This window comes from Aegilops tauschii, chromosome 5, assembly GCF_002575655.3.
Source record: "Aegilops tauschii subsp. strangulata cultivar AL8/78 chromosome 5, Aet v6.0, whole genome shotgun sequence".
Classification (NCBI taxonomy): Eukaryota; Viridiplantae; Streptophyta; class Magnoliopsida; order Poales; family Poaceae; genus Aegilops; species Aegilops tauschii.
Window position 1 is genome coordinate 451,128,226 of NC_053039.3, and position 72,089 is coordinate 451,200,314.

Below are 72,089 nucleotides of genomic sequence, written 5' to 3' on the forward strand. Positions count from 1 at the left end.
TTCGAAACTTGTGACATGAATCCTAATCAACTAATCGGGTGAACAACCTTATCTTTAGACTACCATACTAATAACAAAAATATTCTACATGTAGTGCTTATTTTGAGTTACTAACATCAGACAATAAAAATATGGTATACTTCGTCCGACGTCCATGCATGCATGCTTTTGTCGCTGATCGTGAAATCCTTGTTGTATAGATGTCCTAACCTTCTGTTCTATTACGATATATGTATGATTCTTCATTGCAATTGCATATTTGCATAGTCTGTTGCGCCACAGTTCATAATTAGATGTAATTTGCTTTATTCTCCTTTTAGATGATTATCACTAAGTAAAGTTAACGCTATCATACATAGAATTATTAATGTCTTTAAATCATGGTGGTAGGATATAACAACTTCTGTAATTACCTTTGTTCAAGAAAGTAAGGTAGTTCATAAAGTAGGTTACTTTTGTTTACTATATTCTTTTGTTTAAATAATATTTTTGTATTGTGGTATACCTATACATAGTTTCAAATAAGTATGACTGATTTAATTAATGACGGTGCATGTGTCGATAGTGTCCTGTTTTTCATGGATACAATTTGGGAAGCAGAAAAATGTTACAACATTGTAGATCAGGTTAATTATTGTACTACTATCAGACAATAAAAGTTTCTTCACACGTAACAATAGCTTTATTGAGATCAACTAAAGACTATTGTCATGACACGTGAATGTGTGTGTTTTGGCATCGATGGTTTATTATGCACACATATGAACCGTGATCAATCCGCCTATGTATGGTGTTTGTTTCCTTTTCAGTTTTGTCAGTATGAGTTCGTGAGGACATAAACAGAGTAAACAAAATAGAAGTGACATAAACAGAGTAAACAAAATAGAAGTGTCGGCGAGAGTTCATGTCGTTCTGAGCCAACATGCATGCGGCACCGGTGCTCTGGAGCGGCGTTGAACATTTCGGACGAGAAGGGACGCGGATGAGGGAGTGGATTTTGGTTGGGCCAGGGCAGTCATAATCGTGCCCGGCAGCTATCCGGACGCGCGCAAAGTCCTTGCGCCGAGTTTGTTTCCGTTTTCTCATAAAAAGTAGATTCAGACCGGTCGGCGAACCGATACAAGCTCATATTGGATGGCAAAACACGTCGGGACCGGCGGTCCAAACGGTTGCGGGTGCTTTGAGGGTCGGCGTTGAAGATGCCCTTACACACTCTTCGAGAGTTTAATAATTCATTTAAAGTATTTTATAAATTATCAAAAGATTTGAATTCTTATGATTTTGATACGTATTTTTATTATCGAGATTGTATGATTTGGAAGATTATATTTCATTTCCAATGTCTTTTTTGCATAAAAAATATATTACATTTTCTCATTATGCGTCCATATACTCCGTGTATTCCCCATAGGCCATCACGTGTATTTCCAATCCCGACCTCCCGCTGCTCTGGGACACGCCGCCGCTGCCACCTACGCCTACTGCCGCTGCCGTCTACACCCCCACCGCTGCCAGGATCCCCCCTCCCAAGCTCCACCACCGCCGGGATCCTCGCTCCACCCGGCCATGGCGCGGGCAGATGGGAACCCCCACTCCACCGGCCATAGCGCATGCTACACACCCCGCACGCCACCGGGGAGTCTCCCATGACGGAGATGACCGGCTCCTCTGTGGCCACTCACTCTCGTAACGGCGGCCCCGCCGCCTTGTTACTGCATCCTCGCCTTGTCATGTGCTCGTTCGCCATGGATCTTAACTTTGGTGTTCCTCTTTCGGCCTCTGCTCTCTCTCTCTCTCTCTCTCTCTCTCTCTCTCTCTGTTTGCTGATTTGCAGCCACCAGCACACCAATTTGGTGTCTTATTTTCCTCTTTTAATGGCTCAAATAGTCTATAAATTCATCTGCTTGTTGATTCTCTAGTCAGCTTGCTGATTTCCAGACAACTCGCGATTGTATATAAATTGGTGTCATTTGATGAAAAAGGGCGAGGTGGGACTATTTTAATTTGGTAGCAAATCTTATTTCTAGCACAGGCATACCGTGCTCAATCGGGTTAGGAGGTGAAGTCGCTGGTTCGAGCCCCCGCCCCTCTGAACTTCCCCGTCAGTCTTTGCCTACTGCACGAGCCCCCGCCGTCCGTGCGCTCCGGCTAGCTTCCCGTCGCGCCCGACACCGCCTCGAGTCTTCCTGCCGAGGCCTCCAGTGTGATCAGCCTTTATCGCAGTGGTGAGCCAATCCAATAAGAGATAAGGGCCGCAGGCATAATTTCTAACAAATGCAGGGGTTTTAAAGCAAAAACAAAATGTTTTCCATAGTGCCAGTTAAACAGGGCCTGCGGGTTTATTTCAAAGAAACAGAGGGACATTTTTGCAAAAAGATATATATATAGTGTTATTATTCATCACCCAGGGTGCAGAATAAGTTATTCTTCACCCGAGGTATTTTTACGATCATTTCATAAATATAAATTACATTTGAAATACAAATAGTTACATTCGTATTGTTTTACTGCATAAAATTTGGCATAACAAAAAAATATAGGTCAAAATTTATATTTTATGTACATTTTACACTATATTTTTACATTTATAATTTGCGTAACATAAAATATTTTTTACGACGTTTATAGGTTTTCTTATGTTCTCTTTCTATGTCTAAAATAAGACAAAATTTATGAAACGTAAAATTACGGTGCATAGATGTTAAAACAGAGGTGGGTGAAGAATAACTATTTCTCACCCAGGGTGACGAATAGTGTGTGTGTATGTGTGTGTATATTTACATGATGTGAACCCAGTAAAATATTTTGTCCGGCCCCAACAAGTACACCTCACGTGGAACAAAGGGCCCAAAAAGGCGACAGCCCACTAATCCATTCACATGCCTAAACCGTGAGTCACGCAAACATGCAGCCACACGTGGCACGCCTCATCTATTGTCTGTTTTCTTTTTTCATCATTCGTCTGTTCGTTTCTTCGACTCCCATCTCACCTCTTCGTGTTGCTTGGCGACTCGGCCGCCGCCGCATGACAGGGGCAAGCAGGCGGCCGGAGATAATTAGATTACATTGCCACATCTTCTCTTTCTCTTGTCTATGTTCTATCTGACCTAATAGCGCAATACAACAGTGATTGTTTTGCCCTAGTCTTCTAAAGAAATTCATGCATTTTGATCGATCTAGTCTATGGAACGGTATTTTTCAAAGGGAACTCGGTTACTAGATCAAGATAATGATACAGGCACATCGAGGTCACCCATTAGACCGAGACAAAGTGCATCGAATGTCACTGCAGTTAAGTCTCCCGAAGCCATTCATACAGAAATTAACTTAGATGAATCGCCTTATGATCCAGATGATCGGATGAGAATTTTGGAGTACACAAGAAATCCAAAGAAGCAAGATGAGAGAAGGCGCAAATATTTAACGAGGGGGCCTTATAGGCCATCGTCTAATTTTGATTACCCACTGAGGGAGATAGGAGATAGTCAATGGAGATTTAATCCAGATTGTTGATGAGTATGGTCCTTGACTTGAGTATAATGATAAAGTGAATCAGGCCTTCTTTTGCTACCTTTTCAAAGAATACGACGAGGGACAAGGTGGGGCTGGTGCATTTGCAACTAACGGCTAGAACGGTTGGAACAAGAAAAACAGACTATATACTCATGAGGGTAAGGGTAGTGTAATTAGCTTTCTAATGTAATAGTAAAAAGATGTGTTGCTTTGATGAATCAAGTTCAGTCAATTCAGGTTGCTCTTGATAAGCAAACTGATCATACAAAAAATCAAAATCGAATCTGGCTTAATGTTTTCATTGATTCGGTGAGATACTTGTTGCATTAAGGCTAAACTTTCCGAGGCCATGACGAGCCAGACAAGTTAAAAAATAAGGAAATTTTTTGAGAGTTGGTACATACTTTGGCAAACCAAAATAAAGCTATACGGAATGTTGCCCTGGAGTGAACCCAATGACCACATTTTTTGGCTCCACCCCTGGGCAGCGGCGGCTTCTTGAAGATGGAATAAGGTCCTCCCCGCCTAGCCTCTGTCCCGGTGATGTTTCAAGTGATATCAGAAGGCATGTGGAGGTTTGTCTCTGACGGATCTCGTGGGATCCGGTCGGTGTTTGTCTTCGGTGGATCCGACTGGATCCGGTCTTCGTTTGTCTACGTCTATGTGTCTATAGATTGGATCCTTCTGCTCTACGCTTCTCTTCATCGGCGGCGGTTGCTGTTCTGGTGCGCTGGTCCTATGGGGTCTTAGGACGACGACTTCCCGATTGTTTACTACAACAATGTTCGTCCGGCTCCGACGAGGAAGGGGCGATGATGGTAGTGCGCCTTCGGCTCGTTCCAGTGCTTGTAGCCATCGCTATTTGATCTACGGACCTGAATATAATTTTTACTTGAATGTGGCTAGGGAGCGGCGCTGCGCTCGTTCGTTGTTTAGAGGCACTGCCATATATAGTAAGTATGTGTCCTTGTGTCCAGCTGCTAGACTAGAAAAGGAAATTGCTTAGCCATATCCCGTAGCGCACATGGATACTGCTAGAATCAGCCTAGATCTTGTCCCCGAGTGCATTTATTTGGGGTTTCAAAAGTAGTAAAAGCCATAACTTTTGATTCAAGCATCGAAATTCAATTCTGTTTTCACCGTCAGGTTTCTCACGACGAGTTCTTCAAAACTAGATCCCATATCAGTAGGTTTCGTCAAACTTTTTTTAGAGCAACTTTGGGTGCAATGTAGGCAATTATAGTTCTACAGGAAAGCAACTTCTTATTTTTGGCCTAGTAGGACTAACTATTAAGTTGGTTTGTGTAAAACCGAGAAAATCGTTAAAAAACATAAGGCTTCTTTAGTGCTATATACAAAGCAACTTCGCTACACTATGTGTATCTATGAATTTTGCTATGATTGTCCCAATTTGCGTGTCATGGTTGCTCAATTGCCTATTGTTGATGGTCAGTTGCTTATAGTTAATATTCAATTGCCTATAAATGCTATAAACTGCCTACTATTGATGCCTAGTTGCCGCTATTGGCAATTAGTTGCCTACAATTGCTGCTCGGTTGCCTAACTTTACAAAAATAGTTGCTTATATTATGAAGTTATTTATCATTGTTTTTCTAAGTTGCCTACAAACACTCTGAAGTGGTTTAGATTCATCATCATGTTGGTCTACCATAACTAGCAATAGCAGACACAGGAGCATCACTGGTAGATGACTTCATAGTATTATAGCAATTTAGAAACAACGACATACGAGCATGATCAATAGGCAAGTTAGAAGTACCAGTAAGGAAGTTAGGATTGACTTTTTTTGAAAAGGAGGAATACCCCCGGCCTCTGCATCTCTTGATGCACACAGCCAATTTATAGACAAAAATAACTAGGACACGAAATGTAGTGAAGTTGTCTGCTTTTAGAACTAAAGTTGCCTCTTGTAGAATGAAAGTTGCTATGACGGTGATGTGATATTATCTACCTCTGTTTCAAAGTTTTTTATGTATTATTAGTTAGTTGCTTATTCTTGGTAATTAGTTATTTTTAATGTAGTGAAGTTGCTTCTATTTGGCACTAAAGTTGCATCATCTAGCATAAAAGTTGCTTTGATTTTTTTTAAAGAAACATATCCATGTGGTTTAGTTTTGAAGAGCTTGTCGCGACCTGGCTAGCCAACTCATTTGTGTTTTCATCGTTATATCTGAAGATTTCAATGATTTTTACAGGCAACTCAACTAAAAATTAAGAATTTATGTAGGTTTGTGGGCAATTGTCTGATCTGCCCCCTATGAAACTTTTGGTTACCTCCTATGCAACTTCTTATCTAACACCCGCGACCTGGCTAGCCAACAACCGCACACTCAGTAGTGTTGGCATCTTAGGTCCTCTGATGAACAACTTTCATAGTATATTAGGCAATTAGGGATCACCCGTAGACAACTTCGTAGCGACGTAGGCAACTTGGTTTCTGAGGTAGACAATTTGGAAACCATGTTAGAAAACTTCCCACTTTACAGTGAGCAACTTTCACAGTATGATAGGCAACGAAACTATGTACAACTTAGTTTTTTATGTACGCAACTTAGCAATCATGGTAACCATCTATTACACTATTGCACACAACTAAGTAGGAGGCTACTCGGCGAAATTCACTTATACATTGGTGCAATTCTTCTAGCATCAAAGTTGCTCATGTTTAGAACTAAACTTGCCTCGTCTAGCATCAAAGTTGCTTTTGAAAAAAATTCACCAAAACATGTTCATATGGGATCTAGTTTTGAAGAGCTTGTCATGAGGAACCCAACTGCGAAAACGGATCGTAATTCCGGCACGCAGTTTGAAAGTTATAGCTTTTTGAATTTTCTTGTACCAGAATTAATGCACGTTACATTGCTAGGTTCACACGGACAGTCGAACGAGGTGGAGAATATCAACATACTACAGTGAAAGAATTTTTCCATATATAGAATGGGTGGATGGTCAGTTTTCCAAATCAGGGATCAGTTTGTTGCGTCGTTCGGTTTTTGAGCGTGAAAAGTGCAGATGCACTTTCTAGCATTTAGGTTTTTACTTATAGTGTTTTTGTACTATCTTAACCGTTGATGAATAGATTAAATGTTTTTTTAAGAAAAACAAAAGGCAGAACCATGATCTGGATTGGTTCTGGGCGGATGTTGTCATTGAGCTAAGCTTTTGCTGATTGCATGAATACTATGAGTTGAGTAATCATCCGGAAAGAAAAAGGAAGCTTGATTCACCGCGTGTCGATCGAGGCTTTTCTTCGCTCCACGATGCATATTTTTCCTGATCGGCGACCATCGCTATCATCTTTTGCACATTTCTCCTGCATCTTCTCGACGAAGAGATAGGATAAGCTAAGGTAGATTTGACGACCTTTTTCCGGAATCTGCACGAAAATTAGTACTAGCGCAAAACGAAGACCTGCTGTAACCACTACTCCTGCCTAGCACTCTCAGAGCAAATGCTAAACTGACAGTTCTAGAAAAGGCTAACCACACCTATTTGCGTGATGCCGCGTCACACCTAAGCTAGGAGCCTACTAGCATTAGCTCACTCGAGTGGCATGCATACACGCCCAAAGCATGTGACCTGCAAAGTCCAAATCCAGCTGAACCCAACCACGCTCTCCTCTACATCACCTCCCCCACTCCTCACAAGCAGCCCATATATCACACGCTAGCCAGCCAGTCGACACGTAGCGCACCCCGTCATGGAGAAGACACGGAAGAGGGTGGCCATCGTCGGCGCCGGCGCGAGCGGCCTGGCGGCGTGCAAGCACGCGCTGGAGCGCGGCCTCCAGCCGGTCGTCTTCGAGTCCTCGGACGCCATCGGCGGCGTGTGGGCGCGCGCGCTGGCGTCCACGCGACTGCAGACGCCGCGCACGCTCTACGAGTTCTCCGACTTCCCCTGGCCGCCGGAGGTCGCCCAGGTGTTCCCGGACCACGCCCAGGCCACGGCGTACCTGCGCTCCTACGCGGCGCGGTTCGGCGTGCTGGAGCGCGTCAGGTTCGGCTGCCGCGTGACGGCGATGGAGTACGCTGGGGTCCGTGAGGAGGAGGTCCTGGCGTGGGATCGGTGGGCCGGCGACGGGTCGGCGTACGGGGATGGCCGCGGCCAGTGGCGGCTCACCGTGCAGCAGCAGGGTGCCGGCGACGTCGAGGTAAGACTAAGAACACTAGTACGACAGCGAAATTTGTGTGGCTCGTATTCCACTCCAGTACAGTGTCATCCATGAGCCCATCACTGGATACTTGCTGTCGTTCTCCAAAACAAAAAAGGTTGCAGATTCTCAAAGAAAGGAAGTGTAGATTGTACTGTAGCTCACAACAATAGCTAACGGTGAGCAAACATGTCTGCATCAACACTTGAACAGATCATACTGGCTATGTATATCCAACCAAGCAGGTCACCAAGACATAGTATATACTTACATAGACCCCTCAAAAAAATACATATATAGACAATTTATCAGCAAATATACTTATATAGACAACCAATTTATTTATCAGTACCGACTTATATGAGCTAACACTTCAGTTCATGCTGAACATTGGCAACAGCTGATTCTTGGCTCTGATGTCAACTCACAAATATCCATTTCCAGACACATGTTGCGGATTTTGTGATCCTGTGCACCGGGAGATTCAGTGGCATCCCAAATATACCCACATTCCCTCCCGACAAAGGGCCGGAGAAGTTCGACAGCACGGTAATCCACTCCATGGACTACTCCGACATGGGCACCGCAAAGGCCACTGAACTCATCAGGGGCAAGCTCGTCACCGTCGTTGGCTACCAGAAATCTGCTCTTGACATCGCCGCAGAGTGCGCAAACACAAACGGTGAGACCTCTAGCTTTCCTGCAACTCTTCACTGCACAGTGATCAAAAGGAAGAAGGGTTCAGAGCACTGAGGTCAGATATATCTTAATTTTGTTCATTGTTGTTGCACTCAGGAGCCAAGTATCCATGCACAATAATATGTCGAACGAAGAGATGGATCATACCCGACTACTACGCTTGGGGCGTTCCCATTGCGTTCTTCTACCTCAACCGCTTCTCGGAGCTCCTTGTACACAAGCCAGGAGAGGGGCTGCTCCTTAGCATTCTTGCTACCTTCTTATCACCCTTGGTAAGGGCCACTAGCCACTAGCCACTATTAGTTCCTACTTATACCAGACTAGTCTCCCAAGTAAATACAGATCATCAATTTGTGTCAATGCATGTATTTAACCTGAATATACACCTATCTGATCAGAGATGGCTGTTCTCGAAGTTTGTCGAGAGCTACTATAGATGGGCGGTGCCCATGGATAAGCACGGCATGGTGCCAGACCACAGTTTCTTCCAGGCTATCAGCTCTTGCTTGGTTGCAATATTGCCAGACAAATTCTATGACATGGTCGATCAAGGAAGCATTGTTCTCAAGAAAGCAAAGAGCTTCAGTTTCTGCAAACAAGGTGTGATTGTCGAAGGTGATTCCGCGCCGATAAAGAGCGACGTTGTCATATTGGCCACCGGATACAAGGGAGACCAAAAGCTAAAGGAGATGTTCACATCATCCTTGTTCAGAGACATTGTGACTGGCCCACCATCCAGTATTATTCCTCTTTACAGGTTTAGCTTGCCCTTCTCTTAAACATGCTTGTTTGGTTGTCTGTATATATGCAGAAGCTCACAGTTGTTTTTGTGAACTGGGCAGGCAATGCGTGCATCCTAGGATCCCACAGCTGGCGATCATCGGCTACTCTGAGAGCATAGCAAACCTGCACACATTCGACATGCGCTCCAAATGGTTGGCACATTTCCTTGATGGGGTATTTCAGTTGCCTAGCATAAAATCTATGGAGATGGATATAAAGGAATGGGATGAATACATGAAGAGGTACTCTCGTGAATACTTCCGTCGATCTTGCGTTGGAGCTCTCCACATCTGGTACAATGACCAGTTGTGCCAGGACATGGGGTGTGAACCCAGGAGGAAGAAAGGGTTCTTTGCAGATTGGCTGTTGCCATATCTTCCATCAGATTACAAGGATATCAACCTGAAGAAGTGACATATGAGATCTGTCGTGCCATCGCCGCTCTTAAATGAAACAGAAATATTGCCATTCCAGCGATTCTGTGTTGGCTGTTGTACAAACTAAATGTCGTAGAATAAGCTCTTCGGTTGAACCTAGGTCCGGTGCCCTGTTCCTATGTATTGGTGCAGCAAGTCAGCTGTTAAATCATACAGTACATGTTACTGTCCTCCCAGGACTGCTTCCAACGAGCAAACCATTATCAGCATTAGTTTCAAAAGATGATGATATGCTTCATGTAAATTTCGTCATGAACTATGTGCAACCAGACATGTCATCAAATTAAAAACTGAGCAGACTTGTCAACTGATTCCCAACATTATTCAGAATTAACATCCTAAGAACAAAAATGGTGCCCGCTCTATACCCGGATCTTAGCTACTCTACTGTGACATATGAATTGTCTCTTTCCAGGGATTCCCTCCTTCAACCAAGTGTGACCATCACCACCGAATATGGTAATCGCCTATTAAAAAGAGCGTGATGGGTCCAAAAGACTGCTCTGAAAATATTAACTGTCCAGCTAGATGATGCTCACCTCTGAAACCAAACCAACCAATACTTACTGAACCATCACTAATGGGCAACTAAGAGCTTCCACTATGGGTGAGCAGTTTGATGTGGCAGCATGCCATTGAGTCAATAAATTAGGTGCTCATACTTATGGCTGTAACCTGTAAGTGACTTTCTTTAGATTTACTGGAGCAGTCCTTATGCAACCTGGATATAAAGTATGCAGCATCACCTCAAAGCTTTTGCAAAGTTAACTCTACATGCCAGTTTCGACCCCAAACCCAGCATCAAGTGGATTTTATGGTACTGTGCATCAGAAGGCATAGTGGGACCCCAAACCCAGAATTTCCAGCAGATAAAGGGCCTGAGTTGTTCAACGGAAAAACATTGCACTCTATGGACTACTCTTATACATGGATAATGTGGCTGAACTCCTATCGGTCGCGCTGACCTCTCCCCCTCTCCCGTTGGCTCGCCATGGAGAAGAGGGAGGGAGGGGAGAGGTACGATGGGGCAACGGCGGAGGAGATGCATCGGGCGCGTATGAGGAGGACGATGCGACTACCTTCCAGGGAAGACTCGAAGATCAAGCTAGTCACACGGATCTGTGTAGAGGCGTCGGAGGAAGAGATGGAGCGGATGATGGTGGGGGAGGAAACCTCGCCAGAGGAGGTGATTGCGTGGGCGCGCGCGGAGATGAACTCTTCCTCGCCGGTGAGCAGAGCCAAGTGGAGAGCGTTCTAGTCCCTCCAGCCCTCTCTCAGATGAGCTTCGCCGGAGAGATCTCGAGTTCGCCACGCCTCCAGCAAACTGCCTGGGACCTTGGTTCCCCGCTCAAGTGGGCGGTGGATCCAGGGTTTCGGGCGACGCCAGAAGGAGTGGACCTTCAGCAGCACTCATTGGGGAAGCGGCTGAACAGGGCCTCACCGGAGAAGACGCTGGTCGCCAAGGCCGGCGAGATCCTCTGTTTTGCGAGAGGGACGCCGTGCAAGGCCCCACAAGTCAGTGTGAAAGTGAGGAGGAGGTGTGGCCCGAGCCAAAAGGTGGATGGGAGAGCTGAGGTGGAGCAGCCACGTGAGGAAGAAGAGGACGCCATCAGGGCTTACTTTGGGCAGCTGTGGGGGAGGGACGAGTCCACAAACCCTAAATCCCCCTCGGTCCTCGTCTGGATCGAGAAATCACTCCTCCGTAGCCGCTCCTTCTCCGCCGCCGACTGCCATCCTGCCTGTGATCAAGATCGACACCGCCTTATAGTGCCCACTATTTCAATTTCTGCGAGTGAGTGGAGAGGGGAGAGGCCCAACTTCTCAGATCTGGTCGAGATGACCGATGCTCAGGGGCGTGGTCGGGGGAGAGGCAGACGCGGCCCGATTAGGAACCAGAGGGGAGGAGATGGCCACCTGGATCAAGCGGATCATGGAGGGAGCGGGCAGAACCAGTGGGCGCAGCAGCAGTTTGGCCCCCCGCAGCAGCAATTCCCCTTCGGATTCGGCTTTCAGGGTGCCCCTCCCCCATGGTACCAGGGGCCGTTCATGCAGCCGCCACCGATGATGAACCAGTGGGGAGCGCCAGGCAATTAGGGGCAAGGTCAGATGCAGAATCAGCAGCTGCACCAGCAAGGGGGAGGGTCAGGTCCGCAATTCCAAGGGCAGGCACCACCTCAGGGACAGATGCAAGGGAAGCAGGGGCAAGCTACCTTGGTGCAGTCAACAGTAGAGAACAACAGAGATAACAACAGTCAGGCTCAGCAGCAAAAGAAGAAGCAGCCACAGAACAAAAACAAAAATGTCAACAAGGCCAAGGATTCTGCGGGAGGTGACTACAGTGATGTTACCTGCTATACATGTGGAGAGCCTGGACATCATAAGGCCCAGTGCCCAAAACCCCCTTCATGTTTCATCTGCAAGATGGTGACACACAAGGTGGATGATTGTCCAGTTAGAAAGAAGCCTAGGAATTGTGCTAAGTATGTGGGCAGTGCAGCTTCAGGCTTAGGTTTCTTCAAGATTGATGTCCCAGATGTCAATGAGCAGCATGTTGGAAGCAGGAAAAATGTTGGGATTGTTTACATAGAAGCTGGGCAGGTTACTAAAGAAGAACTAGCCCATAACTTCTCTGGCATATACAAAACCAATTGGCCATGGCATATCAGGATGCTGGATAGCTGGACTTTCTTAGTCAAATTCCCCCCTCATATCCCTGTAGAAACAGTGGCTGGCTACCCCAACTTTGGACTGCCTGAGATTGATGGAGTTTCAGTCAATGTTGAGGTGTGGAAAGGAGAGATGGAATTTCATGCAGAACTCCAATCTGTATGGCTTCAGTTCAGAGGAGTGGCCCCAACCTGGGCAGAATGGTTAGTGTTAGAGCAATTTGCTTCTGTTTTGGGCACTCTGATTGATGTAGATTGGCATGGAAACTTTAAGTCTTTCTTTGAGGTGGTTAGAATCAAAATCAGATGCAAAGACTTCACCAAGATTCCTGCTGAAAGAATTTTTGGTATTGGAGACAAGCTGTACAAGATCAAGATCCTTGTGGAACCACCAGTAGAGGAACTTGATCAGGATGATCTTCTGGATGAAGACACTGAAAAAAGTAAAGAAAAAGAATTGCCAAACAGCACCAATTGTGATGATGGGGCTGGAGGCACCCACCACACTGCAAAAAATTCCTCATCTCAGTCTGGGGGAAATGGTTCTGCCTCTGGAACTCCTCACCAGGTTAAGCAAAATGTGCTGTCCTACTTACAGCAGCTCCAGGACCCCATTTCCTTGGATGAAAGCTTTAGAATGTTGCAAGAGATGGAGATTGGAGATGATGAAGAGGAGGTTAACATCAACATGCTAGATGACCAGGCAGGGGAGGCAATAGAGAATGAGGAGGAAGTGGTTTTCAGTCCAATTCCCACCACAAACACAACCCAAGCTCAACCCATTCTGCACAAATGGGGCCCAGTTCAGGCACAAAGGAAGAGCTCCAGGATTGACATTGGTGGGAGAAAAATCATGGAAATTGCTATGGGATCAAAGAGAGTTCAGAACCTTGAAGAACCTAAAGGTAAACACAAAGGTACAATTAAGAAGAACTCATTTGAGAATTTTCATGATCCTGCATTTATTTCTGTAGCTAGAATGGTAGGGGTAGAGATTGATGAACATAGAGAATCCTATGCTTCTGTAGTCTCTAAGAGAAATACCCCTAAGGGGCCTGCAGGGCCTAACCACTTAGGGGGGGAATGCTCAAGCAGAAAACATAGCTAGGAACTCTATACATAACTCTTTAGGAAAAGATGGTGTAGAATACTTAGACCCCCTGGATAAGCCTGTTGGGCTGAAAAATCCTGAAAATGGCTTAGATTCTCCTGTTACACCTGTGGGGTTAAACAGGGTCTCTACTGATGCTGATGACCAGAGTATTATCTGGTCTAAAATCTCCAAGCATGGGCGGGGCAAGCACCCCAAGAAAGCACTCTTTTAGTATGAATTGTTTATTCTGGAATATCAGGGGTATCACTACCCCAGGGAAAAAAACATGTATCATTGATACACTAACTAAGACCAATGCTAGTATTGTTGCTTTCCAGGAAACCAAGAAAGAGGAGCTTACTACTGCCTTTCTTAAGTCCATTAGTGGAAACAAGAATTTTCTTTGGCATCATCTTCCTGCTGTAGGCACTGCTGGAGGTGTTTTGGTTGGTGTAGATGCAGATATCTTTGAGGTTCTGCAATGGACCTCACTGAGTTACTCTGTGTCTTGCAACCTGAAAGTTAAATCTAGTGGGACCTGTTGGAAATATGCCCTAGAGGCAATAATAAATGGTTATTATTATATTTCTTTGTTCATGGTAATCGTCTATTGTTCATGCTATAATTGTATTGTCCGGAAATCGTAATACATGTGTGAATACATAGACCACAACGTGTCCCTAGTAAGCCTCTAGTTGACTAGCTCGTTGATCAACTGATAGTCATGGTTTCCTGACTATGGGCATTGGATGTCATTGATAACGGGATCACATCATTGGGAGAATGATGTGATGGACAAGACCCAATCCTAAGCATAGCATAAAAGATCGTGTAGTTTCGTTTGCTAGAGCTTTTCCAATGTCAAGTATCTTTTCCTTAGACCATGAGATCGTGCAACTCCCGGATACCGTAGGAGTGCTTTGGGTGTGCCAAACGTCACAACGTAACTGGGTGACTATAAAGGTGCACTACGGGTATCTCCGAAAGTATCTGTTGGGTTGGCACGGATCGAGACTGGGATTTGTCACTCCGTATGACGGAGAGGTATCTCTGGGCCCACTCGGTAATGCATCATCATAATGAGCTCTATGTGACTAAGGCGTTAGTCACGGGATCATGCATTGCGGTACGAGTAAAGAGACTTGCCGGTAACGAGATTGAACAAGGTATTGGGATACCGACGATCGAATCTCGGGCAAGTAACATACCGATTGACAAAGGGAATTGCATACGGGATTGACTGAATCCTCGACATCGTGGTTCATCCGATGAGATCATCGTGGAACATGTGGGAGCCAACATGGGTATCCAGATCCCGCTGTTGGTTATTGACCTGAGAGGCGTCTCGGTCATGTCTGCATGTCTCCCGAACCCGTAGGGTCTACACACTTAAGGTTCGGTGACGCTAGGGTTGTAGAGGTATGTGTATGCGGAAACCCGAAAGTTGTTCGGAGTCCCGGATGAGATCCCGGACGTCACGAGGAGTTCCGTAATGGTCCGGAGGTGAAGAATTATATATAGGAAGTCAAGTTTCGGCCACCGGGAAAGTTTCGGGGGTTACCGGTATTGTACCGGGACCACCGGAAGGGTCCCGGGGGTCCACCGGGTGGGGCCACCTATCCCGGAGGGCCCCGTGGGCTGAAGTGGGAAGGGAACCAGCCCCTAGTGGGCTGGGCGCCCCCCCATGGGCCTCCCCCGCGCCTAGGGTTGGAAACCCTAGGGTGGGGGGCGCCCCACTTGCCTTGGGGGGCAAGGCACCCCCCTTGGCCGCCGCCCCCCCCCCCCCCCCCCTCTAGATGGGTTGTGGCCGGCGCCCCCTCCCAGGGGGCCTATATAAAGGGGGGAGGGAGGGCAGCAATATTACAGCCTTGGGCGCCTCCCTCCTCCCCTGCTACACCTCTCTCTCACAGAAGCTCGGCGAAGCCCTGCCGACATCCCGCTACATCCACCACCACGCCGTCGTGCTGCTGGATCTCCATCAACCTCTCCTTCCCCCTTGCTGGATCAAGAAGGAGGAGACGTCGCTGCACCGTACGTGTGTTGAGCACGGAGGTGTCGTCCGTTCGGCACTCGGTCATCGGTGATTTGAATCACGGCGAGTACGACTCCGTCATCCACGTTCATTGGAACGCTTCCGCTCGCGATCTACAAGGGTATGTAGATGCACTCCCTTCCCCTCGTTGCTAGTATACTCCATAGATGCATCTTGGTGAGCGTAGGAAAATTTTAAAATTATGCTACGATTCCCAACAATGGCATCATGAGCCAGGCCTATGCGTAGTTACTATGCACGAGTAGAACACAAAGAAGTTGTGGGCGTTGATGTTGCCAATTCTTCTTGCCGCTACTAGTCGTTTCTTGTTTCGGCAGCATTGTAGGATGAAGCGGCCCGGACCGACCTTACACGTACGCTTACGTGAGACAGGTTCCACCGACTGACATGCACTAGTTGCATAAGGTGGCTAGCGGGTGTCTGTCTCTCCTACTTTAGTCGAAACGGATTCGATGAAAAGGGTCCTTATGAAGGGTAAATAGAAATTGGCAAATCACGTTGTGGTCATACGTAGGTAAGAAACGTTCTTGCTAGAAACCTACAAACCACGTAAAAACTTGCAACAACTATTAGAGGACGTCTAACTTGTTTTTGCAGCAAGTGCTATGTGATGTGATATGGCCAGAAGATGTGATGAATGATATATGTGATGTATGAGATTGATCATATTCTTGTAATAGGAATCACGACTTGCATGTCGATGAGTATGACAACCGGCAGGAGCCATAGGAGTTGTCTTTATTATTTTGCATGACCTGCGTGTCATTGAATAACGCCATGTAAATTACTTTACTTTGTTGCTAAACGCGTTAGCCATAGAAGTAGAAGTTTGGCGTGACGACTTCATGAAGACACAATGATGGAGATCATGATGATGGAGATCATGGTGTCATGCCGGTGACGAAGATGATCATGGTGCCCCGAAGATGGAGATCAAAGGAGCATAATGATATTGGTCATATCATGTCACTATTTGATTGCATGTGATGTTTATCATGTTTTGCATCTTATTTGCTTAGAACGACGGTAGTAAGTAAGATGATCCCTTATGATAATTTCAAGAAAGTGTTCACCCTAACTGTGCACCGTTGCGAAGGTTCGTTGTTTCGAAGCACCACGTGATGATCGGGTGTGATAGATTCTAACGTTCGCATACAACGGGTGTTGACGAGCCTAGCATGTACAGACATGGCCTCGGAACACACGCAATACACTTAGGTTGACTTGACGAGCCTAGCATGTACAGACATGGCCTCGGAACACGGAGGACCGAAAGGTCGAGCATTAGTCGTATAGAAGATACGATCAACATGGAGATGTTCACCGATCTTGACTAGTCCGTCTCACGTGATGATCGGACACGGCCTAGTTAACTCGGATCATGTTTCACTTAGATGACTAGAGGGATGTCTATCTGAGTGGGAGTTCATTGAGTAATTTGATTAAATGAACTTAATTATCATGAACTTAGTCTAAAATCTTTACACTATGTCTTGTAGATCTGATGGCCAACGTTGTCCTCAATTTCAACGCGTTCCTAGAGAAAACCAAGCTGAAAGATGATGGCAGCAACTATACGGACTGGGTCCGGAACCTGAGGATCATCCTCATAGTAGCCAAGAAAGATTATGTCTTAGAAGCACCGCTAGGTGAAGCACCAATCCCAAAGAACCAAGACGTTATGAACGCTTGGCAGCAGCGTGCTGATGATTACTCCCTCGTTCAGTGCGGCATGCTTTACAGCTTAGAACTGGGTCTCCAAAAGCGTTTTGAGAAACATGGAGCATATGAGATGTTCGAGGAGCTGAAAATGGTTTTCCAAGCTCATGCCCGGGTCGAGAGATAAGAAGTCTCCGACAAGTTCTTCAGCTGTAAAATGGAGGAGAATAGTTCTGTTAGTGAGCACATACTCAGAATGTCTGGGTTACACAACCGCTTATCCCAGCTGGGAGTTAATCTCCCGGATGACGCGGTCATTGACAGAATCCTCCAGTCGCTTTCACCAAGCTACAAGAGCTTTGTGATGAACTTCAATATGCAGGGGATGGAAAAGACCATTCCTGAAGTATATTCAATGCTGAAATCAGCGGAGGGGGAGATCAGAAAAGAACATCAAGTGTTGATGGTGAATAAAACCACTAAGTTCAAGAAGGGCAAGGGTAAGAAGAACTTCAAGAAGGACGGCAAGGGAGTTGCCGCGCCCGGTAAGCCAGTTACTGGGAAGAAGTCAAAGAATGGACCCAAGCCTGAAACTGAGTGCTTTTGCAAGGGAAGTGGTCACTGGAAGCGGAACTGCCCCAAATACTTAGCGGACAAGAAGGCCGGCAACGCCAAAGGTATATGTGATATACATGTAATTGATGTGTACCTTACCAGTACTCGTAGTAGCTCCTGGGTATTTGATACCGGTGCGGTTGCTCATATTTGTAACTCAAAACAGGAACTACGGAATAAACGGAGACTGGCGAAGGACGAGGTGACGATGCGCGTCGGGAATGGTTCCAAGGTCGATGTGATCGCCGTCGGCACGCTACCTCTGCATCTCCCTACGGGATTAGTTTTAAACCTCAATAATTGTTATTTAGTGCCAGCTTTGAGCATGAACATTGTATCTGGATCTCGTTTAATTCGAGATGGCTACTCATTTAAATCCGAGAATAATGGTTGTTCTATTTATTTGAGAGATATGTTTTATGGTCATGCCCCGCTGGTCAATGGTTTATTCTTGATGAATCTCGAACGTGATGTTACACATGTTCATAGTGTGAATACCAAAAGATGTAAAGTTGATAACGATAGTCCCACATATCTGTGGCACTGCCGCCTTGGTCACATTGGTGTCAAGCGCATGAAGAAGCTCCATGCAGATGGACTTTTGGAGTCTCTTGATTACGAATCATTTGACACGTGCGAACCATGCCTCATGGGTAAGATGACCAAGACTCCGTTCTCCGGAACAATGGAGCGATCAACCAACTTATTGGAAATCATACATACCGATGTGTGCGGTCCAATGAGTGTTGAGGCTCGCGGAGGATATCGTTATGTTCTCACTCTCACTGATGATTTAAGTAGATATGGGTATGTCTACCTAATGAAACACAAGTCTGAAACCTTTGAAAAGTTCAAGGAATTTCAGAGTGAAGTTGAGAATCAACGTGACAGGAAAATAAAATTCTTACGATCAGATCGTGGTGGATAATATTTAAGTCACGAATTTGGTACACACTTAAGGAAATGTGGAATAGTTTCACAACTCACACCGCCTGGAACACCTCAGAGAAACGGTGTGTCTGAACATCGTAATCGCAATCTATTAGATATGGTGCGATCTATGATGTCTCTTACCGATTTACCGCTCTCATTTTGGGGCTATGCTTTAGAGACTGCCGCATTCACTTTAAATAGGGCTCCGTCGAAATCCGTTGAGACGACACCGTATGAATTGTGGATTGGGAAGAAACCTAAGCTGTCGTTTCTAAAAGTTTGGGGATGCGATGCTTATGTCAAGAAACTTCAACCTGAAAAGCTCGAACCCAAGTCGGAAAAATGCGTCTTCATAGGATACCCTAAGGAAACTATTGGGTATACCTTCTACCTCAGATCCGAAGGCAAGATCTTCGTTGCCAAGAACGGGTCCTTTCTAGAGAAGGAGTTTCTCTCGAAAGAATTGAGTGGGAGGAAAGTGGAACTTGATGAGGTGATAGTCACCCCTTCCGAACCAGAAAGTAGCGCAGCGCGGGAAGATGTTCCTGTGGTGCCTACACCGACTGGGGAGGAAGTTAATGATGATGATCATGAAGCTTCGGATCAAGTTACTACTGAACTTCGTAGGTCCACAAGGACACGTTCCGCACCAGAGTGGTACGGCAACCCTGTCCTGGAAATCATGTTGTTAGACAACGGTGAACCTTCGAACTATGAAGAAGCGATGGCGGGCCCGGATTCCGACAAATGGCTAGAAGCCATGAAATCCGAGATAGGATCCATGTATGAAAACGAAGTATGGACTTTGACTGACTTGCCCGATGATCGGCGAGCCATAGAAAACAAATGGATCTTTAAGAAGAAGACGGACGCGGATGGTAATGTGACCATCTACAAAGCTCGACTTGTCGCTAAGGGTTATCGACAAGTTCAAGGGGTTGACTACGATGAGACTTTCTCACCCGTAGCGAAGCTGAAGTCCGTCCGAATCATGTTAGCAATTGCTGCATACTATGATTATGAGATATGGTAGATGGACGTCAAAACGGCATTCCTTAACGGCTTCCTTAAGGAAGAGTTGTATATGATGCAGCCGGAAGGTTTTGTCGATCCTAAGAATGCTAACAAAGTATGCAAGCTCCAGCGCTCAATCTATGGGCTGGTGCAAGCATCTCGGAGTTGGAACATTCGCTTTGATGAGATGATCAAAGCGTTTGGGTTTACACAGACTTATGGAGAGGCCTGTGTTTACAAGAAAGTGAGTGGGAGCTCTGTAGCATTTCTCATATTATATGTGGATGACATACTATTGATGGGAAATGATATAGAATTCTTGGAAAGTATAAAGGCCTATTTGAATAAGTGTTTTTCAATGAAGGACCTTGGAAAAGCTGCTTATATATTAGGCATCAAGATCTATAGAGATAGATCAAGACGCCTCATTGGTCTTTCACAGAGTACATACCTTGACAAGATATTGAAGAAGTTCAATATGGATCAGTCCAAGAAGGGGTTCTTTCCTGTATTGCAAGGTGTGCAATTGAGCACGACTCAATGCCCGACCACGGCAGAAGATATAGAAAAGATGAGTGTCATCCCCTATGCCTCGGCCATAGGGTCTATTATGTATGCCATGCTGTGTACCAGACCTGATGTAAACCTTGCCGTAAGTTTGGTAGGAAGGTACCAAAGTAATCCCGGCATGGAACACTGGACAGCGGTCAAGAATATCCTGAAGTACCTGAAAAGGACTAAGGATATGTTTCTCGTTTATGGAGGTGACGAAGAGCTCGTCGTAAAGGGTTACGTCGACGCTAGCTTCGACACAGATCTGGATGACTCAAAGTCACAAACCGGATACGTGTATATTTTGAATGGAGGAGCAGTAAGCTGGTGCAGTTGCAAGCAAAGCGTCGTGGCGGGATCTACATGTGAAGCGGAGTACATGGCAGCCTCGGAGGCAGCACAGGAAGCAGTCTGGATGAAGGAGTTCATTACCGACCTAGGGGTGATTCCCAATGCGTCGGGCCCGATGACTCTCTTCTGTGACAACACTGGAGCTATTGCACTTGCGAAGGAGCCCAGGTTTCACAGGAAGACCAGGCATATCAAGCGTCGCTTCAACTCCATTCGTGAAAGTGTTCAAAATGGAGACATAGATATTTGTAAAGTACATACGGACTTGAATGTAGCAGATCCGTTGACAAAACCTCTCCCTAGAGCAAAACATGATCAACACCAGGACGCAATGGGTGTTCGATCCATCACAATGTAACTAGATTATTGACTCTAGTGCAAGTGGGAGACTGTTGGAAATATGCCCTAGAGGCAATAATAAATGGTTATTATTATATTTCTTTGTTCATGGTAATCGTCTATTGTTCATGCTATAATTGTATTGTCCGGAAATCGTAATACATGTGTGAATACATAGACCACAACGTGTCCCTAGTAAGCCTCTAGTTGACTAGCTCGTTGATCAACTGATAGTCATGGTTTCCTGACTATGGGCATTGGATGTCATTGATAACGGGATCACATCATTGGGAGAATGATGTGATGGACAAGACCCAATCCTAAGCATAGCATAAAAGATCGTGTAGTTTCGTTTGCTAGAGCTTTTCCAATGTCAAGTATCTTTTCCTTAGACCATGAGATCGTGCAACTCCCGGATACCGTAGGAGTGCTTTGGGTGTGCCAAACGTCACAACGTAACTGGGTGACTATAAAGGTGCACTACGGGTATCTCCGAAAGTATCTGTTGGGTTGGCACGGATCGAGACTGGGATTTGTCACTCCGTATGACGGAGAGGTATCTCTAGGCCCACTCGGTAATGCATCATCATAATGAGCTCTATGTGACTAAGGCGTTAGTCACGGGATCATGCATTGCGGTACGAGTAAAGAGACTTGCCGGTAACGAGATTGAACAAGGTATTGGGATACCGACGATCGAATCTCGGGCAAGTAACATACCGATTGACAAAGGGAATTGCATACGGGATTGACTGAATCCTCGATATCGTGGTTCATCCGATGAGATCATCGTGGAACATGTGGGAGCCAACATGGGTATCTAGATCCCGCTGTTGGTTATTGACCTGAGAGGCGTCTCGGTCATGTCTGCATGTCTCCCGAACCCGTAGGGTCTACACACTTAAGGTTCGGTGACGCTAGGGTTGTAGAGATATGTGTATGCGGAAACCCGAAAGTTGTTCGGAGTCCCGGATGAGATCCCAGACGTCACGAGGAGTTCCGGAATGGTCCGGAGGTGAAGAATTATATATAGGAAGTCAAGTTTCGGCCACCGGGAAAGTTTCGGGGGTTACCGGTATTGTACCGGGACCACCGGAAGGGTCCCGGGGGTCCACCGGGTGGGGCCACCTATCCCGGAGGGCCCTGTGGGCTGAAGTGGGAAGGGAACCAGCCCCTAGTGGGCTGGGCGCCCCCCCCCCCCATGGGCCTCCCCCTGCGCCTAGGGTTGGAAACCCTAGGGTGGGGGGGGCACTTGCCTTGGGGGGCAAGGCACCCCCCTTGGCCGCCCCCCCCCCTCTAGATGGGTTGTGGCCGGCGCCCCCCCCCCCCCTCCCAGGGGGCCTATATAAAGGGGGGGAGGGAGGGCAGCAATACTACAGCCTTGGGCGCCTCCCTCCTCCCCTGCTACACCTCTCTCTCTCACAGAAGCTCGGCGAAGCCCTGCCGACATCCCGCTGCATCCACCACCACGCCGTCGTGCTGCTGGATCTCCATCAACCTCTCCTTCCCCCTTGCTAGATCAAGAAGGAGGAGACGTCGCTGCACCGTACGTGTGTTGAACGCGGAGGTGCCGTCCGTTCGGCAGTCGGTCATCGGTGATTTGAATCACGGCGAGTACGACTCCGTCATCCACGTTCATTGGAACGCTTCCGCTCGCGATCTACAAGGGTGTGTAGATGCACTCCCTTCCCCTCGTTGCTAGTATACTCCATAGATGCATCTTGGTGAGCGTAGGAAAATTTTAAAATTATGCTACGATTCCCAACAGGACCTGTTTTAGAGTTATAGCTGTTTATGGGTCCCCATATGAGGAGGGTAAAGATGATTTTATTTCTGAACTCCATAGCCTCTTTGTAGATGACCAAATGCCCACTCTTATAGGGGGAGATTTTAATCTAGTTAGATACCAGCAAGACAAAAGCAATGGTAATATTAACCATTAATGGGCTGATAAATTTAATGCCTGGGTGGAGATATGGAGTCTTCTAGAGATTAGGATGTCAGGTAGGAAATTCACTTGGGCTAATAACCAAGAGAATAACATCATGACTACCATAGATAGGATTTTTTGCACCACTGAGCTGGAGGCTATGTTCCCTCTATGCACCTCCCAAGCTCTCCCTAGAGTTGGGAGTGACCATACTCCCCTTCTATGGGATTCAGGTTTGGGGAGCAGTCCTAGGGGCTCCAATTACAAATTTGAAAAATGGTGGTTGCTTCATAAAGATTTCAAAGAATTGGCCATCAAAAACTGGACAGCTCCAGTCAAAAAAGGCAAATCAATAGATGTCTGGCAAGAGAAAGTTAGAAGATTCAGGAAATTCTCCAAAGGATGGAGTAAGAATGTAGAAGCAGAAATTAGGAAGAGGAAAACTGTCCTCACAGAAGAGTATAATGAGTTGGATATCAAATCTGAAACAACTCCTCTCTCTGATGTGGAGAATGTTAGGATGCAGAATATTCTAAAAGAGCTTAGATATATCTGGATTAAAGAGGAAACCAAAGCTAGACAAAGATCTAGGGATAGAGATATACTAGAGGGAGACAGAAACACCAAATACTTTCATGTTGTGGCCAACCAAAGGAGAAGGAAAACCCTTATTCATTCCCTTGTTGGTCCTGATGGTTCTACCACAGACACAAGAGAAATGCTTAAAATAGCCTCTGATTTCTATAAAAATCTCTTTAATAAGGAAGATAGAGGAGGTTTCAACTTAAGCCAAGATTTTTTCTCTGATGAGGAGAAAATCTCTGAGGATAATAATGAAACACTCCAAGCTCCATTTTCTGAAAAAGAGGTGAGGGATGCCATCTTTGGTTCATACTCTGAAGGAGCACCTGGACCAGATGGCCTATCCTTTCTTTTCCTTCAAGAATTCTGGGAAATTATCAAGCAGGATATCATGGCCCTGTTTGATGATTTCCATGCAGGAAAACTTGACATTTATAGGTTAAACTTTGCTATGATTACTCTCATTCCCAAAGAGGAAGATGCTACTGAAATGAAGAAGTTCAGACCTATTAGTTTGCTGAATTGTATTTTTAAGGTTTTTACTAAGGTGCTAACTAATAGGCTGGCTAATCTTATGAATTTCCTAACTTCTAGCAACCAGTCAGCTTTCATAAAAGGGAGATTCATCCTTGAAAGTGTAGTGACAGCCCATGAAGTTTTGCACTCTACTTATCATTCTGATAACTCAAGTCTTGTTCTTAAATTAGATTATGAGAAAGCATTTGATAAAGTTAACCTAGATTTCTTAATGGAGATTCTCCAAAAAAGAAACTTTGGTCCTGTTTGGACCATATGGATTTATCAAATTACTCACATGGGCTCTGTGGGAGTTAAAGTCAATGGGATTGATAGTGACTTCTTTGTAACCAACAAAGGACTAAGGCAAGGAGATCCTACATCTCCTTTACTATTTAATATTGTTGTAGATGTGCTAACTAGAATGCTCATTAAAGCAACTTCTCATAACCTGATAAAAGGGCTTTGTTCTGACCTTATCCCTGGTGGAGTGATATGTCTGCAATATGCAGATGACAGTATCCTCTTCATGGACAAAGATGAACATAAAGCTGCTAACCTGAAAATGATCTTGACTTGTTTTGAGAGAGTATCAGGTATGAGAATCAACTATGCTAAGAGTGAACTCATTCCTTTAGGGGTTGAGGGGGGAGAATTAACCAACTTTGTGAATACCTTTGGATGTACTGTTGGTACATTTCCAATAAAGTACCTAGGGATTCCTTTACACTATGATAAATTGAGGAGGGAAGATATCCAGCCTCTTATTGATAAGATTTTAAAGAGGATGGCTGGCTGGAGGGGGAAGCTACTGTCCTACTCTGCTAGACTAACTCTCATTAAAGCTTGTTTAGCTAGTATTCCTATATATCTGCTGTCCTTCTTTAAGTTTCCTAAATGGGCCCTAGATTTGATTAACAGTCAACTAGCTCGTTGTCTTTGGAGTGACTTTGAGGGGAACGGGAAGCTTCATCTGGCCAATTGGCACCTAGTTTGTATGAAGAAAGAACATGGAGGACTAGGGGTCCCTAACATCAGAGATCTTAACCTGTGTTTGCTGGGTAGCTGGGTCAAGAGATATGCCCAAGATGAGGGCAAAATCTGGAAAAGCATTGTAGACAACAAGTATATTAGGAATGCTCCTAATATATTTGCATGTAGGCCACAGGCCTCCTCCAATTTTTGGCAAGGGGTTATGTGGGCTGCCAAAGCTCTTAAGTTTGGCTATAGATGGGTAGTAGGAAATGGTAGGAAGGTTAGATTTTGGAAGGATATCTGGTTTGGAACCTCCCCACTCTCTGTTCAATTTTGGCCTTTATACTCCATTTGTCACCAGCAATGTGTGACAGTCTCTGAAGTTTGGGATGGGAGTAACATTAAACTTACCTTTAGGAGGAGATTTACCCCTATCATGATGGAAGAATGGTACTGCCTTGAACAAATCATAAAAGAGACTGTGCTCAAAACAGATGATGATGCAATGGTCTGGCAGTATGAATCCAAGGGGGTTTACTCCTCTAGCTCTCTATATGCTATTATTAATTTTAGAGGGGTGAAACCTGTCTATATCCCTTCTGTTTGGTCCATTGTTGTGCCTCCCAGAATCCAGGTTTTTCTCTGGCTCCTGGCGCATAATAAACTTATGACTAAGAACAATTTGCTTAAAAGGGGGATAGATAGGAACCCTGACTGTCTTTTCTGCTCTGAACAGGAAACTGTAAATCATTTGTTTTTTGACTGTGTGGTTGCAAAAAACATCTGGAGTGCAGTCTCCTCGTTTCTTTCCATAGAAATAGTATCTAGTTACTTTTCCATTGCCAAATTTTGGCCGGCTAATAAGAAACATGAAGTACTTAATGCTTTTTGTGCTTGTGTCTTGTGGAGCCTGTGGAAAACTAGAAATAAACATGTTTTTGACAATGCAATCTGGTCTGATGTTAAACAGATCTGGTGGCTGGTCTGGAGGACCCTCAAGAGGTGGATGATTCTGTACACCAAAGACTCGCTCGAGAAAATGCAGAGGATACTACACTGGATATCCTGCATACTCAAAAACCCACCCCAATTGACTATGGGGTGAAAAGGAACTTGATGAGCACTGGAGGTGCCGTTCATGCCTCGTCCGACTCCAAGCTCAATTTTGGGGCTGGCAAAGAGGGGTTCCAGGGTCCAGACTCTTCAAGGCCGAGTGATCCACCATCAAAAAAGGCGGTCCAAGTGATTCCTAGTCCTACGTCGCCTCTCGACTGGCCTGGCACACCAACCAGCCTCTCAAGAAGATGAAGGGGGGGCTTATGGAGCATAGATGCTTGATGCAGAAGACATGAGGAGGCTGGCTGATGCAGGTGGAATGCGGATCTCACTGTTGTAGTGTTTCCATCAGTTTTTAGTGTTTCAGGGCTGAGGGAGTTGGATTTCTATACCTGTAATAGGCTGCAGGCCTTTGTTCCTTACCTTGTTTACCCTTGTTTACTTTTGCTCTTTCAGAACATGCGTTTGAGGCATGCTTGGTTGTTGGGACTGGCTTGGTTTCATTTATTATTGAATGGAACCGGGGGCGACAAAACCCCCTGATGATCTAAAAAAATAATGTGGCTGAATGTGTTGAAGGGAAGAGTGTGACGATACTTGGATCTGAAAAATCAGCATTTGATATTGCTGCAGAGGTTGCCAAGCTGAATGGCGAGTCCGAGAGAAGTAAGACCTCACTAACTAGTAATAATCGTTCAAAGCAATAAGTGTCTGACAGTTTGATCCCAATTATATCTGGCCATGGGCCGGGCCGGGCTTGGGCCGGGCCTAAAAAAGCCCACGGCAGAAAACTGAGGCCCAGGCCCTCCCAGGCCCTTTCATCGGGCCTACTTTTCAAGCCCAAGCCCGGCCCATCTGGTAAAAAGCCCTGAAAAGCCCTTAGGGCTTAGGGCCGTGGGCCGGGCCTCTTCCTTAAAATGCCAATATGCCAAGCCCAAGCCCGTCCAGGCCCTGCTGATGGGCTCAAAACTCAGGCCCAAGCCCGGCCCACGGGCAAGCCCATCGGGCCTAGGCCCTGGATTTTAGGGCCAGGCCTGGGTGGGCCGACAGGGCCGGGCCTGAGATGGCCAGGACTAATCCCAATGCAGGTGCAGCTCAGCCGTGCACCATGATATATAGAACTGAACCCTGGCTTTTGATAAATCTAGCATATGGGGACTTAACCTTAGTTACTTCTACCTTAACCGCATCTCGCAACTACTTGTTCATAAACCCGGTGAAGGATTTCTGGGCTGTATATTGGCTTGCGCACTTTATATATCACCTTGGTAAATAATTACTTCCAACTCAAATAGAGCTTTGAAAACAGTATAGAGAACTTGTGCATAGAAAGCTCACAATCCACAGAATTCATGATGTTTCAGAGATGGGCAGTTACAAAAGTAATACCTGCCTGAAGCAAAGGATTCATTTACAAAAACATGGGGATGGTACCTGACTACAGCTTCTCCTTTGCTATGTCTTCTTGTTTGTTTGCAATGCTGGCAATAGGGTTTCATGACAGGGTCGATGAGGGTAGCATTATTCTTAAGAAATCCAAGAGGTTCAGCTTCAGCAGTAATGGGATCATCCTGGAGGAAGGAAATGAATGGGAGCGGCGATTCGGTGCCCGACCCCAGCTGCTCCCGAAATCATCGGCGTCAATTCCAGGCTCGGGATCTGAACAATTCACGCTGACACATCTGACTCGAAATATAGAAAAAGGGACGTACGGTACGAAACAGTGGATCTGACGTGGGCCCAAATCGTATGTGGTGGGACGGCGTTTGCGGGCGGGCTCTCTGGTCCGTGGACCTGAACGTCGGCATTTCAACCGAGCCACGGATCAGATAAGGCGTTCATTCTGGAAACCCTCGCCGCCCCTCTCTTCCTCCCCAAACATCACTATCCCCTTCATCTAGTGGCGCTCGTTCTGCACCGGCGGCAACGGGAAAAATGGATCATGCTGTTTGAGTTCCTGCTCGATGCAGTCGACAGGTTAGTTCATGCAGATCTACAAGGTTTTGAGATTTGTTTTGCGAGCTGCTGTATGTGTAGAAGAAAGCTAACAAACGGGCCTTGGCGTCGGCCATTGCCGTCTTTTTCAGGTTCCCGCTGCGTGAGGAGTTCAGCGGCAGTTTTGAGCACTCAGATCCAGTACCTCTAGTCTTGTTGCGGAACAGCGAAGCCGACCATGCCGTTCCTGCGGACTCCAATCCTGGGTCTGGTTGCGGTCAACAGTCGGCGGCGACGGCCAGATGAGATGGTTTTCGCCGGCGTCCGGACGCAATCGACTGCCAGAGTCAACCGAGAAGCCCCTGGTTGGACAAAAAGGTGTGAACCCAAGCTCCCCCCGCTGTTGAACTGTAAATGTTCCCTGTGACTCTGCTTTCGTCTCCTCTGCACAAGTTTGGACAGAAATTAGTTTAATTGGGAAATCGTTATCAAAATAACCATATCAAAATAGATAGTTGAACCATTGTAGCCAGACCTTAGTTACCTTGCTTCACTGAAGTAAACTTACCATACTAAATATGTACGTTTGGAAAATACAGGTTAGTGTCTATAGCAAGGCTAGGGTGAAACGGTTTATTCTGTTTTAGAGATTCTGCTTTGGGAGGCAATATCTGAAAGTCTTTCCAGAAATACATGTTTACTTGCTCTGCTTGTCTTTCAAATGTAGAGGTATTTCACATCAACAAGATATGTCCATTTTCTGTGTGTTCCTCTATAATTGCTAATTCAGAACCTCATGTATTGGAAAATTATAAAATATACACAGTACCATTAATTGGTTGTAAATCTGGACAGCTCGGATTTAACTCTTCAGAACTTTTATTTGCTTATGTTTTTACAGAAATACAGGTCATTTCCTTGTTTCTAAATATACTGGACTATTATTTTGGAATGCTAACTGTAGTTGGGTTAGTTGATTTTAAGTGTAGCAATACATCGATTTTAACATGAAAATGAATAGCTACTTTTGTTATATCAGACATTGTTAAGGTCAAAATGACTTGTCTGGTTATTTATATTTATGATACCGGAGCCAATTATAATGAAGCTCTTAGTTAGTGTGTCATTCTGTAGATTGGAGATATGATATGATTGTATACAATGTCAGACCGTTGAAGCACTGAAAATTAGGCTGTGACAGTTTTCTCGTTTTTAGCTGACCGAGTAGCAGGTATACCAAAGTTCTTTCTCATCGCCTTTATCACTCAGATACTAACTTGAGTGCTTCCGACAGTATATGATGGTTGTTCTCAAAGGTTTAGTGCCCATGGCATTCGGAGGTACCCAGGAGCCTGCAGCCTACGGTGAGCTGGTTTCCATCGGAGGGCTGAACCCTGATGTGAACAAGAAGCTGAGCGCCGACATTGCTTCCATCGTGGAGTCAAAGTTGTCCATCCCCAAGTTCCCGCTTCTACCTCAAGTTCCAGTATTCAAAGGCAAGCAGACATTATTTGTCGTCTACTGCTCATTCGTTGGTCTTCATTAGACATCATAATGTTCTCATTGCAATTCTGCTGTTTGTTAGGTCCATCCTGCACAAGAACATGCTCAATGGTTGCATGATTTTGCATCAAGAGTAGATCATGTAAATGTCCATCTGTCATTTGAACTCGTAGTCGTCGTGTTAGCTTCCATAGTGGCTTCCTATCTATGCTAGATGCTAATTATATGAACTCTAATTAACCTTTTTTTCTTTACCATGCAGCGCTCGGACTTTGGATGGAACTGATTGACCTTTTAGACGGGTCATATGGCGTAGAGTCTTGTATGAGCTTCAGAGTTCGTAATATTCTGTCCATTGCGTATTTAAGGAGAAGCTGCAGTAAGATGTCTTGTCAGTTTAATGGCCAGTGTTTATGATACCCTTTGCCGGAGTCCTTGTGTGATCTAGTGGGTTTGGCTTCAGACTTGCCATGGCAAGGGAATGTCGAAACTGTTTGGTTTGATTCGTAATCATGAAGCATTTCTGGTGTCCTCTGTGTGTGCTGGCTGTTGCGTTCCAGTGATTTGCTGCATGAACTAAAATTCAGGATTTGCATTTAAGTGCACCTGCAACTGTGGAACATATAATTGGAGGACATAGGCTCTGTTTGGCGTCACCATGATCTATGATACCCTTTGTCGGCTTAGCTACTTTGATATGCAGATTTGTTTGATTGGATGTTTGTTTTCCATTAAAGAGGTAAAATGGGTAGGACAATCATGGTCAAGGAACCAAATATGTCATCTTTACGGAACTCTATTCCTAGTCCTCCGCCCCTGTTGAGATTCGTCCTTGGGTGTGTGGGCCAGGACGGAAGACGCATTTATGAAGGGCAGACTGGTGGCTGTTTGTTTGTACGTGAGCCAGGGACGGCTCAGACCGGCGTAGCAGAAGGGCTGAGCCGTGCTTCGCCGAGCTGTTCCGCGTGTACAGTGCACATGCTGTCACATTCAATGCGTGGCAGAGTTGACCTATTTTAGGAGATATACGAGCGTGAAATACACCAGGGAGCACAGATCCAGATGTGAGCGTGCGGTGCTGATTTTGAGAGCATCTGAGCCCTGGCTTAGAAACGAATATCCCGCATAAAGAGTGATATTATAATTCTAGCAACAGGATTCAGCGGAGACCAGAAGCTTAGGGACATCTTCGCAACAAACTGGTGTAGAAATATAGTGACAGGATCATCAGATACATCAGTTCCTCTGTACAGGTACAGGTTGGACAATTTTTTCAGCTTGGCATGTTTGGAGGACAATAAATACTAGCATAGGGAGAACATTTTTTTCCTAGAGAACTGCACCGCCGCTTAACAGTTGTAACACGGAAAAATAAGGGGAAAAGTGAACTAATAATGAGGTTAGGAAGTAAGAAATCACACTGCTTAGTTCCCTAAATGGAGCCTACATTCGAAGTGAAAAATATTCAATACAAAACTATATATATATATATTCTGCACTATTGCAAGATCTTATAGTGAAGTAATGTATATCAAAAGCATGAACCCACTTTTGAATGATTTCAGAGAGAAAGGATTCCTGGCTGAATGGTTCCAGCCATATGGACCTGCTGATTATGCAGGCCTTTGCTGAAGACAAGAGCACATTTTTCACTATTATATTCAAAGCAAAAGAAGAGACAAAAGCAAATACCTTCAGGGCTCTATGGATGATTTAAGCAAGTCTTTGTTTTAGCCACTTTGTTGTTAGCTTAACTACAGGAAATAACTCTACAGTTTACCGTAATAAATTTTAATTAGTGCATCTCCTAAGATGTTTTTTGCTCTTTCAAGGTGGGGGGGGGGGGGGGGGGGGTCTAGTTGCTTCCCTCGAGTTATTTTAGAGCATTCGTACACTGTTCCCTTCCCACACACAAAAACTGAGGCAGTGAAAGAAGAGAGAACTAGACATTTATTTGCTATACTATATACTGAAAATCACAAGTAAATTTCATTTGATGTATCTTTACTTGCATCTTGTATGAAATTTAGAAAACCCTGTATAACGGTCCAAAAGCATAAAAAGAAACCCTGTATAACCCTATGAAATTTAGAGGTTTCGAGGATGATTAGTTTCCACCCCCCCCCCCCCCCCCCCCCCTCCCCTCCCCTCGGTCGCCTTCCAAAACCGTAAGGCATTGTGACCTGAACTGTGCTTCTGAAACTAGTCACCGTGAGAATTCGACTCCTAAGATTACCAAAATGCAAAGACAGTTTGAATCGTATCCTGACGTGAACATTGTTGGTTTGGGGAACGGATGGAAGAATACACAGATGTAGATCAACAGAGCCTGACAATCACTACAACCCAATCCAATCCATTCGAGCGAACAAGCAGTAGCCAGTCCATTGTGCATCCTAACACAATAACATGATCAAAGACCACAGCAAAAAGCAGACGAAGAAATTGGGGAGCGGAATGAAGAATACGCATTTAAGGTAAACAACTGAAATTCATTACAAGCCAATCCAATTCATTCCAGCAAACAAGCAGTAGCCAGCTCCTTGCACATCCTAACATGAAGCACAGACCAGAGCAAACAGCAGCAAGAGACTGCCTGCCGCACTATGAACCCTAGCTACTAATCTGATCTGGAGCTGGGGCATGGCCTTTGCCTGGCCACTGGTTATTGTAATTCAGGAAGATGGATCAGGTAGTCAAAATCCACTTTCGGCCAAAGAATCAGCTCCATCCCATCACAATTCAATGGTCAGGGCCAGCTACTCGTGTCTCATGACTCGTAAGTTCTAATTACAGTTAAAGAAACTTCTAATTATATCAGAGGAACAGATTTTTCATGTGGTAAGCCATGAAAGCCACTGATCAGGAGAAAATTTGGGAAGACAACAGAGGCAGGTAAATCAGACGGGTACCAAGAGATCGCTCGCGGGAGCGGCAAAAGCAGATTCCAAGGCTCCAGCACGATCACCTGCCTCCTACTCTGTTCTCACCGGCAACGAGACCTGCTTCAGAAGCAGAGGCATGGAACATTAATGAACATTGATGCCTTGAAAAGACGAGGCGACCAGGAAAACACAACTTACCTCAGGTGCTCGACGAAATTGCTGAACGGGAACAGGTATGGGGGGCTCGTACCTCTGCCGCCGCCGTGCCGATGCCGAAGCACTATCCGTTCTGCAACGGAGGTGGATCGGTGCCTGCAAGTATAGTCGACGGATTTGGAATTGGGATAAGATTGAGGTGGGCATTTCACAGTCCAGAGACGAACAATTTGAAGGGATGGTTCGAATTGCGGGCACCAAAACCAACAACCGATTTGAGCACAGAAAATCTGAGAGCCAGAGAATGGGGAATTGACAGACGCAGCAGATTTCAACGATAAACTAGTTGAATTTCCATTCAATTCCATTCTACAGAAGATAGCAAACAACAGCGAGATGCTGCGATTACATCAACGACCACGAACCCTAGACACAGGCTAGCTAATCTGGTGGCGGCCTAGCCTCCGAATCCGTAGAGGGTGCGTCCCTGGCGCTTGAGCGCGTAGACGACGTCCATGGCGGTGACGGTCTTGCGGCGGGCGTGCTCGGTGTAGGTGACGGCGTCACGGATGACGTTCTCGAGGAAGATCTTGAGCACGCCGCGGGTCTCCTCGTAGATGAGACCCGAGATGCGCTTCACGCCGCCCCGCCGCGCCAGACGACGGATCGCCGGCTTGGTGATGCCCTGGATGTTGTCGCGGAGCACCTTCCGGTGGCGCTTGGCGCCGCCCTTGCCGAGTCCCTTGCCTCCCTTGCCGCGGCCCGACATCTTCTCCCTTCTCCTTCCTTCTCCTCTGTGAGGTTGACTTGTCTTTGTGGTAGCTGCGGTGGCTGATGGTTGTGCCGTGCGGGGCGAGGTGGATTTATAGCCCTCAGGTTTGGGGGCAGGGAGCGGCCGCGATCCGCGTGATGCGGGGTGCGGTCCGTCGGATGGGGATCGATGGCAGGGAGGGGGGAGGAGGGGTGGCGCGGATCGCTGACGTGGCGAGGAGGTGTGTTTCTTTTCTGAGGAGGAGGCGGGGGTGCGCGGATGCGAGGAGGGAGTGCGCGTCGGTGGCTGGCTGCCAGGTGGGACCGGACGGGTTTTGGATGGATTGCTTTTGCGCGCGGCGTTTGCTCGCTGCCGCGAAATTTCGGATGGAATTCTGGCCGGTGGAGCCGTGAGGTGTGCGCCCGTGACGACACTAGTTCGAAGGCGTGAGCTCATGTTGTTGCCATGACAATTTGGAAAGCGTATTTCACTGTTTCCACGATCAATTGATATGGGGGTGTTTCTTTCACCTAGAAGGCCCTGTTTACTTGCATGGATTTTGAAGTAAGCCGGGCTAACTGAATACAAGTAGAAAAAAAGCATGTTTTGCACATGGTTTATTTGTCCGCTTCCTCTCTAGGCTGAGCAGAAACACACACACTAGTGTTTTGTTTGCAAACTTGTGCTACACAGATGCAAAGTGTTGTTGTGTGGCTACATCTATACCTGTTGATAAAGTGTTGTTGTGTGGTTACATCTATACCGTTTTTTCTAGTTTTTTTAATAAAGAATCCTGACGTTTGAGGTAATTAACCTACCGTTCTTATTTAAATCAAACGAATTGTCTTTTATGTTTTAACAGAAAACCCCTATATTTTTCGGTTAATCAATCTGTAATGCATCTAAAACAAATGTTTTTCTAAATTATACATATATTTTAAACTGTAACTCCGATTTTAACATGCTATATATGAATTTGATCAGAAAAATGTTTAGAATCTGAATAAGATGTTATTTTACCTCTTAAATATTTTTAAAATATTATTTTCGGTGCAGACTTAGTCTATAGCACATGGTTATTTTCTTTCGTACCGGTGGTGATCCGAATTGCAAAAAAACAACCACTGAAACCAGACCGAGACGAAAGAAAAAATCGATAACCACGCATGCACACCTCTAAAAAAACTCGCAGGAGAAAAACAACATATTTCTCGTCTGGTTTCGAGCAAGCACGTGCGGGGGAAAGAGAGAGGGGGGAGGGAGAGAGCTGCCTTAGGATTGACAACATTCAAACGCGTAATGATCGTGTGAGCGCTGAGGCCACCATCAGCGAGGGTGAAGAGGATAAGCGGCAACACATGAGTTAAGATTGTGTGTTATTTTTTCTCCCGTTGCAACGCACTGACTATTTTACTAGTACAAGACAATTTGATTTTGGTAACATTTTGTTCGAGTGGTGAGGTTACCCGCGCACGCAGGCACAACATAATCATAGGCAACTAACAAGCACAACATAAACCAGAGTCTTGGACGGTACTCGCATGTAATTAAACTAACACACACTTGCGACAAAGTCTTAAACTAACCGTCCAACGCACAAGTCTGAAACAAAGAGAAGGTCATCCTCCATCATTGAGTAACCCTCCATTGTGCTTACTATAGGAAAACCACAAGAAGGTAAGAAAAGTATCGATTGCATTTGACCGAACACCTGTCGGGCGTGGTGTCCGCCATGGACGGCGTCGGCAGGGGCGAAGGGTACCTGACTGCGAAAGATCCTAGGTGGATGGTTGCGTAGTCCAAGGCGGGCAGGCGCGTGGGCGGGGGCTTCGAACGCCTGACAATGCGTGGGAGGCGGTCAAAGAGGTACAACGGCGACGGCTGACGATGAGGGTGCGGATGCAGAGCAAGGGGCGGAGTGGAAGAAAAGTGGCCTGATGGGAGTCCTACATGGTGGTGGCCCGGACACCTACAAAGCTCCCCTCAGTTTGCGTCCGATTTGCGGGAATTCGAACAACCGGACGCGTTCGCGGATCGATGGGGTACCGTGTTGGATGGCAAGATTCAGCCATATGCGGGAGTTTTGAGGGTCGGTGTTGGAGATGCCCTAACTCCTCAAGTTGGCCTCTTCTGAGAAGTTAAACGCCAGCTAACCAACTCAAATTTGAGAAAGCAACACCACTTTTTTTAAACCAAAACTAGCTCTTCTTGTTGGAAAAAAGGGCAGAACCACTAGCGCAGCGACTGATTGGCCTCTCGCTACTATAATTAGGCTAAGACTGTTGGAAATACGCCCTGGAGGAAATAATAGGTGTACTATTTATTTTTCAAGTTTATAATTAAATGTTTATGTTCATGCTATAACTGCAATGACTCTGAATTTTTGCGATAAACAAGCGGCTGAGAGGAAAACTCATATGCACGTGTAGAAATACAAACGGTAAGATAGATTCCTAGTCTTGCCTCTAGGACTAACTCAAGTGTTGCATGAAGGTTTCGTTTTCCCTAATTATAGGCATGTGTTAAGTGTAACAGTGATGTTGATGTTGGGAAATGTAGTAGAAAACAAAAAGTCTCACCCTGCGATCACCCAGAAACAATATGAAGATGCATAACGGGTTGTGATCAATGATCGTCACCGACTCCGGGAGTGCAGCGGAAGAAGACGAGTCGGTGTAGATCGTACTTGAAGTCCCTCGAATGTTGATGACGATCCCGTGAACCACCCACGAACGATCCCTCGAACAGAAGACCGAAAGCATGGCCTCTCTACTTGGTTGCAAGCGTACGGTCTTCACGATCTGGCAGCGCTTTGCCGTCCAGAGCTAATCGTCACTTGAGAATTAGAGGGAGGAGATTAGAACCACACGGGGCTTCTAATTATGACGATTAGAGGTGTCTAGGGCTAGCTCTAATTAGTCAACTAGGATCAACAAGAACTAGAACTAGATCAACTAGAGGAGGCTCCAAAACTTGTATATCCATAGGGTGGAAAAGCTCTAGTATATATAGGTTAGAGGGAAGGGAGAGGGCGGCCATCAAGGGAGGAAAGTCCCCCTTGGGGCGCCGGACATAGGGGGAGGAGTAGGACTCCTCCCCAAGTCCAATTTGCCCCCCCTATAAGGAAAGGGGGGCGCCTTCCTACTTGGGCCCTCGTGGCCCAAGTTGCCTTCCACATCTTGGTCTTTTAATGCCCATTGATATTTAAATTAAATATAAAATGTTCTAAACATTTTTAGAGCATTATATATAACTTAACATCCCCGGAAACATTTTCCATCTATATATAATTAATTGGTAATACCCGATATTCACCGAAACCCTTCTGGTGACCCTGAAACGCATACGGGACCTCTCGGAACTATTCCGAATATTAATGAAACAATTCCACAAATATATTCTCATCACTCCCATCCTACTAACACCCAGCAGATTGTGATTACCTTAAGCTTGTGACCACCCCACAAATTCAGTAAACCATAGACATGAACGAAACCCCTTCATTCAATGACCGATAGCGGAACCGTGGACATCCATATCGGTCCCTATGATTACACGAATGATATTCGAGTGAACCTTTGGTTATCATGTGATGTTCCCTTTGCTTTGTGATACTTTACAAAACCCGGTGTGCATTGGTATCCTCCTGAGTCATCACCATGCTCCCTATACCGTTACTCCCGTTACCAGCTTTGTTCTTCTTTCTCGTTAACGTGTTCCGGCATCCCCGTGGTGTAGTCATCTGTGCCTGGCCAGGCGATGATGGATGTCGTCACACCGAGAGGGCCCTAAGAATACCTCTCCGTCTCGGAGGAGCAGATCCCACTCTCGAGTTGTCCGGTCACTTGTCAAACTTTCCGGTGAGGCTAAAAGTTGTGGTCATGATCACCTTATTACAGATGATGTTTGAGCAACCCCAAAGCCCATAGTCCGGTAGGAAGTGACCGAGGCACTCTCATGGTCTGAGGAACTAAAACACATTCTAACACTCCATGTTATAATAGATGATTTCAGATGATATGATCACATAGTATAACAGACAAGTATTGGGTCGATTCAATATGATCATTCTTCTAATGTCATACCATGAATGTGGTTTTCGGACTATCGTTACACTTAACGATATCCTAAGATCTGGAAAAGTGATCACCAACAACACTTGAGCCGATGTTAGAGGCGAGACCGGGAACCTATTGTTTACCGTTTACCATTTCACACGTGCATATGAGTTTTCCACTGAATCGCATATTCCGGGATCACAGTAGTTATAGCATGAAATATAAACTCTTAATGATGAATAACGAAAATATAATAATACAATATTATTGCCTCTAGGGCATATTTCCAACAGTCTCCCACTTGCACCAGAGTCAATAATCTAGCCGCCTGGTTTTACAAACACCTGTAAGTAATCTGGTGTTGCTCATTCTTTGCTTGTGGTAGAGCCTTTGTCATTTGTTTTGACACCTTCAAAACTCAGTAATATTTGTGTCAAACTTGTATGTTTTCAGGATCTCAATCCATTTTGCTTTGAGCTATAACATTTCATTCAAAATAAATTATCTTTTAGACTAATTGAACTTAGAATTACATCAACTATATCAAGACTCTTCTTGACTATATATTGTAATCATATTTCGAATTCACCCATTCATATCAGATTTTTCTTGACCGGCCATATTCATAATATAATGCTTATGGGTTTATTACAACTTTTGTGAAATCCAATTATATCAAGACATTTCTTGATTATTGGATCTACCCTTTCTTGATTGTCCATTATAATGCTTATGGGTTTATTATAAGTTTTGTAATATCCAATTATATCAAGACATTTCTTGATTATTGGATTTTACCCATTTATATCAAGACTCTTCTCGATTGGCCATATTCATAATATATTGTTGATGGGTTTCTTACAACTTTTGTAACATCCAATTATATCAAGACATTTCTTGATTATTGGATCGACCCTTTCATATCAAGACTCTTCTTGATTCAGACAACAGTGAAACATGTAATGTTTTCAAAACATAAATTATCATTATAGTATCAACAATATTGTTCATAAAATAATCTTATCACAACCATAATTATATCAATCATGAAGTTGATATTCATATATTCTCACTAATGAATTTTTAACTTCATATGCTCAAAATAATACATTTATTCTTTTTAAGATCCTTGATTTATGTTACTAACACTTAGTAAAACTCTTGGCCCTTTCATATATATTATAACTATCAAGATGAATTTCTTTCATCTACTCATGCTGTTGTGGTGATCTCACGGCAGATGCCATGGGATGGCTAAAGAGAGGAACGAGCATGAGGACACCGGTGGGCTCCAGAGGCGAGGTCGGTACGAGCGAGCATGTGACACAAGATGTACACAGGTTCGGGGCTCTCCGGAGAGATAATACCCCTAATCCTGCCGAGTGTGGTTTATATGAAGTGGATACAAGCTTGCTCCTTGAGCTGTTCTGGGGTGGAAGGAAGACTGGACAGTGCATAGGCTACTCCTCCGTGTGTGTGTTCTACTGGATTCCTCTGAGTGTGATCGACCCTCTACATGGAGGGGCACCCGGGGGTCTTATAGGCTGCCCCCCGGGTTACAATTGTAAAGTTACATGGGCATGGGGCCCTGGTGTCGGTGTCTAGGAGCCGACAGTGGGGGCCGCCGGGTGCGGGCCGTTCCGGGGCCGTCGGGTGTGGGTACGGCTGGCTGCTGGGCATTGTGGCACGCCTCGCAGGGCGTCATGGGACGTTTAGCGCCACCCTGCTACAGGGCCGTGCCCCCAGGACACCGCCGCCCCTGGTAGGGGCGTGGGAGGCGCCGTTGCCGCGCCCGCCGGGACCGACATAAAGGAGGGAGTACTGTGCCCATGCCCGCTTGTCGCCAGTGTTGACTTCTTGCGGATGGCTGGGTTGCGATACTTTGGCCGGGTCGCAGCGCCTGGCCGGGTCGCGCTTGGGAGCCGGCCAGGGTGAGCCGGATTGAGGGGCTTTGCCAGGCCTGTCGCTTTTGAAAGGGATCCAGGTTCCGTCGCCTGCCCGGGGTCCATCCCCCCGATAGTAGTCCCCAAAGCTGTGAAGGCTCGCCGACTCCAAGCAGGAGGGCACCTTCGCAGTTTCACCCCCTTGAGGAGGCGACTGGTTTGATGAAGTCGGCGGTCGTAGGGTTCTGGCAACACCCACTGTGTACCGGCTTCAGGAAGCCGGATCGCGGCACCCCGGCATGGGCGGGAAACCGAGGCGTCAGCCGAGTCTTGAAGTGAAAGGACGAGCCTTCCGCGGCCTGAGGCGTCGCCACGTGGTGAACAGTGGCTGGCGAGGCCCTGCCAGGCCACACGCATGATGGGACGCGATGGCAGGCTGGGCCCCGCCACGTCGCGCCCTCGGCCCACGTGCGGGGGATTTATTGTGGCCGCCACGGTCGGTTGGTCTTCTCGTGTAGTTATGTCGTGGGGGAGACATGCCCACATAATGCAGGGAAGTGGAATCGTGGGCGCAACCGACCCCACTTCCCCACGGCCTGCCGAGGCTACAAAACGGAGGAGGGGGTGCGGCGAAAATTTTCTCGCACGCTTCCTCCGCTCTCCCCTTGTCTTCCTTCTCTCTTCCTTGCCCAAGTCTTAAGCTCTCCCCAACCGTAGCATACAAGCACCGCATGTCGCCTCCAGCGACCGCTCGTGCCTTCTCTCTGCCGCTGCACCTCGCGCCCCTGAGAACTTCCACCGACGGCGTGCCCAAAGGGATCCTGGGAGAGGTCTGAGGCCACCGCGGAGGATCTCCAATACCTCCGTGATACTAGGCGACTGCCGCCAGTGACGGAGGTGGCCGCGCACGCGCCGGGCGGGGAGACGGAGCCGCTCCCGCAGGAGGGCGAGCGCTGATAATCCCCAAGTGCAGGGAATCATTGTAGCAATTGCAATTTCCAAAGGTGGAAGTGATAAGTATGGAGTGTTGAACCCACAAGGAGATAAAGGTAAGATCAATATTATCTCAAGCCCTATCTGCCACTGATATGACTCTACGTGCACCGATCGTTTGCTTCCAACTAGAAACGAGAAATAAAACTATGTTGTGGGTATGAAGAGGATAACTTTGCATGGTATCGGAGAGCTAAAATATAAAAGTACGTGCTGTTATCATAAAGTTAGAATATATTACTAAATATTATAAATAGCGAGTGTGGAATAATGGTGGATCGGTGTGCGGAATTGTCCTAGGCAATTGTTAACAAGACCGGTAATCACTATTGCAGTTTCATATGAGGGAGAGGCATAAGCTAACATACTTTCTCTACTTGCATCATATGCACTTATGATTGGAACTCTAGCAAGCATCTGCAACTACTAAAGATCATTAAGATAAAACCCAACCATAGCATTAAAGCATCAAGTCCTCTTTATTCCCATACACAACAATCCCTCTTACTCGGGTTTGTGTTTCAGTCACTCACCAACCCACTATAAGCGAATCATGAACGTATTGCAACACCCTATAGCGGGAATCCTCACGCTTGCGCGACACGGAGGGCACAATAGGACAGCACCAAAGTAAAACATACAACTCATACCAATCTAGATCATCAATCAACCCAAAAAGATATCTACTCAAAACATCATAGGATGGCAACACATCATTGGATCATAATATGTGGCATAAAGCACCATGTTCAAGTAGGGATTACAGCGGGGTGCGGGAGAGTGGACCGCGTAAAAGAGATGAGGATGGTGATGTTGATGAAGACGATCACCGTGGCGAAGATTCCCCTCCCGATGGCACTCCGGCGCCACCGGGAGAGAGGAGGAGAGGTTCTCCCCCTTGTGCTTCCTCCTCCATGGCCTCAACCCTCTGGTCCTTGGCCTTCATGGTGATGATGGCCCCTCCGGGATACTCCTCCATGGCCACCGGTGATGATGCCCCCCTCCGGCAGGGTGCCGAAGAGGGCCTAGATTGAATTCTCGTGGCTACAGAGGCTTGCGGCGGTGGAACTTCCGATCTAGGTTTCTTTCTGGAAGTTTGGGTATATATAGAAGAGTTTTGCGTTGATTTCACGCCAGGGGGGTCTCCGAGCTGTCCACGAGGTAGGGGGCGCACCCTAGGGGGGTGGGCGCGCCCCCCACACTCGTGGGCAGCCCGGGACTCTTCTGGCCTGCTTCTGGTACTCCGTGGGCTTCTTCTGGTCCAAAAATGATCTCCGTCAAGTGGCACGTCAATTGGACTCCGTTTAGTTTTCCTTTTCTGCGATACTCTAAAACAAGGAGAAAACATAAACTGGCACTGAGCTCTATGTTAATAGGTTAGTCCCAAAAATCATATAAAATATCATATAAATGCGTATAAAACATCCTAGAAGGATAGTATAATAGCATGAATACTTCATAAATTATAGATACGTTGGAGATGTATCAGCATCCCCAAGCTTAATTCCTGCTCGTCCTCGAGTAGGTAAATGATAAAAGAAATAATTTATGAAGTGTGAAATCTAGCAAGTGCATAAGTTTGATCAATCATAATTCCAATCACTTTTTCTAGCATCATTATATGTCATAACAATAGCTCATCTCATAAAAGTTTTCATGATCAAGTAACAAGCAAGTCACAAGTTTAAAGTATAGATCATAAACTTTCTTGAAAACTAACAAACAATATTCTCAGTCATCAAACAATTGCAATTCATCCTATTTTCAGGAAGAGTCTATGTCAGAGCTTTGATTTAGCAAACTCCACATACTCAACTATCATTTAATCTTTCACAATTGCTAACACTCACGCAATAGTTGTGGTTATGGAGTTTTAATCGGACACAGAGAAAGATAGGAGCTTATAGTTTCGCCTCCCAACCTTTTACCTCAAGGGTAATGTCAACAATAATAGCTCATGCTAACTTACATCCAATTATATATATATATATATATATATATATATATATATATATATATATATATATATATATATATATATATATCAGGATCCTTCCAACATCCCGTGCTTGCCAAAGGATAAAATATAAAAAGGAAAGGTGAAGATCACCAAGACTCTTGCATAAGGTAGAAGATAAAAGTAAAAGATTGGCCCTTCGCAGAGGGAAGCAAAGGTTGCCATGCGCTTTCAGGGTTGGATGCACAAAATCTTAATGCGAAAGAACGTCACTTTATATTGCCACTTGTGATATGGACCTTTATTATGCAGTCCGTCGCTTTTATTTCTTCCACATCACAAGATCGTATAAAGCTTATTTCCTCCACACCAATCAATCATACATATTTAGAGAGCATTTTTTATTGCTTGCACCGATGACAACTTACTTGAAGGATCTTACTCAATCCATAGGTAGATATGGTGGACTCTCATGACAAAACTTGTTTTAAGGGTATTTGGAAGCACAAGTAGTATCTCTACTTGGTGCAAAGAATTTGGCTAGCATGAGGGGGAAAGGCAAGCTCAACATGTTGGATGATCCATGACAATATACTTTATTTCAGATATAAGAAACATAACCCATTACGTTGTCTTCCTTGTCCAACATCAACTCTTTAGCATGTCATATTTTAATGAGTGCTCCCTATCATAAAAGATGTCCAAGATAGTGTATTTATATGTGAAACCTCTCTTCCTTCAATATTCTTTCATGAATTGTTCAAGTGACCAATTCTACGTTTGCTAACTTCCAATAAGTTTACTACCTATACTTATTATGTGTGAAGTCATTACTCCCCATGTTATAAGCATACGAAACATATATAAATTCAGATTTATGACATTCAATTTATTCAACCATTTACTCATGGGATATACATGAAGCACATGAGCAAATGACAAACTACTCCAAAAGATATGTGTGAAGAACACTGAGTAGTCAAATAATTAACTAGCCATGGGAGGATTCTTTTTCATTCAAAATTTCAGATCCAATGATTTTATTCAAACAGCAAGTAAAATTGAAAATACGCTCCAAGCAAAACACATATTATGTGACGAATAAAAATATAGCTCTGAGTAAGGTATACCGATAGTTTTGAAGACGAAAGAGGGGATGCCTTTTGGGGCATCCCCAAGCTTAGGTGCTTGAGTCTTCCTTGAATATCACCTTGGGGTGCCTTGGGCATCCCCAAGCTTAGGGTCTTTCCACTCCTTATTCTCCTCATATCGATATCTCACCCAAAGCTTGAAAACTTCAATCACACAAAACTTAACGTAACTTCGTGAGATAGGTTAGTATGATAAAGAGCAAACCATTCACTTTGGTACTGTCAAAGACAAGGTTCATAATTGTTCTCACACAATTCCTACTGTACCATATCATTTCTACAATTTATATTGAGGAATATAAGCCATAGAAACTAGAAAACAAGCAAACTATGCAATGAAAACAGAATCTGTCAGAAACAGAACAGTCTGTAATGATCTGAACAATAACCATACTTCTGCTACTCCAAAAATTATGAAATAAACTGGTGGACGTGAGGAATTTGTATATTAATCTTCTTCAGAAAGAATCAACTCAAAAGCACTCTTCTGTAAAAAATGACATCTATTCTCGTGAGCGCAAAGTTTCTGTTTTTTACAGCAAGATCACATTAACTTTCACCCAAGTCTTCCCAAAGGTCTTACTTGGCACTTTATTGAAACAAAAACTATAAATCATGATTACTACAGTAGCTTAATCATTTAAACACACAAAAACAGTAAGGGTAAATATTGGGTTGTCTCCCAACAAGCGCTTTTCTTTAATGCCTTTTAGCTAGGCATGATGATTTCAATGATGCTCACATAAAAGATAGGAATTGAAGCACAAAGAGAGCATCTTGAAGAATATGACTAGCACATTTAAATATAACCTACTTCCTATGCCTAGGGATTTTGTGAGCACACAATTTATAAGAACAACAATCAACTAGCATAGGAAGGCAAAAGAAGTATAACTTCAAAACTTTAAGCACATAGAGAGGAAACTTGATATTATTGCAACTCCTACAAGCATGTATTCCTCCCTCATAATAATTTTCAGTAGCATCATGGATAGCAACTTTGTTCTCATACTCAATTGGAACCTCTTCCGAAATATTGGAATCATTACTAGCTAAAGTTGACACTCTTCCAAATCCACTTTCATAAATATCACAATAAGATTCAACACCCTCCAAAATAGTGGGATCACTAATTCCTAAAGTTGACACTCTTCCAAACCCACTTTAAATGATAGTATTATTCATACTCCAAAAGATATAAGTGAAGTTCATGGAGCATTCTACAATTAACATAGACTAACCAATATCCAAGCTCAAAATATATAAGTGAAGCACACGAAGCATTCTATAAAACCATACTCAAAATATTTAAGTGAAGCACAAAGAGCAATTCTATAAGATCATACTTAAAAGATCTAAGTGAAGCATATGAAGTATTATATAAATCAATGAAGGGCTATCTCATGCTAGCATGGTTCTTAAAGGAAAAACAAAAACACAAAGGACACAAATCATGTGAACAAAACAAAAACCAAGGTATACCGATAATTGTTGAAGAAGAAAGATGGGATGCCAACCGGGGCATCCCCAAGCTTAGATGCTTGAGTATCCTTTGAAATATTTACTTGGGTGCCTTGGGCATCCCCAAGCTTGAACTTTTGCCTCTCTTTATTCTTCTCACATCGGTAACTCCTCGTTCTTTGAACACTTCATCCACAAAAACTTAACAAAAACTTTGTGAGATCCGTTAGTATAACAAAGAAAATCACTACTATAAGTACTGTTGCAAACCAATTCATATTTTATTTTTGCATTATAGCTACTGTAATATAACTTTTACATGGCTTAATCCACTGATAGGAATCGATAGTTTCATCAAAACAAGCAAGCAATGCATCAAAAACAGAATCTGTCTTAAACAGGACAGTCTGTAGTAATCTGGAAGTTTAGCAAACTTCTGTAACTCCTAAAATTATGAACTAAATTTGATAATTTGAACAATTTGTACAGAAGTAATGTGCAAAAAGTTTCAGACCCATTTGACTTTCCAGAAAAAAATGTAAATTCACGCACTACAGCCAAAGTTTCTGTTTTTGTTCTGCACATAGTAAGCAAGCAATCTAATCATCCTAAAACCAAAGCTTGGCACATTATTTTTATAATACAATGAATATATACAAGGGGATAATTATTTACAGAGAAACTTCCATGAAAAATTCTACATTGTTTCCGTGAGCATGAACACAAGTGCTCAAGGCCGACCCTCACTTCTTCAATGCATAACTTTCCAATCACTTCTCTTTTTGAAAAACTTTTTTGGCATGAAAGGCAAGTAATTTTTTTTGTATTTTCATTCTTTAATTTTTTTGTATGTTTCGCCCACAACTAAACAGAAACAAAAAGGAAAAAAACAAAATCTACTTAGTGAAGAAAGCAAACAAGCACACACGAGAATATCAACCCCACGCTATTGCTCCCCGGCAACGGTGCCAGAAAAGAGCTTGATAATCCCCAAGTGCAGGGAATCATCATAGCAATTTCCAAAGGTGGAAGTGATAAGTATGGAGTGTCGAACCCACAAGGAGCTAAAGGTAAGATCAATATTCTCTCAAGCCCTATCTGCCACTGATACGACTCTACGTGCACCGAGCGTTTGCTTCCAACTAGAAACGAGAAATAAAACTACGTTGTGGGTATGAAGAGGATAACTTTGCATGGTATCGGAGAGCTAAAATATAAAAGTAGGTGCTGTTATCATAAAGTTAGAATATATTACTAAATATTATAAATACCGAGTGTGGAATAATGGTGGATCGGTGTGCGGAATTGTCCTAGGCAATTGTTAACAAGACCGGTAATCACTATTGCAGTTTCATATGAGGGAGAGGCATAATCTAGCATACTTTCTCTACTTGGATCATATGCACTTATGATTGGAACTCTAGCAAGCATCCGCAACTACTAAAGATCATTAAGGTAAAACCCAACCATATCATTAAAGCATCAAGTCCTCTTTATTCCCATACGCAACAATCCCTCTTACTCGGGTTTGTGTTTCAGTCACTCACCAACCCACTATAAGCGAATCATGAACGTATTGCAACACCCTACAGCGGGAATCCCTCATGCTTGCGCGACACGGAGGGCACAATAGGACAGCACCAAAGTAAAACATACAACTCATACCAATCTAGATCATCAATCAACCCAAAAAGATATCTACTCAAAACATCATAGGATGGCAACACATCATTGGATCATAATATGTGGCATAAAGCACCATGTTCAAGTAGGGATTACAGCGGGGTGCGGGAGAGTGGACCGCGTAAAAGAGATGAGGATGGTGATGATGATGGTGATGTTGATGAAGACGATCACCGTGGCGATGATTCCCCTCTCGATGGCACTCCGGCGCCACCGGAAGAGAGGAGGAGAGGTTCTCCCCCTTGTGCTTCCTCCTCCATGGCCTCCACCCTCTGGTCCTTGGCCTTCATAGTGATGATGGCCCCTCCGGGATACTCCTCCATGGCCACTGGTGATGATGGCCCCCTCCGGCAGGGTGCCGGAGAGGGCCTAGATTGACTTCCCGTGGCTACAGAGGCTTGCGGCAGCGGAACTTCTGATCTAGGTTTCTTTCTGGAAGTTTGGGTATATATAGAAGAGTTTTGCATTGATTTCACGCCAGGGGGGGTCTCCGGGCTGTCCACGAGGCAGGGGGGCGCGCCCTAGGGGGGTGGGCGCGCCCCCACCCTCGTGGGCAGTCCGGGACTCTTCTGGCCTGCTTCTGGTACTCCGTGGGCTTCTTCTGGTCCAAAAATGGTCTCCGTCAAGTGGCACGTCAATTGGACTCTGTTTAGTTTTCCTTTTCTGCGATACTCTAAAACAAGGAGAAAACAGGAACTGGCACTGGGCTCTAGGTTAATAGGTTAGTCCCAATAATCATATAAAATATCATATAAATGCGTATAAAACATCCTAGAAGGATATTATAATAGCATGAATACTTCATAAATTATAGATACGTTGGAGACGTATCAAGCGCGTGGTCTTCCTCAGCCACTTCAAGCGCTGGTTCGGCCTCCCCGTGAGTGATTTCTTCCGCGCCTTCCTCGACTTCTTCGGGCTGCAGCCGCATCATCTAGGCGCCAATGCCATGTTGTAGCTCACCGGCTTCACCGCCCTCTGCGAGGGCTACTTGGGCGTGCAGCCGGATTTGGAGCTTTGGGCCCGTTTGTTCTTCCTCAAGCAGAAGGGGTCGATGACCGGGACCATGTCCGAGTGCGGTGCCGCCGTCATCTCAGGGCGGCCGCATGGGCCATTTCCCAAGATGCCCCTGGAGGATTCTGCCAAGAAGTGGCCGAACTCGTTCTTCTACATGAGCAACATCGGCGAGGACCGCATCAACCTGCCTCCGTTCGTCGATGAGCCGCCACTCGCCAAGATGAATTGGAGTTATCATCCCAAGAACCCACCGCAGGCAGTGCTAAATCTCTGCAGCCAGATCACCGAGATGACGGTGCACGAGGGGCTCACAGGGATGGATCTCATAACCGCCTTCGTCGCGCGCCGGATGTTGCCGTTGCAGCGCCGAGTCCACCCCATCGGCGAAATGGGCGGCCCCGAGGACCCAACCCGGATGTCGGCTCGGGAGCTGACGTCGAAGCAGGTCGCCGACAGGGTGAACGCCATCTCCAAGGCTGGGATGGCCGCCGGGTGGCACTTCGGGAAGGCGCCCTACCACAAGTTGTGGCCGGCACCAGCGATGAGTCCCTGGTCTCCGTTTTTCGCTATGTTTGAGCTCTTCTTCCGTCCTGACGCGACGAGGGAGAGGCTGTTGCAAGCCATCGAACAAATCCGTGACGGGCCGAGGACGCAGGTCATGGCCGCCGAGCAAGCCGGCTCGGACGGAGAGGAGTCCGTTGCCGTGAACGCGGGGCCGGTTGAGGCGCAGCCGGCTGTACCGATGCCGGCGCGGTGCGCCATGCGGGTAAGTATCCCCACCCGGTCCTCTTGCGAGACTGGCGGGACGACGACGAGGAGATCTTGACGGGCGTTGACGGTGCAGCACTGACGATGGGAGGAGATGGCAGCGTCGACCCCCAAGACGACCGAAGAACACGAACAATGCCGAGTCGTCCCATGGGCCGGCGGCATCACGCCGGCCGCACGGGAAGGACGCGGTGTCGCCAGAGCGGGCCTCGAGGCGCAGGGCGGAGGCGCCGTTGGTGCGAGGCAAGACGGGCACCAAGAAGGCGTTGTGAGTAGCCCCGACCGCGCCGACGAGACGGGCCATCCCGATGGCGATCGGGTAAGTACAACTTGCCGGCCTTGGCCTTTAATTTCTGTGTTTTTCTTATGCCAACTTCGCAGCGAGCAAGTCCCCCTGGAGCTGACACTGGCGGCCACAGCAGCCGCATCCTGGCAGGACGTCGTCTTTCGAAAGACCCGGACCAGTGCCATCGACCGGGTGGAGAACTCGGCCGAGGAGGACCTTGGCCTGGACCCGGCGGACGCAGAGCGCTGCGCCTGGCGGGACCGGAACAAGGCCGAGGAGGAGGAGGAGGCCGCCGAAGCGGCGAGGGCGACCTCGGCCCTGGCTTGGGAGAGGGTTGTGGAGGTGAGGAGGCAGGCTACCACGGGTCTGCCTTGGCCACAGATGGCAGAGGGCACGACGCCGGTCGAGATCGTCGTTGAGCTCCAGACGGACGAGGGGCGCGACCCGGACGAGCGGGTGGAGGTGGCCATTGATGACCGGGAGGTCATGGAGGTCGACGAGGACACCCCGCCCTGGACCGATGTGGTCGAGCGGACAGGGGGCGGCGGAGGTGAGCGCTCGGAGGACGCCGCCTTAGGCGGAGCACCGCAGGCGACGCTGGTTGGGGCGCCGGGATCGACGCCGGTCGCGGAGGAGCTAGCGAGAGGCGAGTACGCCATGGTGATCTTGCTGCCGCAGGTCGCCGCGAACACGGGGCGAGCATCGGGGAGCAGCCAAGACGTCGGGTCGCAGCAGGCCCGAGCCGGACCCGTCGAGGTCTGATACGTGTCCAATGTATCTATAATTTTTTATTGTTCCATGCTATTATATTATCTGTTTTGGATGTTTTATATTCATTAATATGCTATTTTATATTATTTTGGGACTAACCTATTAACCTAGAGCCCAATGCCAGTTTTTGTTTTTTTCCTTGTTTTTGAGCTTCGCAGAGAAGGAATACCAAACGGAGTCCAAACGGAATAAAACCTTCGCGATGATTTTTCTTGGACCAGAAGACACCTAAGAGACTTGGAGATCAAGTCGGAAGAGCCACGAGGTGGCCACAAGGGGGGAGGGCGCACCCCTGCCTTGTGGGCCCCCCGTGACTCCCCTGACCTAATTCTTTCGCCTATATATTCACATATATCCCCAAACCACCAGAGGCATCCACGAAAGCACTTTTCAACTGCCTTAACCTTCTGTACCCGTGAGATCCCATCTAGGGGCCTTTTCTGGTATCCTGCCAAAGGGGAATTCGATCACGGAGGGCTTCTACATCAACTCTATTGCCCTTCCGATGAAGCGTGAGTAGTTTACCTTAGACCTACGGGTCCATAGCTAGTAGCTAGATGGCTTCTTCTCTCTCTTTGATTCTCAATACCATGTTCTCCTCGATGTTCTTGGAGATCTATCCGATGTAATCTTCTTTTGCGGTGTGTTTGTCGAGATCCGATGAATTGTGGATTTATGATCAGCTTATCTATTAATATTATTTGAATCTTCTCTGAATTCTTATATGCATGATTTGGTATCTTTGTAATTCTTTGAACTATCAGTTTAGTTTGGCCAACTAGATTGGTTTTTCTTGCAATGGGAGAAGTGCTTAGCTTTGGGTTCAATCTTGCGGTGTCCTTTCGTAGTGACAGTCCACGCGGGGGACGTGGTGGAACTCGCATCCGTCGAAGTTGCCGGAAAGCTGCTAGACCAGGAAGCGGTAGCTAGCCATGTTGGCATCTCGGGCGTCCCATTCGCTGGAGGTCTGCTGTACCACCAGGTCCGAGTCGCCATAGCAAAGATGCGCCGGATGCCGAGCTCTTTGGCCAGCTGGAGGCCGTGCACAAGGGCTTCATACTCGGCGACGTTGTTGGAGGCGGCGAAGTGTATTTGCAGCGTGTACCGCAGCCGGTCACCCTTCGGGGAGGATAGGACGATGTCGGCTCCCAAGCAGGATTGCATCTTGGAGCCGTCAAAGTGCATGCGCCAACGCGTTGAGTCTGGTGGCGGCGGCAAATACTGGGTCTCCATCCAGTCAACGAGGAAGTCGGCCAGCGCCTGGGACTTGATGGTGGAGCGGGCCTCGTAGAGGATGGTGTGGCTGGCCAGCTCGATGGCCCACTTGGTGACCCGGTCGAAGGCATCCTGGCATCCCATGATTTAGCCGATGGGGGCTGTGCTGACCATGGTGATGGTGTGCTCTTGGAAGTACCGCTTCAGCTTCTTGGCGGTGAGGTACACGCTGTAACACATCTTCTGGTAGTGGGGATAGTTCTGCTTGGAGGCGGAGAGCAACTCGCTCAAGTAGTAGACCGGGCGCTGGGTCTGCTAGATCTTGCATTTCTCCGAGCGCTCGACCACCAGCACCATGCTGACCGCACGTGAAGTAGCGGCGATGTATAGCAGCAGCGGCTCCTTGCCAGCCGGTGCGGCCAGGACGGTTGTGGTGGAGAGCATGTGCTTGAGATCTCGGAAAGCTTCATCCGCCTGGTCGTTCCACTCGAACGATGATGTTTTGTTCATCAGCTGATACAGGGGCAAGGCCCTCTTGCCCAGCGGGCTGAGAAACCGGCTGAGAGAGGCCAAGTAGCTGGTGAACTTCTGGACATCGTGCAGCTGGTTTGGCTTGCGCATCGCTTGATGGCCTTGATATTTTTCGGGTTAGCCTCAATTCTGCGCTCCGAGATGAGGAAGCTGAGCAACTGGTCGGCTGGCACGCCGAACACGCACTTCTCTGGGTTGATCTTGGTTTCGTACTGGTGTAGGTTGGCGAAGGTTTTCCTGAGGTCATCTAGGAGCGTGAGGTGCTGCTTGGTCTTCACCACGATGTCGTCGACGTAGATGTGCATGTTGCGACCGAGTTGCTGCAGCAGGCACTTTTACATGCAGTGCTGGAATGTGGCGCTAGCGTTCTTCAAGCTGAACGACATGGGGATGTAGCAATATGCCCCGAAGGGTGTGATGAAGGACGTCTTCTGGGTGTCATCCGGGTCCATCTTGATCCGGTGGTAGCCAGAGTAGGCATCCATAAAGGGCAAGAGCTCGCAGCCAGCCATGGAATCAATCACTTGATCTATCCACAGGAGGGCAAAAGGATCCTTGGGGCAGGCCTTGTTCGGGCTGGTGTAGTCTATGCACACGCGCCAGGTGTTCTTCTTCTTCAGGATGAGGACTGGGTTGGCCAGCCACTCGGGGTGAAACACTTCCATGATGAAGCCGGTGGCGAGTAGCCGGGCGACCTCTTCTCCGATGGTTCTACACTTTTCCTCGGAAAAGCGGCGTAGGGGTTGACAGTCAGGCTTGGCGTCCTTGCGGACGTGTAACTTGTGCTCAACATACTTCCTCGGAACACCCGACATGTCCTTTGGGGACCATGCAAAGATATCCCGATTCTCACGGAGGAAGTCGACGAGCTCGCCTTCCTATTTGCTATTGAGGGAGGTACCCACAACCACGTATTGGCTGCAGTTGGGGTCGGCCGGATTGAGATTGACCTTCTTGGTGTGCTTCGATGGCTGGAAAGAGGCCTCGCCGGCCGACTCCTTGGCCTGAGCTGGCACAGCCGGCTGCTCGCCGGCCAACGTCACTATCCGGTCGAGCTAGCACCACTCCTCGGCTATGACCAGCGACTCAGCTAGCTAGGCGCTGGCACGGGCGCATTCTAGGGATCTCCTGTAGTCGCTGGCAACAGTGATAAGGCCCTTGGTACCCGGCATCTTCATCTTCAAGTAGGCGTAGTGGGGGACCGCCATGACTTTGCCAGTGCGGGTCGGCCCAACAACCCGGGCTGGACAGGACCACCACCTCGAACCAGATGGGCTCGCACTGAAAGTGGTCGTGGGTGCCGAACGGGACACCTAGCCGGATCTGGTCGATCGGGGAGCGGGAGAGACCCGACACGATGCCGTGGAACACCGTCTGGGTCAGCTCCAGCTGCTTGGCCTCGATGCCAAGCTTGGTCATGGTGTCGCAGTAGAGGATGTTGATGCTGCCGCCATCGATGAGGACTCGTGAGAACTTGCAGGTGCGCTTCTCAGCGACTATGGTGGGGTCTAGGACGATGGCGTAGGCGCCCAGCGTAGGCATGACGGCCGGGTGGTCCTCCCAGGTCCAGCTGACTAGGCGCTCCGACCAGTGCATGTACTCAGGCACAGTCGGGACGACGGTGTTCACCTCCTGCCGGAGCAGGTGCTCGCTATGCTTGTCATTGCCCATGCTAGTAAAGACAACGTAGCAATCGTTCGGGATGGGGAAGGCGTCATTGCGCATAGCACCGGCTACCAGGGGAGGAGGCGGCGGCGGAGGCGGCTGCCCCGTGATACGTCTACAACGTATCTATAATTTTTGATTGTTCCATGCTGTTATATTATCGTTCTTGGATGTTTTATAATCATTTTATAGTCATTTTATATCATTTTTTGGTACTAACCTATTGACATAGTGCCCAGTGCCAGTTGCCGTTTTTTGCATGTTTTTTACATCACAGGAAATCAATATCAAACAGAGTCCAAACACCACGAAACTTTTTTTGGATTTTTTATGGACCAGAAGACCACCAATGGGCCAGAGCAGCATCTGGGGGTTGCCCCGAGGGGGGCACAACCCACCAGGGCACGCCTGGGGGCCCAGGCAGGCCCAGGTGGGTTGTGCTCACCTCGGTGGCCTCCCGCACCCCCTCTTTAACCTATAAATTCCCAAATATTCCGAAAACCCCCGGGGTAGCCCTAGATCAGAAGTTCCGCCGCCACAAGGCCTTTGTATCCACGATATCCAATCTAGACCCCGTTCCGGCACCCTACCGGAGGGGGAAATCATCACCGGTGGCCATATTCATCATCTCAGTGGCCACCATGATGAGGAGGGAGTAGTCCACCCTCGGGGCTGAAGGTTTGTACCAGTAGCTATGTGTTTAATCTCTCTCTCTCTCTCTCATGTTCTTGAGATGTCACGATCTTGATGTATCGCGGGCTTTGTTAATATAGTCGGATCATATGATGTTTTCCCCTCTATCTTGTTGTGATGAATTGAGTTTTCCCTTTGAGATTTCGTTTTATCGAATTGAATACTTTTATGGATTTGAGAGCACTTGATATATGTCTTGCATATGAATACTCGTGGTGATAATGGGGTATCGTATTGATTCACTTGATATATGTTTTGGCACTCAACTCGCGGATTCCCGAGGTGACATTGGGGTAATCTATGCATAGGGGTTGATGCACGTTCTTGTCTTTGTTTCTCCGGTAGAAATCTTCGGGCAATCTTTGAGGTTCTTTGTGTTGGATTGAGTATTATGAATATGAAATTGTTTGATGCATATCGTATAATTAACTCACGGGTACTCGCAGTGACATTGGGGTATCTAGGTGACATTAGAGTTGGTTGATATGTATAATATGGTGTTATTTTAGTATGAACTCTTGATTAGATCGATTGGAAAGAATAGCTTGCTGTTATTTTAGTACGAACTCTAGGATAGATTGATCGAAAAGAATAGCTTTGAGGTGGTTTCGTACCCTACAAACAATTTCTTCTTATGTTCTCTGCCAGATAAGAACTTTGGAGTGATTCTTCATTGCACGTTGCAGGAAGGTTATGTGATCCAATTATATTAGCATTGTTGGGAGATTGCACTAGCGAAAGTACGGACCCTTGGCCTCATTTTCAAGCATTGCAATACTGTTTGTGCTCACTTTTGTTACTTTCTAGCTTGCTGTTTTTATTTATTTAGATTATAAAAATATATTTCTACCATCAACATTATACTTTTATCACCATCTCTTCGCCGAACTAGTGCACCTATACAATTTGCCATTGTGGGTATGTTGGGGACACAAGAAATTTCTTGTATTTGGTTGCAGGGTTGTTTGAGAGAGACCATCTTCATCCTACACCTCCCACGGATTGATAAACCTTAGGTCATCCACTTGAGGGGAAATTGCTACTGTCCTACAAAACTCTGCGCTTGGAGGCCCAACACGAGTCTACAAGAATAAAGTCACGTAGTAGACATCAAGCTCTTTTCTAGCGCCGTTGGCGGGGTGGTTAGGTAAGCGGCACTCACACCTCATCAACGAAGCTCTTTTCTGGCGCCGTTGCCGGGAGGTGAGTGCTTGAAGGTATATTTTTATATCTTGCAATCGAATCTTTTAGTTTCTTTCACTAGTTTGGTTTATAAAAAGAAAACTACAAAAAATGGAATTGAGGTTGCATCATATTGTTCATCTTTATAATGTCTTTCGTGAAAATGATGGAAAGGAAAATTGTGCTCAATTGATAGAGGAAGAATTCTATAAAATGTTTGACAAAAATCTTTCAATGATGAGCATGCTTGCAATGTTGTTGGTATGAACTCTTTGAATATCCATGATGCTAATGATATGCAAAGCCATAAGCTTGGGGATGCTATGTTTGATGAAGATGATATTTTTAATCCCCAAGATTTGATGTGCAAATTTGTTATAATGATTGCATGCCTCCTATTTATGATGATTGTAATGATGAAAGTGGATTTGGAGAAGTCATGACTTTATTTAATGACGAATCCACTATGTTGGTAGAGGTTTCAATTGATTATGAGAACAAAGTTGCTATGTATGATGATTATCGTGATGACATGTATGCTATAAAGAATAATGATACCATGAAACTTGTCATCATGATCTTAATTTTCAATCCCATGATAGTTATTTTGTTGAGCTTGCTCCCACTACTATTCATGAGAATAAATTTGCTTATGTGGAGAGTAATAAAATTTCTATGCTTGTGGATCATGAAAAGAATGTTTTATGTGATAGCTATATTGTTAAATTCATTCATGATGCTACCGAAAATTATAATGAGAGAGGAACATATGCTTGTAGGTATTGCAATAATATCAAGTTTCCTCTCTATGTGTTGAAAATCTTGAAGTTATGTTTGTTTTGCCTTCCTATGCTAGTTGATTCTTGCTCCCAAAAGTTATTTCCTCACAAAATCCCTATGCATAGGAAGTGGGTTAGGCTTAAATGTGCTTTCCATGTGATTCATGATGCTCTTTTTCATGTTTCAAATTCTTATCTTTTATGCAAGCATCATTGAAATCATCATGCCTAGCTTAAAAGGCATTAAATAAAAGCGCTTGTTGGGAGTCAACCCAACACTTTTACCTTCTGTTTTTGTGTGTTCACATGATTATGCTACTGTAGTAATCAGGTTTTATTTCTTTTGTTTCAATAAAGTGCCAAGTAAAGCCTTTGGGATAGTGTGGATGATAGTTGACTTGAATCTGTGCAAAAATAGAAACTTTTGTGCTTAGTCTAGGAACTTTGAAAATTCACTGGAATGTGCTTTTGATCTGAATTTTTTACAGGTGATAGATATACAAATTATCTACGTTGTCCTAATTTTTCAGGTTTGTTTGAGTTACAGAAGTATGGTTGGAGTACAAATTACTTCAGACTGTTCTGTTTTTGACAGATTCTGTTTTCAATGCATATTTGCTTGTTTCCTAGTTTCTATGGCTTATATTGCTCAATATAAATTGTGGAAATGATATGCTACAGTAGGCATTGTGTGGAAACAATTATGAATCTTGTCTTTGACAGTACCAAAGTGAAATGGTTAGCTCTTTATCATACTAACCTATCTCACAAAGTTCCGTTAAGTTTTGTGTGATTGAAGTTTTCAAGTTTTGGGTGAGATATCAACATGAGGAGAATAAGGAGTGACAAGACCCTAATCTTGGGGATGCCCAAGGCACCCCAAGTTAATATTCAAGGAACATCCAAGCAACTAAGCTTGGGGATGCCCCGGAAGGCATCCCCTCTTTCGTCTTCAACATTATCAGTAACCTCACTTGGAGCTATATTTTCATTCGTCACAGGATATGTGTTTTGCTTGGAGAATCATTTTATTTTATGAGTATTTGCTTGCTGTTATTTAGAGTAATGTTTTGCATCTTTCTTTTCAATAAAAATGTCAAGGATAGCCTTTACCATGCTTATTTTGCAAGTCTACTTGTTGTTGTTTCAAAACAGAAAGTTTATCGCCGTTGCAGAAATTCCTGAGAAAAGTCAGAATGTGATAACTTGTTGAAACTTTTTGCACAGTAAGGTCTGATAAATTTTCTACAATTTGGTAAATTTTCATAATTTTTGGAGTTAAATAAGTATTGATACTCCTGCATTCTTTAGAGACTGTACTGTTTTGGCAGATTGCTGTTATGTTTGCATTGTTTGCATATGTTTGCTTGTTTAATGATTCTATTTGAGGATAGGAGTATTAAATATGCAGAGGCATTTAGTATGCAATGTTGAATAATAATTTTAGTGATTTGCTATAGTAGAGAATGATAAGGTTTTTGCATTGGTTTATTATACTAACTTATCTCACGAGTTCTTGTTGAGTTTTGTGTGGATGAAGTTTTTAAGATTAGGGAAACCGTGATATGAAAGGAATTAAGGAGACACAAAAGCTCAAGCTTGGGGATGTCCAAGGCATCCCAAGTTAATATTTCAAGAAGTCTCAACCATCTAAGCTTGGGGATGCCCCGGTAGGCATCCCACCTTTCTTCATCAACAATTATCGGTTAGTATCGGTTGATCCTAAGTTTTTGCTTCGTCACATGAGTTGTGCTATCCTTGAAATGTCATTTTATTTTAATTTTGCTTGCTGTTTTAATAAAATACTCAGATCTGAAAGTTTTAAATAAGGGAGAGTCCTCGCATAGCTACCTATTTACTTAACTACTCGCTTGGTCTTCACTTATATCTTTTTGGAGTAGCTTGTCATTTGCTCTAGTGCTTCACTTATATCTTTTTGAGCACGGTGTGCTTTCTTATTTTTGAAGAAATGCTCTCTTGCTTCACTTAGATTTATTTGAGATTTAGTAATTTTTTTAAGAAATTCTCTCTTGCTTCACTTAAATTAATTTGAGAGAAAGAAATATTATGCTCATGATCTTCACTTATATTTGTTTGAGCTTATCAAAAGCAACACATGAAAATTAGTTCCAAAGTGATAGATATCCAAGAAGGACAGAATAAAAACTTTCATGAAGATCATTGGACAGAATAAACTTGATTCCTTGTAATAGTTTTGAGATATGATGATGTGATATGTGAGTCATGCTGATGAGTAATTGTGCTTTAGTAAGAATATTGGTGGTAAGATTTGTGATTCCCTATGCAAGCACGAAAGTCAATAGTTGTGCAATGAAATTACATCCTACTTGTGGTGCATTATTCGGTGTTAATTATGCTCAATGCCCGCTTATGAGATTATTCGTTTCTTGGTTGGTCACTTCTCAATCTTTTGCTAGCCTTCATTTTGCACTAAGTATGATCACTACTTGTGCATCCAAAATCCTTTAGACCAGTTTTTCCACATGAGTCCACTATACCTACCTATATGCGGTATTCTTTTGCCGTTCTAAGCAAATTTGTATGTGCCATCTCTAATTTTCAAAATAAATTTCTCTTTTGTGTGCTCGTACCGCTCGCGAGGCGGTGAGGGGTGGCCAATATTTTCCATGCTAGATGTGTTATTCTTAGGATGGGTGTTTATTCACTTGTCATTGCACGAGAGTAAGGCAAAGGTATTAGGGATGCCCAGTCCCAAAATGAAAAATGAATTTACTTTATGTTGCCAAATAATTAATTCCTTGGAAAGTGTTGGTATGGAGGGCACCTGTGGATACGGTTAGCCATGGAAAGTGAAAGTATGGTGGAAAAAGGAATAAACTTTATTTTCTGTTTGGGAACCGCCTATGATATATCTAGCATGGAAAGTGTTGGGAGATCTAAGTCATTTTCGTTGGTGGGAAAAGTATGCCTCTCAAAATGTTTTTATCTCTCAATTTTTGCTTTGAGCCCTGGCACCTCTACAAATCCCTACTTCCCTCCGCGAAGGGCCTTTCTTTTACTTTGTGCAATTTTTATTTTTAATTTGAGTCTCCAACTAGGGGGCACTATGATCGTACTTGAGCATTGGGTGTAGTTAATATGCGAGTGTGTTTCATGAATGGATCAATGATTGAGCATGATGGGCTAGGGATAAGTTATTTTAGCGTTCATATTTTGAAAGACATGGTTGCTTGTTGGTATGCTTGAGTATTAAAGTCCTCATGTCAAAACTAGACTATTGCCTTGAACCATATAAAAGTCCAAATGTCCATCCTACAAAGAAAAGAATATGAGATGACATGTTAGGCAGCATTCCACATCGAAAATTCTATTTTTATCATTTACCTACTCGAGGACGAGCAGGAATTAAGCTTGGCGATGCTGATACGTCTCCAACGTATCTATAATTTTTGATTGTTCCATGCTGTTATATTATCATTCTTGGATGTTTTATAATCATTTTATAGTCATTTTATATCATTTTTGGTACTAACCTATTGACATAGTGCCCAGTGCCAGTTGCTGTTTTTTTGCATGTTTTTTACATCGCAGGAAATCAATATCAAACGGAGTCCAAACACCATGAAACTTTTTGTGGATTTTTCATGGACAAGAGACCACCAATGGGCCAGAGCAGCACCTGGGGGGGGGGGTGCCCCGAGGGGGGCACAACCCACCAGGGCACGCCTGGGGGCCCAGGCGCGCCCAGGTGGGTTGTGCCCACCTCGGTGGCCTCCCGCACCCCCTCTTTACCCAATAAATTCCCAAATATTCCGAAAACCCTTGGGGTAGCCCTAGATCAGAAGTTCCACCGCTGCAAGGCCTCTATATCCACGAGATTCAATCTAGACCCCGTTCCGGCACCCTGCCGGAGGGGGAATCATCACCGGTGGCCATCTTCATCATCCCGGCGGCCACCATGATGAAGAGGTTGTAGTCCACCCTCGGGGCTGAGGGTTTGTACCAGTAGCTATGTGTTTAATCTCTCTCTCTCTCGTGTTCTTGAGATGTCATGATCTTGATGTATCGCGGGCTTTGTTAATATAGTCGGATCATATGGTGTTTTCCCCTCTCTATCTTGTTGTGATGAATTGAGTTTTCCCTTTGAGATTTTGTTTTATTGGATTGAATACTTTTATGGATTTGAGAACACTTGATATGTCTTGCATATGAATACTCGTGGTGACAATGGGGTATCGTATTGATTCACTTGATATATGTTTTGGCACTCAACTCGCGGATTCCCGAGGTGACATTGGGGTAATCTATGCATAGGGGTTGATGCACGTTCTTGTCTTTGTTTCTCCGATAGAAATCTTGGGGCACTCTTTGAGGTTCTTTGTGTTGGTTTGAGTATTATGAATCTGAAATTGTTTGATGCATATCGTGTAATTAACTCACGGGTACTCACAGTGACATTGGGTTATCTAGGTGACATTAGAGTCGGTTGATATGTATCGTATGGTGTTATTTTAGTACGAACTCTTGATTAGATCGACCGGAAAGAATAGCTTGCTGTTATTTTAGTACGAACTCTAGGATAGATTGATCGGAAAGAATAGCTTTGAGGTGGTTTCGTACCCTACAAACAATTTCTTCTTATGTTCTCTGCCAGATAAGAACTTTGGAGTGATTCTTCATTGCACGTTGCAGGAAGGTTATGTGATCCAATTATATTAGCATTGTTGGGAGATTGCACTAGCGAAAGTATGGACCCTAGGTCTCATTTTCAAGCATTGCAATACCATTTGTGCTCACTTTTGTTACTTGCTACCTTGCTGTTTTTATTTATTCAGATTATAAAAATATTTCTACCATCAATATTACACTTTTATCACCATCTCTTCGCCGAACTAGTGCACCTATACAATTTGCCATTGTATTGGGTGTGTTGGAGACACAAGAGATTTCTTGTATTTGGTTGCAGGGTTGTTTGAGAGAGACCATCTTCATCCTACACCTCCCACAGATTGATAAACCTTAGGTCATCCACTTGAGGGAAAATTGCTACTGTCCTACAAAACTCTGCGCATGGAGGCCCAACACGAGTCTACAAGAATAAAGTCGCGTAGTAGACATCATGCTCTTTTCTTGCGCCGTTGCCGAGGAGGTTAGGTAAGCGACACTCACACCCCGTCAACAAAGCTCTTTTCTGGCGTCGTTGCCAGGGAGGTGAGTGTGCTTGAAGGTATATCTTTAGATCTTGCAATCGAATCTTTTAGTTTCTTGTTTTATCACTAGTTTGGTTTATAAAAAGAAAACTACAAAAAAATGGAATTGAGGTTGCATCATATTGTTCATCTTTATAATGTCTTTCATGAAAATGATGGAAAGGAAACTTGTGCTCAATTGATAAAGGAAGAATTCTATAAACTGTTTGACAAAAAATCTTTCAATGATGAGCATGCTTGCAATGTTGTTGGTATGAACTCTTTGAATATCCATGATGCTAATGATATGCAAAGCCATAAGCTTGGGGATGCTATGTTTGATGAAGATGATATTTTTAGTCCCCCAAGATTTGATGTGCAAATTTGTTATAATGATTGCATGCCTCCTATTTATGATGATTATAATGATGAAAGTGGATTTGGAGAAGTCATGACTTTATTTAATGATGAATCCACTATGTTGGAAGAGGTTTCAATTGATTATGAAAACAAAGGTGCTATCTATGATAATTATGGTGATGACATGTGTGCTATAAAGAATAATGATAACCATGAAACTTGTCATCATGATTTTAATTTTCAATCCCATGATAGTTTTTTTTTGAGTTTGCTCCCACTACTATTCATGAGAATAAATTTGCTTATGTGGAGAGTAATAAAATTTCTATGCTTGTGGATCATGAAAAGAATGCTTTATGTGATAGCTATATTGTTAAATTCATTCATGATGTTACTGAAAATTATAATGAGAGAGGAACATATGCTTGTAGGTATTGCAATAATATCAAGTTTCCTCTCTATGTGTTGAAAATCTTGAAGTTATGTTTGTTTTTTCCTTCCTATGCTAGTTGATTATTGCTCCCAAAAGTTATTTGCTCACAAAACCCCTATGCATAGGAAGTGGGTTAGGCTTAAATGTGCTTGCCATGTGATTCATGATGCTCTTTTTCATGTTTAAAATTCTTATCTTTTATGCGAGCATCATTGAAATCATCATGCCTAGCTTAAAAGCTTGAAGGGGGGGGGGGCGCCACTTGGGGAGACCCCAAGTAGGATTCGGATCCTACTTGGGGCACCCCCTGGCTGCCTCTCCTCCCCTGCCACCTATATATGTATGTGGGGGGGGGGGGTTCCTAGAACACACAACATCAATTGTTAGCCGTGTGCGGCGCCCTCCTCCACAGTTTACACCCCCGGTCGTATTCTCACGGTGCTTAGGCAAAGCCCTGCGAGGATCACTTCACCATCACCGTCACCACGCCATCGTGCTGACGGAACTCATATACTTCCTCGAAGTCTTGCTGGATCAAGAAGACGAGGGACGTCACCGAGCTGAACGTCTGCAGAACTCGAAGGTGTCGTACGTTCGGTACTTGATCGGTGGAGCACGAAGAAAGTTCGACTACATCGTTGTAAAATGCTTCCGCTTACAATCTACGAGGGTACGTAGACACACTCCCCCTTGTTGCTATGCATCTCCATGGATAGATCATTCCGTGTGCGTAGAATCTTTTTTGTTTTCCATGCAACGTTTCCTAACAGTGGTATCAGAGCCAGGTCTATGCGTAGATGATATGCATGAGTAGAACACGAAGAGTTGTGGACGGTGATAGTCATACTGCTTACCACCAATGTCTTATTTTGATCCGGCGGTATTGTGGGATGAAGCGGCCCGGACCAACCTTACATGTCCACGCACATGAGACCGGTTCCACCGACAGACATGCAACTAGTTTTGCATAAAGGTGGTTGGCGGGTGTCCGTTTATCCTACTTTAGTTGAATCGAATTTGACTACGGCCGGTCCTTGAAGAAGGTTAAAATAGCAAACTTGACGAAACACCATTGTGGTTTTGATGCATAGGTAAGAACGGTTCTTGCTAGAAGCCCGTAGCAGCCACGTAAAACTTGCAACAACAAAGTAGAGGACGTCTAACTTGTTTTTGCAGGGTATGTTGTGATGTGATATGGTCAAGACATGATGTGATATATGTTATTGTATGAGATGATCATGTTTTGTAAAAGTTATCGGCAACTGGCAGGAGCCTTATGGTTGTCTCTTTATTGTATGAAATGCAAACGCCATGTAATTGCTTTACTTTATCACTATGCGTTAGTGATAGTTGTAGAAGCAATAGTTGGTGAGACGACCACGACGCAACGATGGAGATCAAGGTGTCAAGTCAGTAATGATGGAGATCATGACGATGCTTTGGAGATGGAGATCAAAAGCACAAGATGACGATGGCCATATCATGTCATATATTTTGATTGCATATGACGTTTATCTTTTATGCATCTTATTTTGCTTACACTACTAGGGAAAACCATATACACAGAATCTTAGCAGCAGCGCGGTACAAAAAGAGGCGCTACTGCTAATTATTAGTAGCGCGGGAACAAAACAAGCGCTACTGCTACTCAGTTAGCAGTAGCGCGGCCCGTTGGAACCACGCTGCTACTAAAATCGACCGACAATACCCGCCACCCTAGGTTTAGCAGTAGCGCGCTCTTGCGGACCGCGCTACTGCTAAAGTAATAGTAGTAGCGAGCTTTTTTTGCTGTTTGCTACTGCTAATTTTGAAAATGTTCACATGGCGGGCCCCGCTTAGCAGTAGCGCGTGTGCCAGAAGCGCGCTGCTACTATCTTATTAGCAGTAGCGCGGTTCACGACCAGCGCTACTGCTAAGCCGCAGCATATACCACCTTTATCCCTCCCCCTCCCCCATCCTCTCTTTCTCACTTTCCCCTACCTCCCACCTCCTCTCTCCCTCACTTTGCTTCTTCCTCACTACTTCTCCCCCATTACTCTCCCTCTTCTACCTACCTTTCTCTCTCTTTATTACTCCTAGCTAACTATACACTACCTCCATTAATGCATCTCCTTTCTCTTTTTCCTTCCCCCTCCACTAGTTGAAGTTGTCTCCTCCCAAATTAGCTAGCTCTAGCCTAACTAGATCTAGCCTTGTCAAGAAGAGCTTTGTCCACTCTTGATCTCCCTACTACATCCATATCTCCACCGCGTGTGCTCCATCTCGAGAGATAGGTGATTAAAAATTCATGCTTTTGCAAGAATGGAAATATGTGTATGTGTGTGCGATATGGCATAATCCGACGATATGATGGAAATTGTGAGTGTGGCATGAGTTGACGCGGAATTGTGCTTGTGACACTAGTAGAAAAAGGGTCAAATGTGAGACACATTAGTGTCGGTTTGCATTTGAGCCGGCACTAATGTGTCCATTAGTGCCGGTTCAAACGGCTAGGCGGGAGGAGATCTTTAGTACCGGTTCGGGGAGAACCTTTAGTACCGGTTCATGCCACGAACCGGTACTAAAGAGAATGGGGCCCGGCCAGCACCTTTAGTACCGGTTCGTGGCACGAACCGGTAGTAAAGAGGTTGTGGCAGGCTGTTTTTAGTCCCACCTCGCTCCCCTAGCAAGATTTTTACCACCTTAAATATGTTACTTCTCAAACTATCACAAGCACTTGGTCTTCATTGAACTCTATGTGTAGAATTTGTGGTCGCAATATGAGTCTTCACCGGTTTCTAAACCGTTGAGGACTCATATTGACAATTCAGATTGTACACAAAAAGATCTGTTACACGGGCACTTCAATGTTTTTTAAACTTATTTGAACTCCAGCCTATTTTTGCGTTCAGTATGCATCATTCAAAGCGACGTCATCAATTTCCAACACGTCCTCACATCATTTGCTGTTTTTCAGTCATTTACCGATTTGTTTAGAGAGCTAAATGACGGTGAAATTGAAAATCACTACAAAATGAACTCTAAAAATGTTGGAACTTGGCATGGTATCATCATTTCACCCGCATAGCATGTGCAAAAGAGTAGAGAGGGTCACGGCGAAATCTGGACGCACCTCGTGTACAAATTGGACAATCTCTTTCGGAGTATCAGGGTTTCGGACAAGAACTCATCTGTTACACGAGCACTTCAATGTTTTTTAAACTTATTTGAACTCCAGCCTATTTTTGCGTTCAGTATGCATCATTCAAAGCGACGTCATCAATTTCCAACACGTTCTGACATCATTTGTTGTTTTCGGTCATTTACCGATTTGTTTAGAGAGCTAAATGACGGTGAAATTGAAAATCACTACAAAATGAACTCTGAAAATATTGGAACTTGGCATGGTATCATCATTTCACCCGCATAGAATGTGCAAAAGAGTAGAGAGGGTCACGGCGAAAACTGGACGCACCTCGTGTACAAACTGGACAATCTCTTTCGGAGTATCAGGGTTTCGGACGAGAACTCATCTGTTACACGGGCACTTCAATGTTTTTTAAACTTATTTGAACTCCAGCGTATTTTTGCGTTCAATATGCATCATTCAAAGCAACGTCATCAATTTCCAACACGTTCTGACATCATTTGCTGTTTTTCAGTCATTTACCGATTTGTTTAGAGAGCTAAATGACGGTGAAATTGAAAATCACTACAAAATGAACTCTGAAAATGTTGGAACTTGGCATGGTATCATCATTTCACCCACATAGCATGTGCAAAAGAGTAGAGAGGGTCACGGCGAAAACTGGACGCACCTCGTGTACAAACTGGACAATCTCTTTCGGAGTATCAGGGTTTCGGACGAGAACTCATCTGTTACACGGGCACTTCAATGTTTTTTAAACTTATTTGAACTCCAGCCTATTTTTGCGTTCAGTATGCATCATTCAAAGCAACGTCATCAATTTCCAACATGTTCTGACATCATTTGTTGTTTTTCGGTCATTTACCGATTTGTTTAGAGAGCTAAATGACGGTGAAATTGAAAATCACTACAAAATGAACTCTGAAAATGTTGGAACTTGGCATGGTATCATCATTTCACTCGCATAGCATGTGCAAAAGAGTAGAGAGGGTCACGGCGAAAACTGGACACACCTCGTGTACAAACTAGAATATCTCTTTCGAAGTATCAGGGTTTCGGACGAGAACTCATCTGTTACACGAGCACTTCAATGTTTTTTAAACTTATTTGAACTCCAGCCTATTTTTGCGTTCAGTATGCATCATTCAAAGCGACGTCATCAATTTCTGTAACATCCCAAATTTTTAATTTGGAATGTTATACATTAGATCATCATTGCATAGCATATTTTATTGCATTTTGGCTAGATCCTAGAAATTCTACGCAACTCAAGGACCCGCAGGAGAGAGTTGGGAATTTCGTTATTTTCATATTTGAGTTTTCTCAAATTTTGAAAATAGGATCATTTGATTTTATTTATTTTATGTTCAATTATTCCAATTATAAAAATATGAGAGAGGGAATAAAATGACTTTCCCAAAATAAAGGAGTATTGAGGATTTAATAAAAAATCAAATAAGATTTTATTTTGGAGTTTTTCGCTATTTTATTTGGTTAGAAAAAATGTGCGTTTTTTCCAAATTGCATTTAGGCCCCAAATAAATGTTCATCTTGTCCGACTTGATTTTAGAAGTCGGAGAAAATTTATTTCGGGATTTTTGGAGTCCGTTTAGTATTTCTTTTGTTTGTTTCTGTGCGCGAAAATATAAAAAAAACACTCCCGCGCGCCCGACTGGGCCGAAGCCCAGCCGAGCCGGCCCAGCTCCCGCGCCGCCGTCTTCCTCTAGGAGACCGCGAGGTCGCCGCCGCCGCCGCGACGCCGAGTCCGACCGGGACCCCACCTCCCCGCCGCCTTGCCCCCTCCCCCAAGCCACCCCTCCCTTAAATAGCCACCGCCGCCGCCCCTCACCCCGCCACCGACGGCCGCACCCCGCCGCCGAAACCCGCCCTGCCGTCGGAGCCGCACCACCGCCCGACGTTGACCCCCGCCGCCCGACGCCGTCACCCCATCGACCCCGCCGCCTGAACCCGCAGCCCCGCCGCCCCACGTCGCCTCCCGTCGTCCCGCCGGAGTCACCGGACTTCGCCGGAGCCTCTGAAGAAAACCGATTCGTTTTTTTAGAAAACCCTAGGTTTTTTTAGATCGGTTTTTATTTTTTTCCGGTTTAGTTAAATAGCGAGCGTCCGCTCGTTCATTCGTTTTAACGAACGTGTTCATCGTTTAGCCGCAGTTAACGAACGTCCGTTCGTTAAACTGTTCGTCAGTTTTCTTTTTCTCGGATTTTCCGCGATTATTCCAGATCGCGATTTCTGATCCGATTTTTGTTCTAGTATAACTTTTCGCTCGTTTATCGGAATCAGGCGATTCAAGCGCCTAGAGTTTCGTCTCGAAAATCCCTTTCCGTTTAACCAACTCAAACAAGTTTTTGCTACTGTAAAATTTGACTTAGATCCAGATTAGTAAACGAAGCTTGTTTCTTTCGCCGTTTGACTTTCGTTGCTTTGTTTGATTTGATTTTTTTTGCAAACCGGAGTTCTTAAGTTGAACTTTCTGGTTAGATATTTTATTTGAGTTTTTCTTGTGCATTAGATGATTGCTTATTGTATGCTTGTTTGTTTGCGATAGAGTACCCGGAGTGCGCCGCTTGCTACTTCGAATCTCTAGATTTCACGGATCATCAGCAAGGCAAGTAACACTTTGATCATACCTCTTTACTACCCAGTTTTATTGCATTAGATCAATCCTCAAACATTGCATGATTAGGATCTAAATTAATTGTGGCTATCGGGAAGTAGATGAGGTAGTACCTATTACCTGTTTTATTATCAAACCTTTGGGAGTTACTTCTACGTTTGCTTATTGCTATGCTATGCTAGTAGACGTGGATTGGGTGAGTGTATCCATGACAGATGTGAGATTGTAATTAATGGTTTACATAAGGTGGCAACTTAAACACACATCTGGGTGGATTGAGGCACCTGGAGAATCCAGTGTTGTCTGTATTTTTGGATATCCCGGAGTACCCGTGTGATTATCCTATGGACCGCCACCCAGGCTCAAAGGGATCATAAGATTATTCATGCTAGAAACTTCCGTGTGCAGCCACAAGCTATTATGGGCTCTAGCATAGTTGATTAAGTTGCATGACCTCTTCTAGTGGTAGGCTAGCAGATGTAGGGGATGTAGGTTAGTACTGTCTACCCGGGGTTAGAGTTAATGTTTCTGAAAGATTGTGTCTCGCTCATCCGTTTCTCAAACACCATGTAGTGCGAGAAATCCAACGGAGGAGATCGAGTCTTGTGGGGAAAAGTGCACAAACCTCTGCAGAGTGTATAAACTAATCATGGTTAGCCGTGTCCCCGGTTATGGACATCTTGAGTATCTAGTACTTGGATTATCATGTGAATCTCATCATGTTACTTTAATTAATCTTGTTGGGTTAAGGATGATACTTAATTGGGATTGAGATGCTGTCAACCATCTCAATGTTTAACAACCACCATGATAGTTAAATAAAATTTATTCCTTTGCAGTAGGGAAAAATTGGCTTTTCGCAAAAACTGTAACCATAGAGCTTTCCACCAGCCAAATATGCATGTAGTGATAGCATTATTCTGTTCATTACTCTCTATGTGTTACATTGCCAGCATATTCCATGTGCTGACCCGTTTTCGGGCTGCAATGTTTCATGTTGCAGACTTTTCAGACGATGAGTAAGGTGCCGTAGGTCGTGGTCTTATACTCAGTGATGCCGTTGGAGTTGATGGACTCGCTATTCTTCGAAGTCTTCCGCTGTTATCGTATTTAGATGGCCTTAAGCCATATACTTTGTAATAAGTGTGTGATTGCTACTCTCTTATAAATCCTCCAAGTACTGTGCGTGTCAGCATTACTGATCCAGGGATGACACTGGTGCACAGAGCATAGACTGTTTGAGGTCAGGTCGCTACAAGGTGGTATTAGAGCACACGCTGATTGTAGGACATGACCACTAAGCTTAAACCCTAGAACACTACTCTCTTCTCATTTCTTACTCCTCTCCACTTTCTACTCTTTTAGGATGGCGAATGCAAGGAACAAGTTCATGCAACCAGATGAAGATACACCCTTTGGACGCCACTTGAAGGAAATCACTAGATACCTGAACATAGGAATACCAAGCTTCACCGGAACCTACAATGCCACACTACCAGAAGAAGGGCGCTGGATGATTCAAATTCAAGTTCCAGGAAGGACGATCATGCCCGTCACTGAGCCTATAGAGTTTTCCTTTGATGCACCAACCTGGAGTCTAGGAAAGAGCATGGCAGCCCACATCACCATGGGACGCATTGGAGAAGTGTACCGCAATGATCTTAAGGATACTATCTATCAGATTTGTGGGCACCGAGATGAGAAATGGGAGATGATCAGCACCAAGAAGGATAGATCAATTGCAGCTTTCATCCAGGAGTTAAACCAGCACATTTGTCGCCAGGAGAACCAAATGTGCGCAGGCATGATAGATCTGAAGAAGGCATTGACCAAGATCACGGAGTTGGAGGAAGAACTCAAGTCTACGCGCGATGGATATGAGGAGGAGATCGCCACGTTGTTGGAGAAGAATGACGACCTGGAAAAGAAGATCGGAGTATTCATAGGAGACCCAGCACCAGGAGGAGAAGATGACGATTCTGCTTGCCCGGAGAACTACATCATCATCGGCGACACCGACTCGGACCCCAGTGAAGACGACTTTGTTGATGAAGCTGGAGCAGATATCATGGAGTCTTCGACCAATCAAAATTTCTAGTAGACCACCATATTAGTAGTAGTATTACCCCCATGTATATAGTATAGTCCGAGCACTTTTTAACGATAGTTAGATCGATTGTATGCCTTGTTTGAATTGATTGTGTTTTGCCTCATGTGCATATGGGTAGTGTTTTCCCTCTAGATCTCATTCTATTCTACATTCTCATCTTTTCTAAACCCATCAGATGCCTCCGAGACGCGACACCGGATTTGTTTTCCCACCGGAGATCACTCAGTTGATTCAACAGCAGAATGCCCTAATGCAAGTGTTAGTACAGAACCAAGGCAACAACAACAACAACAACAACAACAACCCACCACCACCACCTGTTGACCATTTAGCCCGTTTCTTGAGGTTGAATCCGCCGGTGTTTTCCAGCAGCACCGAGCCGATTGTTGCAGATGATTGGCTCCACAAGGTTGGGAGGGAGCTAACCACTGCAGGATGCACAGATGCGGAGAGAGTGCATTTTGCCGCACATCAGCTTGATGGACCCGCAGCATCATGGTGGGAGAATTACATAGCCACACACCCTATTGACACTGTCACATGGGATCATTTTCAGCAAGCTTTCCGTACTGCCAATGTTTCAGCAGGAGCTATGGCTATGAAGAAGCGTGAGTTTCGCAACCTACGCTAAGGAGGACGCACCGTAGGCCAGTATGTGGAGGACTTTAGTAAGTTAGCACGTTATGCCCCAGATGACGTTGCTACAGATGCAGCCAAGCAGGAGAAGTTTCTGGAAGGACTGAATGATGAGCTGAGCATGCAGTTGATGGTAGCAACCTTCAACAACTACCAGGAGTTGGTAGATAGAGCTCTAATGATTGAAGGGAAGCAGCAGTAGATTGAAAGCCGCAAGAGGAAGTATGGACAAGGGAAGTACAATTCTGGAGCTCATCAGAAGCCACGTTTTACCCCGAATTCGGGAGGACCTTTTCAGCATACCCACGGAGGAGGTTCGCACAACCATAGTGGACCCAAGAATGGCAATGGGAACGGAGGAAGCAACGGACTGAACCGTACCAACCCATCAACCCCAGCCAAGAGGGATCTGAGCCACATTACTTGTTTCAAGTGCCAGAAGATTGGACATTTTGCAACTGAATGTCCGGAAGCTAAGAATGGAAATGGAAATGGAAGCTCTGGGAAGAAGCCTAAACCTTTCAATAAAGGACATGTGAACCACATTTACGTGGAGGAGGTTGAAGCACAGCCTGATGCAGTAATAGGTAAGTTTTTGTTTAAGTCATTTACTGCACTCGTACTTTTTGATACTGGTGCATCGCATTCATACATATCAACGGGATTTGTGGATAAGTATAAATTGCCAACCCAAGCCCTTAGGTCACCCATGTTAGTAACCTCGCGAGGAGCAGAGTATATGGCTAGTCTATGGTGTGATCGGTTACCATTAAGGATTGGTAACTACGTGTTTCCCTCGGACCTAATAGTATTGGAATCACAAGGACTGGATGTGATATTAGGCTTGGATTGGTTATCGAAGTATGGAGGGAACATCGAATGCGCTAGCAAGTCAACTTTGCTTACCACCCCAGAAGGAAGAAGGATCAAGTATGTATCCCGGCATGTGCCGAAGAGGACTCAGGTGAATTCTTTATCAGGAGTTGTACAGGAGGAAGTACCAGTGGTGAAGGATTTCCTGGACGTATTTCCAGAGGAGTTGCCAGGCATGCCACCGGATAGAGACATTGAGTTTTTGATTGAGCTTTTGCCAGGCACAGGGCCAATATCTAAGAGACCGTACAGGATGCCCGCAAAAGATTTGGAGGAAATTAAGAAGCAGATTAAGGAGTTACTGGATAAAGGCTATATTCGCCCAAGTTCTTCACCTTGGGGATCGCCAGTGCTTCTAGTGGAGAAGAAGGATGGATCGTTAAGGATGGTTGTTGATTATCGAGGACTGAATGAAGTGACCATCAAAAACAAGTACCCACTGCCGATGATCAATGATCTGTTTGACCGCTTACAAGGAGCTAAGGTATTTTCCAAGATCGATCTACGATCAGGATACCATCAGTTGAAGATTCGAGAGCAGGATATACCTAAGACGGCTTTTACCACCAGGTATGGGCTGTACGAGTATACCGTTATGTCATTTGGTCTGACTAACGCACCTGCCTATTTCATGAACCTGATGAACAAAGTGTTTATTGAGTTTTTGGATAAGTTTGTCGTGGTGTTCATAGATGATATTTTGGTCTACTCCAAGAATGAAGAGGAGCATAAGGAACATTTGCGTTTAGTACTTGAGAAGCTCAGAGAACATCAATTATACGCCAAGTTCAGCAAATGTGAGTTTTGGTTGAAGGAAGTTGGATTCCTCGGACATGTTATATCCGGAGAAGGAATAGCAGTAGACCCCACCAAAGTTGTCACTGTGACAAATTGGGAATCACCCACGTCAGTTGGAGAGATCCGGAGTTTTCTTGGACTCGCAGGATACTACCGGAGATTCATTGAGAATTTCTCAAAGATTGCAAAGCCCATGACTGAGTTATTGAAGAAAGACACCAAGTTCAATTGGACTGAGGAATGTGAGGCTAGTTTTCAGGAGTTGAAGAAACATTTGGTTACATCACCAGTGTTGATTCTGCTAGATCAACGCAAGAATTATGAAGTTTACTGCGATGCTTCTCGTCAAGGACTTGGAGCAGTGCTTATGTAGGAAGGAAGAGTTGTTTCATATGCTTCACGACAGCTTAAACCCCATGAGATGAATTACGCTATGCATGATTTGGAGTTAGCAGCCGTAGTACATGCGTTGAAGACATGGAGACATTTTCTCATCGGAAACCACTGTGAGGTGTACACGGATCACAAGAGTTTGAAATACATCTTCACGCAGAAGGAGTTGAATCTCAGGCAAAGGAGATAGTTGGAGCTCATAAAGGATTATGATATGAGATTGCATTATCACCCCGGAAAGGCTAACGTAGTAGCTGATGCGTTGAGCCGCAAGAGCCATGTCAACACACTCA

General features: G+C 45.1%; 2 protein-coding genes and 2 pseudogenes across 2 annotated transcripts; 3 read left to right on the forward strand and 1 right to left on the reverse strand.

Annotated features, from left to right (window-relative positions):
* Positions 1-7,123: 7,123 nt before the first annotated feature.
* Positions 7,124-9,847, forward strand: LOC109774820 (probable flavin-containing monooxygenase 1). Its single transcript, XM_020333596.4, has 5 exons — positions 7,124-7,684; positions 8,129-8,366; positions 8,480-8,655; positions 8,782-9,140; positions 9,226-9,847. Exons 1-5 carry the CDS (start codon positions 7,235-7,237, stop codon positions 9,578-9,580), a joined length of 1,578 nt encoding a protein of 525 aa, XP_020189185.1. The 5' UTR covers positions 7,124-7,234; the 3' UTR covers positions 9,581-9,847.
* Positions 9,848-10,206: 359 nt separating this feature from the next.
* LOC141022992 (probable flavin-containing monooxygenase 1) lies at positions 10,207-31,143 on the forward strand (annotated as a pseudogene).
* Positions 27,700-29,661, forward strand: LOC109774822 (uncharacterized; annotated as a pseudogene).
* Positions 31,144-32,745: 1,602 nt separating the features above from the next.
* LOC109774821 (histone H4) lies at positions 32,746-33,262 on the reverse strand. The gene has a single exon (XM_020333597.4). The coding sequence runs from the start codon at positions 33,183-33,185 to the stop codon at positions 32,874-32,876; it is 312 nt and encodes a 103-aa protein (XP_020189186.1). The 5' UTR covers positions 33,186-33,262; the 3' UTR covers positions 32,746-32,873.
* Positions 33,263-72,089: the final 38,827 nt, after the last annotated feature.

Bases quoted from the DNA above. Each gene is read 5' to 3' on its own strand.
- LOC109774820 (XM_020333596.4), top strand. From the start codon at position 7,235: ATGGAGAAGACACGGAAGAGGGTGGCCATCGTCGGCGCCGGCGCGAGC. The intron at 8,367-8,479 runs GTGAGACCTCTA...TGTTGCACTCAG, and splicing joins AGAGTGCGCAAACACAAACG to GAGCCAAGTATCCATGCACA. The intron at 9,141-9,225 runs GTTTAGCTTGCC...TGAACTGGGCAG, and splicing joins AGTATTATTCCTCTTTACAG to GCAATGCGTGCATCCTAGGA.
- LOC109774821 (XM_020333597.4), bottom strand. From the start codon at position 33,185: ATGTCGGGCCGCGGCAAGGGAGGCAAGGGACTCGGCAAGGGCGGCGCC.